The 68,390-nt window shown below is 44.0% G+C and overlaps 2 protein-coding genes and 1 long non-coding RNA gene across 8 annotated transcripts; 1 reads left to right on the forward strand and 2 right to left on the reverse strand.

Annotated features, from left to right (window-relative positions):
• Positions 1–1,329: 1,329 nt before the first annotated feature.
• Positions 1,330–15,155, reverse strand: ACP6 (acid phosphatase 6, lysophosphatidic). The gene is made up of 10 exons (XM_081001537.1): positions 14,723–15,155; positions 10,485–10,613; positions 10,273–10,403; positions 9,880–9,959; positions 7,174–7,261; positions 5,337–5,472; positions 2,886–2,986; positions 2,527–2,622; positions 1,916–2,075; positions 1,330–1,495 (listed from the first exon to the last, which is right to left on the reverse strand). Exons 1-10 carry the CDS (start codon positions 14,921–14,923, stop codon positions 1,382–1,384), a joined length of 1,236 nt encoding a protein of 411 aa, XP_080857663.1. The 5' UTR covers positions 14,924–15,155; the 3' UTR covers positions 1,330–1,381.
• A 10,438-nt stretch (positions 15,156–25,593) lies between these two features.
• GJA5 (gap junction protein alpha 5) lies at positions 25,594–46,239 on the reverse strand. 4 transcript variants are annotated; one of them, XM_081001550.1, is made up of 2 exons: positions 45,805–46,239; positions 25,594–29,932 (listed from the first exon to the last, which is right to left on the reverse strand). In XM_081001550.1, the coding sequence occupies exon 2, from the start codon at positions 29,905–29,907 to the stop codon at positions 28,798–28,800; it is 1,110 nt and encodes a 369-aa protein (XP_080857676.1). In that variant the 5' UTR covers positions 29,908–29,932; positions 45,805–46,239; the 3' UTR covers positions 25,594–28,797. The 4 variants fall into 4 exon arrangements, with proteins under 4 accessions (XP_080857676.1, XP_080857677.1, XP_080857675.1 ...); XM_081001551.1 differs by lacking the exon at positions 45,805–46,239 and adding an exon at positions 42,073–42,225; XM_081001549.1 differs by lacking the exon at positions 45,805–46,239 and adding an exon at positions 37,754–38,247.
• Positions 43,919–52,805, forward strand: LOC308474956. Of its 3 annotated transcripts, XR_013985048.1 has the most exons (5): positions 43,919–44,325; positions 45,195–45,275; positions 46,328–46,377; positions 49,065–50,147; positions 52,196–52,805. It is a non-coding gene; the product is annotated as an uncharacterized lncRNA (long non-coding RNA). The 3 variants fall into 3 exon arrangements; XR_013985049.1 differs by lacking the exon at positions 46,328–46,377 and having other exon boundaries at positions 43,924–44,325; positions 50,026–50,147; XR_013985050.1 differs by lacking the exons at positions 49,065–50,147; positions 52,196–52,805 and adding an exon at positions 48,333–49,053 and having other exon boundaries at positions 43,926–44,325.
• The last annotated feature ends 15,585 nt before the right edge of the window (positions 52,806–68,390 follow it).

Here is a 68,390-nt window from a genome sequence, read left to right on the forward strand (position 1 = left end):
AGTTGTAATACAATCATAGTATCAACTGAATATTTGAACAGCCGTGAGTTTGGTATCTGTTTACATTCATTAGGAAAGGGCCAGTGAGCTAGCACCTTTGTATATAAAAACCTTGAGACTTCTTACCTCTTTATTTTCAAGTCTGTTTCAACAACTAACCTCACCTACCCCAGTATTCCTTTGGAAGATCCATATTTGTGATGTGTCAAGTTTTCTCCAGCTACACAAAACAGGTTCTTCCAGGTTGCATTTCCCTTTTACTACAGGGAGCAAACTATTACCAACCCTATGTTTCAGGTACAGAGGTTGCTGTAGCATTCGCACTGATTCGGGTCGTCAATTTGTATTCCCTATAACCCACAGGGCACAACACCAATCTGATTCAACATGCTTCTGTTACAACAAGTAACAGCCATTTTGAATACCCAGGGACTATCCACCTGTCTTGTCTTTGGGTTGGTTATATTAACATTGCTGCCTGCTTTTAGCATTCAGTCTGACAAAGTGCTTGTATCCAATTACATCTTTCCAGGCTTCTATCGGCCCGCTTCCATGTTTTTGCATTTTAGCTAACTGTAGCATTTCCACAACAGTTCACCTCTGGCCTACCTAGCTGTATCAAGCAACACTACGGTTATAAAGTGAATATAGAAATAATTATAATAAAGCAGCTGGTTGAAGGTTCCAAGGAAAGAGACTTTGCCCTGCTAATGGCTGTAGCTTCTGACAGCAGCAAGGCTATATATAGGTGTACTGGAATGAAAGTTAAGCTCCAGTAAAACACTTTAATTGAGAATTTTGAAAGACTAGTTTAGTGGTTCAGTTTAGCTGCTAAAGGACCACAGGGAACTTAAAACAAAGAGTAGCACTAGCTTCAGAACACTGAATGTCTTAGTGGAGCTCAAAAGCAAATGTAGCAGTAGGTACAGAGTGCTTGGTGTCCAATTAATGTTCTCTTACTGACAGAGGCAATTTTCAGGAACCCCCTCTGTTTCCAGGTTGGGATCTTTTGGAGCAGCTTTGCCTAGGGGCAGGGATTATTTAAAATTGCCTTGCCTCCCCTTTTCACTGGTGTATGCCATCTGTCAGCAGAGGGCCATCACTTGACTGCCATCTGCAAGATTCCATTAATTTGAAAAACTGGGTTACAGTAACAACTTATTGGATATTAAGCCACCACCAACTCTTACCGCAGCCAGGGACCCAATTTCCAAAATGTAGCAGCAGCATTCATCCCTGTTATACTTTACATTACTTGAACTGTCCTGTTAGCAAAGTTAAACCACAAGTGAATGACACTTTTCTTTATGGCGTTTGAAAAGACAAATGTTGTGAATAATGTTTTAGTATTACTAATCATTTATCTGTTCTACATCTCTTATCACTGAGAGCAAAGCATTTTATATTCCTCTGGATTAGCACTGTAAGTTGAAAGGGCATTTAGAAAATCCTCCAGCGGACAGAGACCAGCTCTGCATCCTCTTGGAACCAGCTCCTGCGGAAAGACAAGACAAATCAACATTTACGTCACCAAAATACTGCCATTACAAGAGGCCCTTGGGCAAAAAAAAAATATCTCGTACACTTTGTGGTCCTCCAGATTCTATTAGACTCCTAATAGTATCAGTTAGTGGTCAGAGATGATGGAATTTGTAGTCTAGTAACAACTAGAGGACCAGAGTCCTGATATACAGCATCACTACTGCCTTGCAAAGAGAAGAGAGTTGCTTTAAATGTTACCAAAAGGTAGCTTGAAACAGGTATGAGATCCCTGCATTCCAGATTCAGTGATTTATCTGTTAACAGCCTTTGTATTTAGATGTTGTGCAAGCTAGAGTATGGAATTTGCCTCCTGCCCAAATCTCACTTGAGGTCCCATTTATATGTGTAACATCATCACCATGGAGCCTCCTACCTCTCCATTGTAGAGCAGCCGTATAAACCAGTCCTTGGAACGCTGGTAGAGTTCTATTGTCATGTCTGCTGCGTATGGAGGCCACTTGGAATCAAAGACCCCCAGAGCCAATAGCAGTGGGAAGAGGGTAACATCGTGAATAGCATACAGAGCAAGCTTTCTAAAATAAAAGAAGAAGTGACCAATAATTCAGTCTTACTGATGACATACATTGTGTATAGCAGCCATTGCAGCTGCATTTTCCATTTACACTGAATCTCAAGTCAGTTGGTAGATGTAATAAGCTAAATTAAGAATTATCAGGGTAATAGCATTCCTTCCTCTCCTTTTGGTTCTGTCTTCCACATGCGAGCACCTAGTTTGTATTTGTTCATATGAAACTGCTTTTGTGAGCCAAGTGCTACATAACTCCCGTTTAAAGTTAGGATATTTACAAGTCACCTTTACCCAGTTAAAAATATATACACAAATCTTAAATGGTGCAATTGTCACTGTTCCATCAACTCCTGCTCCCCTTGATTTGTCCCATTTCCCCTTTCAATGTTTTTAGCTTGTAGATGCTGCTCAATGGGATGTTCTGCCAAAACCGTAAATACTAATAATCTACATACCTGGCCTTGATTTCAGGAGAGGAAGGGTTCATTGCCGCCTTAATGTTCTTCTCTATTATATTGAGTAGAGGACCAACTGACATCTTGAGAGTCTCTCTAGTCAGAAATATAACAAAACAGAGATCCATTAAAAAAAAAATGTTTCTAACAAGAGTTGCAACATCTTTTAACAGTTCTAGATAACTGGCAGAACTTAATCGGAACAGGAGCTGGTTTAAAAGTAAAGGTTCCTGGCTAGCAGGGACACACATGACTAGTCTGTACAAGAAGTCCATGTTTTAAAACAGAAGAGTGATTCTGTGTTTTGTCTTGCAGATATCCCCAGGCTTACCACCCATACCATCCCTGGGACTGCTCACCTTAAATTCGATTTTGTGACATAAAGGAGTGAGTCTATAGCCCTCTGCTCGATCAGTTCCATGAAACTCTTCAGAATAGGGCAGCTAGGCAGATTGTGTGCCTAAAAGACAGCATAGTGTGAATTTAAAGAACAACTCTAAGGCTGCAGTGACAAATGGCACCACTACTTTAGAGCAGGCATGGACACACATGTGCTTATCGTTAGATATCTTAACATGGACATGCACTTGAACAAGTTGTGTTAGACAAGGAACTAGGCCATTCCTCTAAGTCTAAAGACGAAGAACAATGTTACAATAAGCAAGTGAGTGATTCCCTTTAAAAACAACAACAAGCCTTTAGTTTTAACTTGAACAACCTGAAAACATCTTCATGTAGTGGACAGATTTCAGTTCAAGACATATGAATGGTCCCATTCATATGTCTTGATTACCATTTCCTCCCATGTCTTATGTTACCTACTACAATGCTGGCTGCCACAGTCAGGCAACGTAATTACCTGAAATGGCACAATATTCATTTTGTTTGTTTATTTAACAAATTTATATACTGCTTAGTTCAAAAAGAAAGACCCAAGCAGTTTACAAAAGCAATATAAAAACCAAACAGCAAGTTACCGTATATACTCGTGTATAAGCCGACCTTTTCAGCACATTTTTTATGCTGAAAAAGCTCTCCTCGGCTTATACTCGAGTGAGGGTCCCCTTTGCCACTGTCGGAGGCGGCGGAGGAACAAGCAGCCCGAAAGCAGCCCTTTCTGGCTGCTCCTTCCTCCTCCGCCTTTGCCACTGTCAGTTTTCTGCTTGTTTGCCTGTTAGTCGCCATCTACACGCGCACACACTCCGGCCCATCAGGAGGTTCGTGGTGTGGTGAACTGGCTTATACTCGAGCCAATAAATTTTCCCAGTTTTTTTGTGGTAAAATTAGGTGCCTCGGCTTATATTCGGGTCGGCTTATACTCAAGTATATACGGTACATTAAAAAATTAAAATATAAAACCAGTAATTTTAAAACAGTTGCATAATGGGTCAGTGCATCTGGCTGTTAACCAGAAGGTTGGTGGTTCGAGCCCACCCTGGGACAGCGGTGGGCAGGTTTCCTGCATTGCAGGGGTTGGACTTGATGAATCCCAGGACCCCTTTCCAACCATACAATTCTATGAGACAGGATCAGAAGGACAACAGCAGGATAGGGGAAAGTTTACAGTGAGGAACCTGGGTTTCATTACATTTCATTTCCTACAAGTTTTAAGTATTCAGTTCAGTGAGTTCAGTTCAGTTCAGTTGTACAAAAATGGCTTTCAAACTCGGCTGCAGGAAACCCTGGGGTGGTTAGAAGCATCTCTGAGAAAGAAGCTCCATAATGACAGTGCACAGATTTTTCAGACAAATCCATAAAGAAAGGAAGCCCTGAATGTTGAAAGCACACATTTTTATTGCTGTTAAATGCTTTGCTTTTACTGATTGATAATTATACTGGTTTACCCAGCTAGAGCATTATTTTTCCTATTACAACATTTCTAGCCTACTGTATATCTATTGATCTCAGGATAAGATATAACAACAAAACAATCCTTGGCCACTTAAAAGCCTAAGCATCTGTAATAGTCATGTTCAGCATACAGTATTCCCTCTGCTGTAACTGATGTAACCCCTTAAAATGTCTTTGCATGCAAGCTTTTCCCACATCCAGTTTAATCTTTAGTGCCAAACCTGAGATAAAGTGGAGTAGCAGGCCTTTGCCAATATCCCACCTTGGACCACTTAGTCTGGCTAGGTCTAACTCGGTATGTGTTATCTGTTCATATGATGCAGTGGGGATCAATCTAATATTGGGAGCACAGATACACCCCAAGGAGGGAATTACAGAATTGGGCCCAACCCCTGATATGCTAACTGCTTCATGTAACCTACTTCTGTGTCATCATGTCCTAGGTAAAATCTATTAAGAGAAATTCAGTCAATTAAATAATTATACAAGCTACTTTGGAGATTTCCATAAGCAACAACAGCAAGAAAGAGCTTATCTATTTTGCCAGTGTAATAGGCAACAATTTTTTTTTGGATGAAGAGAAAGATAAAAAGGAAATGTTAAACAATTAAGCCAAAAGACAAAAAATGTGACATTTGAGGAGGGAGTTGAAGGAAGACACATAGTTTCCTCTCTTGCCAGAGCTGTCTTGGCCATTTTCCGATTTGCAACAAGAGCTACTCTGCTGAATAGTTGCTAGCACAGAAATGGTGAACACGTGGCCTTCCATACATTGCTTGACTACAACTCCCATCATCCCTGGGCATGGGGTATTCTGGCTTGGGCTAATGGGAGCTGGAGCCCATCAGCACCTGGGCTGCCACACTGCTCTACTTCAGCACAGCTTCTCTCACAGACCTGCATGAATCAACTTGGATGGCTAAAGAAAACAGGCTTGTTCCTACAAAGGCACAGCGTACCTGTTCTGCAAAAATGTTGTCAAAAAGGAGAAAGAAGTCCGCCCCGTTCTTGCTGTCAAGGCCCATCTTCTCTTTAATGGTCTTCAGATCCTCCGCAATTCCTGGCTGCAGAAGAAGCACATTGGCCAGCCTCTCTCTGTCGAGGAAAAACGAAAGCTTCAGAATAATGCATAAATGGTAATCTGCACAAGCTACTGTGCTTGGATCCCCCTGCTTGTTAGAAGGGGAAAAGGAGTGCAGGGCTGTTTGGCTTGAAATGATTGCTTGAGCAATAGACAACTAAATGCATCAGAATTAGTTACAAAAAAGCAAAAGGTCTTAAGCACGTGAAAATAATTTTTCCTTAGTTGACTCGGATCTTTTTCAGGGCAAATAACTAAATAGCTCTTGCCTCACTAGGGAAGATGTTAATGACCAATGGCGCCCCAGATGTTGCTGGATCCCACCTCCCATCAGCCAGCATGGCCAGGAGTGATGGAATTTGAGAGCCCAGCAATATCTGGAAGGGACCACAGGTTAGCTGCACCATTGTACAAGAGTAGCCTATGGACAGGGGCACCAAGGTGTGTGTGGGGGGGTGCCGGCCATGGGCCAGGGCCATGGGGCATGCTTGCATCATGTGTGCATGCCACACTGATGTTGCACGGTCCCAGGCCCCTTGAATTGCAGGGACAAGGTGGCATGCTTGCCTACAGCCACCTTTGAAAATTCCTAATTTTGCCACAGCTTCCCTGAAAAGGAAACGGTTACCGATGCAGTTCTTAAAAAAGAAGCAGAATTGCATATGGGGTTGTTTTAGAATATAGTGATTATAATAGTATCATATTGGCTCTGCCAGGAGTTAGGGAATTGGCGTTCACTCTCTGTCCCACGAGCTTTTGACACAAGCATGATCATACTTGCTTTTATTTGAGCTGACTGGGCACCAGTTACGCAGTTCACCGAATCACTAGAATTGTCAAGCAGCATATTAGAGAGCCCTTTCCCATCATAATCCCAGAGGAGCCTACAGCAAGCACATTAGCCGTTCCACAAAATGCAACCGGTCGCTACAGTATAAGTTTGGGGAAACAAATGCTATCATCTGAGCCGTTTAAACAGTCAAGCTGTGAGACACAGAAGTATGGTAGGCTACTTCATAAGTTTTCATTCCAACTGCTTGCTTTTTTTTAATTGTTTGAAAATAGTTTATTCACAACATAGTTGGACAACTGCTCTAACATACAATAAGAGCATGATTTGCTTTGGCTATTTTGTTCTCGTCTCGCAGTCTTGCACGTCAGCAGCTTTTAGGCTATGGCTAGATCTCACACAGTCATTCCCTAAGGAGACTTTTGCAATGGCATAAAAGGTGCAGGGAAAGAGGCAAGGTAAGAATGGCAAGCCTGGGCTTGCTTCACAGAGGAACACTGGAACTGTTCTGTGAGGGATGCAACAAGCCAACCGCCCCCAGGAAGTCAGAAGGTGTCTTTCAGGTTCAAGCGTGTATGAAGGCTCAAACTGAAGCATGTGAAAATGTGCAGCTCCCCAGCCCAGCAAACCTTTGCATGTTGACTGCACAAGTTCCTGATAAAGATGATTCTGAATGCAGCTCAATCCTTCTTGCAAAAGGAGGAGCAGGGGTGGCTAAGCTATGCTCCTCGCCCAGTTTGAACACTTCTCACATGTTCTTTTAAATGCTTGAACAGGTCCAGAACCGTTCACAGGGTTTAGGGGAGCACATTGCTTTTGGCAATCAACTGATGTCATGCATATAATTTAGGTCAAGGTCTTCTGAAAGGCTACTGCAGCTTCTGTCTGCACAGTGGCACCAGACAGAATGTTTGTGGCAAGATACCTGTTCATGACTTTCAGTCCACGGCAGTTCACTGGGTTGGGATAAAGGATTTCAGAGTCTGCTTCATCTGTAACTATGGTAATGGGTCCTGTACAAGACAAAAAAACATTGAATGCACTTGCAATTCATGGTTTAAAGTTTCGGGCTGTTAAGAATTAATTCAAACACATCTTGTAATGATTTAAAATAGTTTATAATCCTAGGACAATCTCTTACCCATCTCGACCCTCATTTGTGCAAAGCTCATTAGGGAACTTCCCCTGCACTTGGGAGCATACAAGTCTATGCTCCCAATTACATTTGTGCTTCAAGCAAACATTAAATCATGCCTGCAAACTAATAAGGCAAGAGCCCACTGTGCTAAATGCTCAGCAAAGCACACTTATTAACACATGCCTTCAGATACTTGTTGGTGATATATTCTGCTCTTACACAGAACGACTTACACCACATGATTCTCTTACTTGTAAATTAATTTACACCACAGCATGCCATTATCTTAATCAAAGCAGTTTGTAACAGCCACCGTTGTAAACATTGGGGTTTACAAAACCAGAAGTAAGCGCAGTGCTCTTCCCTTCCTAATCATTTCCCAATAATCAGGTTTAACACAATAAGAGTTTCTGCAAGAAATAGTGGTTTATGCACAAATGTTTTGGTAGCAGAACTTTGCAATTTACTTAATCCTAGTATCAAAACTTTTGAGATTTAACTTGTTTGTTCCATTCTTCTTCCTGGTCTCTGTGCAGCTCCACATATAAGTTTGGTGCCTGCTCAGAGCAGCGTTTGAGAGCCGGGTCGGTTATCTGTGGCTCTCTGGATGTGGTTGGGAACTCTAGCTCCCATCCGCTCCAGCCAGCATGGGCAATGGCCAGGGATGGTGGGAGTTTTAGTCCAGCAACATCAAGAGGACCCAAGTTGCCCATCTTTCTCTAAAGCTGGGCAACTAAAGGTTTTGAATAGAGGCTCATTCCCAACCCTCAAGGTGCATGGCACAAGCAGTATGGCCATTGCCTTCCCATTTAAGTTTGTTCTGGCTGCCAGTTTGTAGTATCATTTCGAACCTTCTCCTTAGGAACATAAGAAGAGCCTGCTGGATTAGCTAAGGGCCCACCTAGTCCACAGTGGCTGACCAGTTGCCTATGGGAAACCCTCAGGCAGGACCTGAGTGCAACAGTGCTCTGACCACCTGCGATTCCAAGCAAATGGGACTAATAGCTGGGTCAGCCTTCCCCAATGTGCCCCCCCCCCCATGTTTTGAACCACAACTCTGATCATGGGAGTTGGGAGGAAGATGGAACTAGCCAATTTCCTTTTCTGCCCCCCTTTTCCTTCTCATTTTTTCTCCCTGCTTTGTCTCTTTTTTGTTCTGTAAATTTTGCATTTATTTATTTCAATAATATTAATAATATACCACCCCATGCCCAGAGGTCTCAGGGTGGTTTACAGAATAAAGTCAAAATATAAAGCCACAAAATACATAATCAAAATAAAGAGCAACCCAATACCCCCCCCCCCAAAAAAGAACACATTTTAAAAGGGCATAGAATGCCAATCAAAGGCCTGGTTAAAAAGGAACGTTTTTGCCTGGTGTATAATGAAGGCGCCAGATGAACTTCCCTGGGGAGAGCATTCCACAGACAGGGAGCCACTGCAGAGAAGGCCCATTCTCGTGTTGCCACCCTTCGGACCTCTCGAGGAGGCACATGAAGGAGAGTCTCAGAAGATGATCTGAGAGACTAGGTAGGTTCATATGGAAAGAGGCGGTCCTCGAGGTATTGTGGTCCTGAACTGTTGTAAGGCTTTATAGGTCAAAACCAGGACTTTGTATTGGGGCCAGAAACTAATTGGTAGGCCAGTGCAGTCAGACTAGGATCGGTGTAATATGCTCAGACCGTCTTGCTCCAGTGATCAACCTGGCTGCTGAATTTTCCATCTCCTTCAGTTTTCAAGGGTAGTAGGGTGCAATGGGCAATGGGCATGATGCAAGTTGTGCTGACTATGGGGGTCAAGCTCTCTGCTGTATCAGAAACTTATGATTGATGTTTGCCCTGCCTGGGTAAAGGGAGGCATGTAGAGAATACCTGCATGCATTAACAAAGGTCTGTGAAGCAGGCATGCAGCAAGAGGTATACTTGTGGGAGCAGCAGGGGTATGGGCCCTTCTGAGGCCAGCTCTGCAACATGCTACTAGCTCCTGGGCCAGATGCAGTTGCCACGGTGAGCTCACCTACTGAAAACGTTCCCAAAATGATGCAGTGCATGAGCTGCACCCAATTGCATGACTGTATAAATAAAAGCCCACCAACACCACAAACCTTGCAAACTACGTCCTCTACCCTAGGAGTTGCAGCAAGGGAGCCAACATAGCACTCCTTTTCTGAGTGGTCACCAGTTCCTTCTAAACGTGAAATTCCTCATTTAGAGTGCAAGTGTAGCCTATCAGAATCCACTAGGGCAGTGTTTCTCAGGCTCAGGTCCCCAGCTGCTGTTAGACTACAACTCCCATCATTCCTGGCCATTGGTCCTGCTAGATAGGGATGATGGGAGTTGTAGTCCAACAACAGCTGTGGACCCATAATAGACAGTGATAAACAGAAGAGCCAGAAAGAGAACAGTGGTGTAAAGGGCAATGATCTCTGTTAGGAGAGAGACTCCAAGGCAGGACTGCGAACAGAGGAGCAAGGAGCTCCCTTTCATTGCTGACCTTCTTTCTGCTGTTGGAACAGCCCAGCTAGCAAACACCGCGTGGACTCCAGATTCCGAACAATGTTAGTGGAACGGACACTGAAAGACAGAAGGCAGCCAATGAAATGGGAGCACAGTGGGCTGCTCCCTGTACAAACTGACACGGGGTGGGACTTGAGGGGTTTCAGCACTCTGAGCCACCAATATGGCAGTACCAAGCACTGCTATCTGTTCTAGCTGGAGATTCTTAACATCAAACTGAACACAGTGGTGTGAGGGAGAAAGCAAGCGAGGACTTTGGATGAAACTTTGCTAAGGCTTATGATGCCGTGTGGGCTGGGAGGGAGCGGAACAGTCAGCAGGAAGAGCAAGAAAGCTGTTAGGAAGGAAACTGGAGTGTTCAGAGACTCACAAGACCTCAGAAGGTTTGAATGCTGGCGAGAGGAAATGGGTCTCCTCAATGTAACGTCTCCTTAGCCGTTTCCCCAGTGCAAACGTCTGCTGCATTCCTACTTTGGTCAGCTGGCCTGCATTCACTCCGCCCTGGGAAGAGAAAAGCTCTGTTGAATGGCTGAAAAAATAAACGGAGATGCAACATTTCCAAAGGAATACATGTTGGGTCACCTTCAGCACTGTTTTTTTGTAGCTTTCTTCGAAAGGAGAATAAGGTCTTGGCCCACCAGCCAGGTTCGTTACTGTGTAGTCAAACTTTGTTTCGGCAGGCGTCTCCAAAAGAGCAGGGTCCCATGCCACCTGTTCCAAAAACAAGGATGAAGGAAAAGAAAAAGCATTTGAGTAGGCAACTGGGACCTCCAAGTAGCTAGAAGAGGTTGACAACCCACTACTGTGGAAAATCAAATTTATTTCAGTGGGCTTAGAGGCATGGCAAACTCTGCAAGCTTGGTGCTAAAACATCTCATTCAACGCTCAGGGTGTGCTGCTGCAAGAGGAGCGGGCAGTGACACATTTCACAATCTTCTTACTCCAGGATTTTGAAATATACAAAAACATCAATGTGGGCATACTTTCTGGGTGTGCCCATGAATGCTCTAATGTCTTGAAAAAGAAAAAGTGGCTGCAGCCTCAGCAATGTTTTTACAATGGCAGTAGGGAGCGCTCCTACTCCTGTGTTTGGAGAAGCAGTCAGAGCGTGGCAAGGCCTTCTTGGCTGACTCTGTTTTGTGTGTGTAATAAGAGGAGGAGGAGCAGCAGTAGCAGCAGCAAATAGCTTGTTCCTGTGTGTCATTCTTGGACTTAGACTTTGTGGAGGAGCAGGAGTGGGGTCAGCCTGTGCGGAGTTTTGGGGATGACTCAGAAGCCATAATGCAAAGTATGGTATTGGGGGTGGGGGCGCAGATGGGCTTGTGGACTGGAGTCTCCGTGTCCTCACCTGTGTCTCCATCCCTTCTTTTTACCCCCTCCCACTTTGTGTGTCTTTGTCTGTTGTTCTCCTGCCTTGTGCTCGCTCTCCCTTTGTTCGGCTTCATAAGAACTGTGTTTCAATTTAATTTACTGGGTAAGCACACCCCTAATGAAATGTACTGCACATGCCTTATGGACACCAACATCAGGAAGTCTTGCGAAAATGGATCTCTGCAGAACAGTCAGGGCTAAAATACTATATTCAACTCTTTTGCTGGTTAAAAAGTCAACAGAGGATTGCTTGCAATTCTTTTAGTCAGGGTTACAGATACAGAGAACCAAATCATGGTCCTTGCTCAGTGCCTCAATTATAGCATCACCTACGGCAGGTGTTCCCACCCTGCTCAGCTGATTTGTGGAGGACAAGGCTATCAATGGCCACCAGCTATGGAGGCTATGTTCTACCTCCACTGTCCAAAACAAAATACCTCTGAAGACCAGTTATGTGTGGTGAGAGCACTGTTGCACTCAGGTTCTGCTTATGGTACTCCCATGGGCATCTGATAGCCACTGTGAGAACAGAGTGCTAGACTAGATGGGCTTCATCCAGCAGGGCTCTTAAGTTATTAAACAGCTGGTCCTTAGAGGAAAAGCTGGTAAGCTGGGTGGGGGGCTCCCAATCCTTGCCCTATTCCAAGCACTTGCCTTTGGAAACACTGCAACACAGAAAATACAAATGAGGCTTGCACATATCTGGAATGTTTAAAATATCAGGGTTTCTCTGTATTCATCCTAAGAGGCATATCTGCCATCAATAGTTCTTGGCCATTTCCCCAGAAATTCCACTTTAAAGTGTATGAGTTTAAAACTTTAAAAAGAGCAATCTCAATTTCTTCACAACTGCACTTCCTACTGATCTAGGTGGTAAATCTGCCAAATCTGTTCATCACCAGAAGTTATCACAAGTTGCTAGGTAGAGCCAAGAGAGGAACATGGTGCATAAGGAAAAATAAACACAACCATTAATTCTATTCCAGCTACAAAATCAAGAGGAAATGCAGGTGTTGGGTAATTAGTTCATAAACTGGGTAAGTAGAAGTTGCAATGCCTTCTCTCATCACCTGTTTATGAAAGACAGTGACACAAACTTTGATCTGGTTGAAGCAGAGTGAAAAATTTCCAAATCTGACTATACAGCCTCTCTGAGCCCAGCTTTGGCTGGGGAGGGCGGGCGGGATATAAATAATAATAATAATAATAATAATAATAATAATTATTATTATTATTATTATTACAGGCTGGTTGATGTTCACTGCTATCCTGCACTAATGCAAATGCATGTTTATGTATGTATCTCCTGAAGTTAAAAGGGCAAGAGGCAAGCACCACAATCAAATTATTTATAGTACTTAGTTAGTTAGCCTATGGGTTGGTAACATTCAAGATAGGAGGAGATGCACAAAACAAGGCTATAGAGAATTAGCACTATAAATGAGTCGCTATTCTCACTCATCAATAGGCACATAACATACAATTGTGAATATCGCAGGGGTTGTATTCCAACTTCCTTCACATGACCAGTGGTCAGGGATGATGATGGGAATCGTCCAGTAATGTCTGCAGGACTGCACACTCCCCATCTCTGACATACAGTTGCATTTACACCTTCCAGCGCTCACAATTTGGGGCTGTAGCACCCAGCTGGTAATGAAGGAAGCGTCTCATTGACGACAGGCAGCAGAGCAGCCCAAGCTAGCACACCCCACCAGTATGAATGGCAGGCATTAAGCAAGTGACCACAATAGAGTTGACCTCACATGGAGCTCACTCCCTTAGTTCTGCAGCAGCCCACATTTTAACATAATTCCCACGTTTGTTTCCATGTTCTCTAAATTTTATAGAATGCCAAGGCATTCTGGGGCAAATATCCACTTTATCAGATTGTGGGTTGGCGGTATGAAGGTGTATTATTGCTGTACCTTCTGTACTTTGGCCTGCGTTCCGCTTGGTGGCTACTGGCACTGAGCAAAGCCAAATTTTCCACCTATGCTTCCTTCACCTGCTGCCTCGTGAAAATGCCCACACTGATAGCCCTGAGCTAGTAAGCTCAGCAACCTCTGCTGCTCCTCGGACCACTTCTGCTTCCTCCAACCTGCTCCTGGTGTGCCAAATGGCTTTTTAGCTCAGCTGGAAAAAAAAGTACAGCGCCTTCTTTAGGAATTGATTGCTGTTAGCACCAGGAATTTCCAAGCCCAGGGCATCATCGGCCCCACTAGTATTTCTGCATGAACATGCCTGATAATTATTTGGCAAGCTGCTGCTTTTCATGCCAATTTACAGCACTGGGTTATAAATGCATTTTTTAAAATCACAGGGGCATAATACCTGGTTGGGTTGTTACAAAGATTAGTGAAACAATGTAGCAGAGATGCTTTTAACACTTAAGGACAGAATATTAACATGTTCTTTTAACTCCCCCCCCCCCCTTTTACCACTATCACAACCAGGCACACCCAACTAGCTGCCCCCCCCCCCCGTGTGATCTTGGCTGAGGCTTGCCTGTGTTGCCCAGATCCAGGGGCAGCATCAGAGGGGGAGGTACCAGGGGGCTACACTCAAAGCCCCCACTTGCAGAGCCTCCTGGCCCTGCTGGGCCTCCTTTTGTCATTGCCCACCTGCCCTCTTAGGAACAGGAAAGTTTCAAAGCATCAGTTGTGCATGGAGGAAGTCCGAAGTTCAACCCTGGGCATTTCCTGGTAGGACTGGGGAAAGCTGCCTGAAGCATAGCCAGTGTGGACAATGCATCAGTGGTCTGACTCTGTAGATCTTCCTAGCCATCAAACAGAGGAGAGCAAAAGGGATCCCCACCTTGTGCTTCCCACTTGGGTGGTTGTGTGGATGTGTGTGTGTGTGTGTGTGTGCACGCATGCATGCAAGTAAATAGACAGCGGGTGTGTGTGCGCTGGGGTGCTGACTTGAATAAAATACGGGGGGGCAGGTGAGCCCCATGCCCATATAACTGATCACAAGGCACGGCAGACACATATACTATTTGAATCACAATGCCCATCAACTTGGGGGGGCAGGCACCTCAAATACTTAAATAATATTTTATTGGGGGGGACCTAGGAGTTGGCACCTATGGCAGGGGCAAGAAGCCAAGAGGGGTCGAGCCAACCCAGGGAGGGGGTATATTGCTGAATGTCGTCCCCCCCACCCAAAGCTGATGCTTCCCCCATGGCCCTTGTTATTGGGAAGGGCCAGAGGGAAAGGGAAGAGGCATGTATGCATTGACTGCATTATTTCTGCCTGGGGTTCAAGGCGGCATAGATGGTTTCCCCTCTCCCCATTCCATCCCGACGACGACCCTGGGAGGCAGGTTTGGTGAGGGCAGGCACTGCCTGGCCCAAGGTGACCCGCTGGGGGCCGAGTGGGACGGCCAGCCCTGCTCTGCCAGCTGCGTCCCTCTCCTTCCAACCCCGGGCGGGAGGCCCCCTCACCTGCTCCACATCGGGGATGGGTCTCAGCGGAGTGCGGGCGCCGTGCCGGAAAAGAACCTGCACCAGCTTCAGCTCCAGCGGGTCGTCGTCGTCGCTTCCGCGCGGCGCTTTGCTCCTCCTGGGCTCGGCCAGGGCTCTCCTCTTGCTCGCTACGCAGTACGCCAGGGTGCCCAAGATGCCCACGCGAGCCCACAAACTCATGCTGACGGGGCGAGGCAGGTGGCGCGGGACCCTCGTAGCGAGTCCGAGAGCGGGGCAGCTCGCCGCTTGCGCAGCTGCCGGCAGAGTTGCGAAAGCAAAAGTAGTTGTTGCTGCTGCTGCTGCCTCACGGGAAGCCCGCCTTCCTCTTCCACCGCTGGCGCGAAGAAACGCCGAGGCTCGCGGAACAGAAACCTCCTGCCTCCTCCCCCTTTTCAGCAACGCCGCCCGGGCGCAGCTGCTCGCCGGCAGGAGACTCGGCGCCACCCCCAGGAGGACCCTGGGAAATGCGTTTCTTCAGCAGGGCGCCTGCCCCGGCCAGGAGCCACCAGAAGACTACATCTCCCAGCGGGCGTCGGGGCGCTCTTTCCCAGCCGGTCACGTGTATGGCGTGGGAGTTCCCACGGCCGAGCTTGTGAGCGTGTTGCTGCCGGCGAAGTGGGAGGACAGCTTTGCTTTCGGGCTTAATCCGCCCTCTGGTTGGTCTCTGCAGCAAACAGGCGAGGCAGTGGGATCTGAGCGATGTCTCGCGTCTCTCCCCAGGGCCATTCACTGAACCCATATGGGCGATCTTGTTGTATTCGTCTTATTTATGCTCTCCCATCTTGCTGGGTTTTGTAGTGTGTCCAGTTTTCAAATTATTAGTGAATGCGTAGGGCACTTTATTCTGCTTTGTACAGTTAGCTGCCATTCCTTGCCTCTGGGAAGTTCTGAACACTTTCAGCCGAATCCCATGTATGTAAGTCCAAATTTGTTCAGTGGAATTTACTTGCATAAACCTTTTCCCCATGATGGGGAGGAAATGCATACTGGATTCGCAAAACATTTGTACGTGCTTTTTATAAATGTAGATTTAGAAAGGATTTCTTTAAATAGGAAGACAGGCCATTTCACCGCAGTGTGGAAGACTATGATCAACCAGCTGTGCAGGTGCTAACTGTTGATGAGCAACTTCCAAAGTCCCTGCTTTCCATTCTTAAGGTTATCGAAACTGACTTGTTCTCAGTGGCTCCAAGTGAGATGTATGGGTCAACCTGTATGGGATGCCACTGAGAGGGTGGTGAGTCATAGGACCTATTCCAGATGCTGGGCTCACCAGAGGCAAGAGTTTCTGCAGTATACATGCTTGCCTATCATAATATGAGCATTTCACCCAGAAAGGAATAATGCTGGCTTCTCATTTGATTATACTGGCATAGGCACACACACCTGGCAGATACAGTATACTTCTGAATACCAGTTGCTGGAAACCACAGGAGGTAAGAGTGCTGCTGTGCTCAATCCTTCTTGTGGGCTTCCCATAGGCATCTGGTTGGCCTGATCCAGAAGGCCTCTTCTTCTGTTCTTCTGCATGCATTCAGCATGATCTAAGCTCTTGTCAAGTCAGAGGAATGTGTCGGTACAACCATTCATGCGCACACACCATATATATTGCTCCATGACACTCTGACTTGCCAAGGGCTTTTCACGAATCACTGGGTGAGTGGCATGGCATGGGTGTGGGCAGGATGGCCCAAGGCATTTGCCACCTGGGGCAAAAATGCTCCACTCCCCTGCGATGGAGTCAGCAAACTCAGTAAGGATTGTCAAGAAGAAAGTAATCTTAGCAGGAGCGGAAGTGCTCCACAGAGCTTCGTTGCTGGTCCCTCCCTCTCTGTTCTTAGAGGCCAGGGAGACCAGTGGTAAATCTGTGTCGCGGAACTGGGGTGCCACGCTTTGAGGGATGCCTCATGGGTGGGCAAGGCTCTGAGTGGGGACTTACCAAACCAGACTACTGCTCTCCTCTCAGCCCTTCTTGGAAGGGACGGAGGATAGGAACTAACTGTGATGGCCTGGGACTCGGGCTCGGACTTGGAACCAGAGGAGTCTCAGTCCGCACCAGATCCTTTGCCTCAGGTGGCATCTGAACCAAGTCTGGGGCCTGATTCTGAAGAGCCCCTGTCTGCACAGGTTTCCCCGCAACAAGCATCAGCTGGGCCGAGCCTGCCCTGGCTCCAGATGCGGGGATTACCTCGTTGCCTTCAGCTGGGCCATCACTTACAGCTGCTCCACTACCAGTTGGGTCAGGAGAGGCTGAGGCGGCCTCTGGGTCTAGCAACCCACCGACACCTCCCAAGCTGCAGAGACTAAGGTCTGAGTGAAGGAGAGACCTGAGTACTTGCAGGAGGAGTGCTTGCCTTCGGGCGAGACAGGGAGGTGAGTCACTGGGGGATCAGGACCAGCCGTTACCCCGACAAAGATAAAAGGCTGTTGGATCCCGCCCCAGGTTGCTGAAGCAACATAGCTGTTTGCCAGAACCTGCCTGAGACCTGTGCCTGACCTTGCCTGGTTTCCTGCCTTGTGTCCTGCCTTGGCCCTGTCGGACTGACTCCTCACAGAACCCTTGGATACGGGACCAGACCTAGACCACGTTGCTCGGGTTACCCCCGGGCCCAGCACACTAACCCAAGTTGAAAGCTGCTGCCTGGCTTTATTTATTTATCGCATTTATATATCTCAGTTTTCCTCCAAGGAGCTCAAGGTCGTGTTCATAGTTCTCTTCCCCGTTTTACCCTCACAAAATTCCGGTTCAGTAGGTTTGGTTGAGAGTGAGTGGTTGGCCCAAGGCCACCCAATAAGCTTCATGGCCAAGTGGGGATTTGAACTCCGATATCCCAGATCCCAATCCAACACTCTAACCACTAAACCACACTGCAGAAAGCTTTTAACTTAGCTGGTCCTGTCACTGTGCAGAGGACATTCCCCACAAACCAGAGGCTTCTGGGATGTATTTTCACTTTATGCTTTTTGTGCCTTTATCCATTCTCTCGCCTTCCCCCCAAATCCCTGCTGCTGGTGTCAAGGAAAGGAGGAGGTAAGAGAAGTAGTAGTATCTAACAGGAAATTATAATGTGGGTTTGCATAAAGTGTTCAAAATCTTTTTGTCCACTAGAGAGCAATAGTGGGATTTGGAAATGGACTGTACTGCTCAGTAAAAACTCTTCTGTTGGGTAGAAACCAAGAGTGGAAAACAGTTCCTTCTCCTTTTAAGTGGTAGAAAACAAAGCAAGATTTCCCATCCAGCCAAGCTGGCTATTTCATGATCTATGCATTTAAGCAGTAGGCAAACTCTGCGGTGTAACAAAATGTTCCTGGGTTTAAACCGAATGTCCCAGAGACAGGGGTAGGGGAAGAGGGTGTCATGGGGAAAGAAGTAGATAAGGAAAGTAATCTTCCTTCTTGTCAACAAGCAATCATAAAAAATATTTAGCAGCTGACAGTTCCTTATAAATAATATTTTATCAATGCAAAGCAGTTCCACTCCCGGGTTCCCTTCAAAACCTGTACATGAGAATGAGGGAAAATGAGTGATGGTAGATAGCTACCAGGCAGTGGGAGGGTGCTAATAATTTGACACATTGTAGTGGCAATAGACCTATAAGCAGTCAGAGGTGCATATGGGGACCAAGTATGAAAAGTATGTGTGTGTAGTGTGTGTGTGTGTGTGTGTGTGTGAGAGAGAGAGAGAGAGAGAGAGAAATTGATCTTGTTGATGATGGGAAAGCAGTGCAGAGAGTGTGTGCACACATTCTGAACTAGGCAAGTTTCTCAGATAATGTGTGTATGTGGAGAAGATCCAGCATTTAATAGGAAGAGGTGCACAGTTTCACAAATATTGCCTTGAATGGGTCAGTATAATTGATAAAAAACATTTATAAGCCCTATGGCACTTTAATTGTGAACTGTTTTATTGTGACTTCAGTAAAGGCTGAGCATTTCCACCTGCTCAGCTCCATTAAGAAGCTGTTCTATAGGCAGTTGCCTTCAGGCGGCTGCCGAAGGTATTATGCCAAAGGGAAAGTAACTGGGGAGCCCTCCAGACCGGTCTTTTATCGCGGATGTTTCTGCAACATGTTCTTGACACAATAATACCGTATTAGTGGTGGATTTATTCTGCTTTAGGTTGTTCTGCAATGCTTCCCCAATGCTGCCACATTATTTCTACCTGGAGGGGATAAAGTGCAACAAAAGTGAGACAAAAATGAAATGGGGTAGTTGTGATATAAAGAAGAAGAAGAAGAAGAGTTTGGATTTGATATCCCGCCTTTCACTCCCCTTCAGGAGTCTCAAAGCGGCTAACATTCTCCTTTCCCTTCCTCCCCCACAACAAACACTCTGTGAGGTGAGTGGGGCTGAGAGACTTCAAAGAAGTGTGACTGGCCCGAGGTCGCCCAGCAGCTGCATGTGGAAGAGCGGAGACGCGAACCCGGTTTCCCAGATTACGAGACTACTGCTCTTAACCACTACACCACACTGGCTCTCTATGCTGCCACATTATTTCTACCTGGAGGGGATAAAGTGCAACAAAAGTGAGACAAAAATGAAATGGGGTAGTTGTGATATAAAAACTTATGGGATTTCATCAGGAAGTTAATGAATACGGACTGATCAGAAACGTAGCAGTGTGACCACCTTAAAACTTTGGCAGATTCAGACAGTATTGAAAGTGGGACCACAAATAATCATGAATGCGCAATAAAAAGGGTGCCCAGAAGGGGCCCTTGGTAGTTCTTCAATGTTCACCCATCCAGGCACTGACCAGAGCCAGGCCTGTTTAGCTTCAACAAGAGCATTGGCCTTATGTACCTTCAGACCTGGGAAATTTGTAAGTGAAGGAACTATTACAAAGACACCTCAAAATTCCATTGTTTCTCACCCATTTCTCAGGTAGCTGGGGAAGATTATGTAACAATATAGGCATCTCCCCACTTACATTCATGTGACTTGCACATGACACCGTATACATGTGGCACTGGGAAATAATTAAATAAATCAATTTAAACTGCAAAAAGGTGAGGACTGTGGGGAAATGGCTTGAAAAGAGTGAGAAAACTGAAAAAATGGCCCGAAAAGAGCGGAAAAAAATCTAGTAATCCAAAACACTTGGGGGTACCAGTCTACTTGTCTACTTCTAAATCACAGCCAGGCACTTTGAGGTACCGATCTACCCCATTTGTTGTTGTTTACACATTGTCCTTCAGTGACGAGGAAGACTGAGAGCCACCATTCTTGATAGTCTGGTGAATGCTGCTGGTTTTTTAAAAGGGGGTTTCAAGGTTTTACAGGGTTTTTCTGTGGTGTTCCCCACTATATGCGATTTCACATATATGCCCGGTACCCAAGAACATAACCCCCATGCCTGTATGTTCAATCTTAAGCACTTATTTGCTGTCATAAGTTTGTTCTAATGTGTAATGGTGTTGAAAAGCCTTCAGTCATTTTAAAGGTTTGAAAGGTAGTAGATGCCCACTGCTGCTACACCCAACAAGCAATTGATGTAAATAAAGTTTGGTACTCCTTTGTGGACCATGTTTCTCATCCCCTTCTGCACTGCTTTCTGTTTCCATTGCCATCCCACTACTGGACATGAGTGGGGATCCAGCAATGGATAGAGAGGGCTTTAGCCTTGTCTTAGGGATCATGGTATGCACATTCAAGACATTGCTGGTCTTCCCAGCTGTTGCATGTGTGTTATTTTCAGAAGCTCAGTAATCCCTGGGGGGGGGGGGGGTCATGGGTGGAATTGTGTGAATATGCCGGGTAGCTGAGGTGCAGAGGCTCTGGGAGTCCCTAAGGCAAGAGCATTTCAAAGAGATGATATCAATTTTCAGCCTAGCAGAATCTTGAAGAAAAGAGCAAAAGATTGGGTAAGAGTAGGCATGGCTTTTTGAAGGCAAGATGCTGAAGAAGAAAAAAGAGGTTGCAATCCTATAATACTTTCCTGGGAGAATGTCCCATTCAACTCAGTGAGACTTCTGAATATAGACAGTGCAAATCACCACTGGAATGCATAGGTTCCTTCCAAAGGGCTGTAGGAATACACTGAATTTATGAATGGCCATGGGAATGCCTTAAATTAAACCAACGGTGTGACCCATTTCGAGTTTTGTTTCCCAACGGCACCTGTCTCTCTCTTAACAATATCTATTTCCCTACTTCTGAACATATTTTTAGCAGATATGGCTCCAACTGATTTGAAAGATGCTGCAGATTACAACGGTGCCTGGCCAAGACAGCCAGAATAGTTATGTTTGTCAAAGTTTCCATTATAAATCTCCTTTTTTTGAAAGGTTTATAACTTCTCGTTCTATTTGTAGCTCACAAATACCCTCTTAACTTCTTTCCCTCTCTCTGTCTCTCTTTCTCTTGCTGCGTTCCTGCCCACTGATGGTTATCAGTTAGGCTTGAAATGGGGTTTTCTGAAGTTATCAGGAATTGTTGAATGTTTGGATGTCATCACCTTTACAATACCTGATCATCAGACAATGTCAGCTGTGTTTTCCTGCCAAGCAGACTGCGATTGGCAGCAGGTTGGTCTCCCTCCTGACAATGTTCTTGGGCAGGGCCGACCCAGCCATTAGGTGAGGTGAAGCCCATGCCTCAGGCGGCAGAAGTCCCAAGGCACTCCTGCCCTCCATGGGGTGGAGAAGTGGAACTAACATTGGTGAGATCTTGCAAGATTTTACTGGAAATCAGTGATGCAGGCAGTGGCAGCAGCAGGGCAAGGTGGCACTACCCATTTTGCCTCAAATGGTGAAATGAAATGCGCTGAAATGACCCTGTTCTTAGGTAACCCTTGAAGCACCCTGGTCAGAAGGGAGGTAAAGTCTTGGTTAGGCTAGTAGTAGAAGGTATTATGAGCTTCATTTTCCTGAATGTGTCTCTGCCTCAGAGAGACAGATGTCTTCCTTTTTAAGGAGGAAGTGGCACAAGGAAGAAGGTGCCCCCAATCCCCCCCACAGGAAGGAGACCTTTAAATATCTAGCTCCTGAGTTCCAGAAAGCCCCTTTCCCTCCTTTCTCTCCCTAGTCCAACCCTTCAGTTCTAATCAATTTATTTAGTACTTTCCAGGTACCTATACAAATTTGAACTAAATCACACAGTTGAACCATGGAGTTCATTTCCACAAGAGGCAGTGATAACCACCAGATACGATGGCTTTAGAAGAGGATTGGACAAATTCATAAGACTATCCACAGCTACTAGCCACGACTGCTTATGTCTTGCTGTCACAGGCAGTGCACTTCTAAATACCACTTGCTGAGAATTGGTGGTGTGGAAAGTGTTGTGGTGCTCAGGTTCTGATGACAGGTGTCCCATGGGCATCTCATTGACCACTGTGAGAACAGGATGCTGGTGTAATGGCCTGGGACTCAGGCTCGGACTCGGAACCAGAGGAGTCTCAGTCCACACTGGATCCTTTGCCTCAGGCGGTATCTGGACCAAGTCTGGGGCCTGATTCGGAAGAGCCCCAGTCTGCACAGGTTCCCCTGCAACAAGCACCAGCTGGGCTGAATCAGGGGCCTGAGCCTGCCCTGGCTCCAGATGCGGGGATTACCTCGTTGCCTTCAGCTGGGCAATCACTTACAGCTGTTCCACTACCAACTGGGTCAGGAGAGGCTGAGGCGGCCTCTGGGTCTAGTAACCCACCGACATCTCGTGAGCTGCAGAGACTAAGGTCTGGGTGAAGGGCAGACCTGAGTACTCGCAGGAGGAGTGCTCGCCTTTAGGCGAGACAGGGAGGTGAGTCACCGGGGGATCAGGACTGCCGTTACCCCGACAAAGATAAAAGGCTGTTGGACCCCGCCCCAGGTTGCGGGAGCAACATTGCTGTTTGCTAGAACCTGCCTGAGACCCTGCGCCTGTGTAGTTACCATTGATTTAATGGGTTTATGATGAGTGTGCATCCCCCTCCTCTCTCTTGAATCATTTCTGTTTCTCTTTGAAGTTCTTGGCTTAATTCTGAATTCCGTACTTGCGTAGCTGAGGCTCAGCAATGGCATTTGGGTCTCAACAGCTGATCAGACAGCTTTAGAATCAGTGCTACAAAATAGTTCAGAGTGGGGTGGCGTTCCACATTAGAAGGAGCATAGGAAAATCCATGCCAAAGTAGGTCCACACATGGGCAGGATCCCCAGTTCAGCCCACAAACCAAACAGCCAACTCCAAGTTGCTACTAATAAAAAATTTAAGGAGGTTTAAGGTGGCCCCACAATCAAATCTTCATTCTTCATAAAAAACAAAGCCATGCTATGCTCTCTCCCCAGTAATATTACTATGTGGGTTCCTTATCCAGTCTTCAGTAAGTGGCTGGAAGCAGGGAAGCAGAAAGAAGGTCCAGCTCTTTCTTTCGCTCCGTGAGAGTGAACATAAACCCTGGATTCCCCCCTTCCCTCCGATCTCATAGATTTCTCTGCTGCCACCTTAAATGAAGAGAATGCAGCTCGGTAGCAATGGATTGGGTTTGAATTTTGCTTTGCTTTTTGAAATAATATGAGAACTGAAACAGAGCCATTCTTCAAAAATTCAAACTTATCTGAATTTTGCAATGCAGTTCTCCAGCCAACTAATGTTTTAAAATATGCCTTTTATTGGGTGAAATTGTGCCTAAAATGAAAATCTTTGTAAAAATAACATACAAAAATGCATTGCATCATGAGAAAAGGCTTGCAAAAAGGTTGCACCAGTCAAAATTGCATACAGAAATGTGTTTATTAGAAAAAAAATATGTGCACTAAGGATTTGAAGAGGATTTTCAAGAGGATTTAAAAAAAAAGAAAATCCACAAACTGGTCAGAAATAATGGGGGAAATGAGAAACCGGGAGAACCAACATTTACAGAGCCTTCCATCCCTAGCCAACCGTCTGGAATAATCCAGAGTTGGACTGGACGCTGGGGCTTGATTGAGGCAGAGCCTCTCTGGAAGGAGTTACAGTGCTGGGAGTACCAGCTCCCAAATGTCTGTGTCTGTCCTTGAATTCTTCATGTGAAGCAAAATGGTCAGCACAGCTGTTGAGGTGTCAGGGCTCACTTTGCTTCCCAGTATTGTGCATCACTGCTGGTTAATGAGTGGAGGGAAAGGCAGTGGGGAGTTCAGAGTGGTGTGGTTTCCCTATTGGGTGTACTGGATTGGCTCCAGCTCTGTGTACCAGGTCCTCTCCAAGTCACATCCCAGAGTGGAGATATGTATATCCTCTGCATCATTTTCATTTTTGAAAAGGAGTAGCTGTACAAGTCTCATAAAGGCCTAGGGTACTGCAATCAATTCTAGGCCAAAGGTGAGGTACCGGTGGCCCACAAGTTGTTGCTGGACTGCAATTCCTATCAACAACAGTAAGTGTGACCAATGGTCAGGGATGATGGGAGCAGATACCTAGAGGACCACAGATTCCCCATTAGGAGTGCCACATCTGGATTTTTAGGCACTGGGTTTATAGGCACTTTGTTGGTGAGCTGAAAACAGAGTCCCCAGATTGTCTCAGTTTATAGTGCAATTCTATAAATCTCCCTGTGCTCAACAGAGCTTCCTCCCTATGTTAGCATTGCACTCCTGGAGACATTTTGGACATATGTAGGATACACAGTACTTAGCTTGGGAAAGGGAGAAAGGGAACAGCACTAACAAAAGTGCAGAGTGGAGAATGAGAAAGGGAAGAATCAGACTGCAGTCTGATTCTTGAAAGAAACATTGTGCTTTTTTTAAAAAAAACCCAGTGATGTTGCTTGCGGGCAAAGGGTTTTACTATGTTGCGTTCAGTGGTGTCTTGAACTAAGACAACTGAAGATCCTTTGTCCCTTGTGAAGACAGGCCACTGATCAAAGCAACAGGGTGTAAACTTTACAGAACTAGCATATTGTAAGCATCAGGATGAGGTCTGGCTCTGCCTATACCTTTTTTAAATTGTTGCTGATATAAGATGTGTTTGTGCAGCACACCTGATCTTCACAAAATCCCCGTGCACAGGGGCTGCAGTCAAAGATGCTGTAGGACTAGCATGGGCTGCACATTTGCACCACAACTTTCTGATGTGCATGCTAGGGTGTTCCAGTGGGGAAGGCACACATGTTTTGGGGAGTGTCTGCCTGAGTGTTACAAACAGGAGTGCGACTCACGCAGGAACACAAACACTTCCAGTGCGGAATCAGCATATCTTTCAATATCTTGCATTGAATCCAAAGTTGGATGAGCAGACCACTCAAGCAATGGCTCTTTCCTGTCACTTCCTCAACCTTTCACCTTGCAAGAAGCCTCATTGGACAAGTGGGGGACCTTCCTGATAGGACTTCAGTGAGAGGAGAGGAGAGAATGGTTAAAAGTCTCACATGAGTGGAAAAAGTCACCCTTCCATAGCAGTCACTTCCACCACAGCCCATGCTATTCAGGATGGTCCCCCAACCCTTTGGTGAGACTTTTGGGTGGATATAATAAAGGACAGGAAAGACTCATATTTGTCTTCTGCTCTCTGTCTTTGGGTCTACCCTGAATATAATGATATGTCAACGAGCCTGTGCTTGGGATATACCTTATTTATATACTGATATGTTTTCCAATTCATTTCTGCTTGTATGCTATGAAATGCTAGAGCTGTTTAGCAAAATGGAAGAAAGGTTTGACGACATGGTCTCTGGACATAGGGATTTTTACTATAATACACTCCTGTGTTAATGCAGAAAACTAACCAGGCTAACTTGCTGGAATTTCCTCCTACCAGATACAAAGCCTTTCTAGTAGTTTCAATTTTTGAAGGTCAGAATATGGGGCCACAATTCATCCACTGTGTGAAGCTTTATTATGTTGCATTTTAAATTTCCCCATACTGGCTTTGTTGAGAGCAGACACAAATCAGAGAAGTTGTAGTCCAAACTTTATTAGGACAAAACAAAGCATAGTTTTGAAACTTCTTTAAAAGAGAACATGCATCTTCCCACCCTCCTTCTTGAAATATGGAGAAATCAGGGGCTATAAAGGAAGCAAATGTTAATTAAGCACAGGATTTTGTTTTTCATCCACCCTTCTATCACAAATACATCATTGTACTTGTTCTCTCTGCTCAATGTAAGGTGGTGGGATGCAACATTAATTCGGTAAACATATGTTTTTGAAAGGGCAGCAGAACACATTACTATTTAGAAACCAGATCCTCCTGAAAGAGGATGACAAAAATTCCCTTATCTGAGTTTTGCGATAAACAAACTGATCCCCCTATTCCTGGGTGTCATCTGTGCAGTCTACAAGGTTAGTGGTGTTTGCTATCTTGAACATCTAGTCTAAACTGTAGCGTGGTGGTGTGGGATGGAACTGAGTATTTTTCTAGTTTCTTTAAGAATAAGTGTCAGCCATGCTTGACACTCCGTCAGTATATAATATTCCCACTCTTAAGAGGTCACGTGAGGGAAAAATTGAAGTGAACTTGCAAGACAGTGAAGGCTTTGCACGAGTGAATCATGTTTATAGGTCTTGTGAGGCTCCTCAGGGGCTTTTGGCGTCCCAAGTGTATGAAACTGGTCCTGGTCACTCATAGAGCATGAAGACCAGACACAACTACTCCAGGAAACCTAGGAGAAGCTATAAGGAAACATATCATTCTAATTAACTCATGAGAAGTTAATTTCCTGTAGCTCTGATTAGACTTTCAACAGTGCTAGAGGCTCCAGAAATTGCTTGGGCCTGATTCCTGACCGCTGCACCTGTAAGGTGGGTGCCTCATGATTCCCTTGCCCTCCTCCTCCAGCTGCCAAAACTATGTGGCTTTTCTAGTTCTCATCTGCTTCTGCCAGTGCTTCCTGCTCAGCTAATTGAGTACAGAAATGGTTTAGAGCTCTCTAGAAATAATGTTGAAATTCTGGTGGCCATGTATCCTACTTCACTGAGAATAGTCGTCTGTATGAAGGTCTGCCAGAGGACAACCTTCTGTTTGAAGGCCTGTCTGGTCCAAGCAGTAGAGGTTGGCTCATTAGGGTAAATGGGGCTAGCCTTCTTACTTATATCCAGTCCAGGGGGTGACCATTCCTGTCAGCTTCGTTCGTCTTAGGCTCAGTGTTGCCCTTGTAGAACTCAGCAGGGAGGAGCATGGGGACAAGACTAGAATTAGTTGACTCTGCCTGTCATTGGCTGTGGCTCCTCCTACTGAGGGGCTCCCTGCCTTTACCCTACCATTTTCAGTGTTGACCCACCACCACCACCACTGGATCCAAGTCCAGTTTAAAGCTAAAAAACCAAAAGAAGGGAGAGCAGATGCCTTGAAGGTGGCTGTGATAGTTAACATTTGAACAGAAAACCGAGCAGGCACACAGACTTCCCCACTAAGGTGAGATGTAGCTCTGGTCCACACTTCTGTTTGTGCTGCTCTTTACTGTCTAGAGAGCATGAGAAAACCTCTTGGACCTGTGCTTCCTAGGCATGGGACAAGCAGAAGTGTGGATGAACCCAAAGTGTACTACCACCAATTAAAGGAATCAGTTCTAAATTTGCATCTCTCTATAAATTAACATACACAAATTTTATGCCAATTCACGTCCTCTTGGCTCCTGTTTCTTGGTGAAACATTTCCTCTCCTTTGTGCATACAAGAGGCCATTCTAGTTGAAATGGTCCTCTTAGCCTTGCATTCTCTACTTTTGATCCTGAGTGTATTCTTGCCTGATCATTTTTTAAAAAAAACAAACAAACACACACATCACCGCTAAATTTAAATGTAAGAATGGATTAAGAAGAGTACAAAATTTTAAAAAACTACAAAATATGAATGTGCTTCCCCACACTGGGTTGCTTCTCATTAAAGTATTATTTCTCATTATTAGAAATAAAGCATTATTTCTTCACGTTTCTCATTGAAGTATTATTTTCCATGGGAAATATTGTTTCCGTTGAGTAAATATTTCTGTTGAAACAACTCTAATAAGTCTATTCAGTTACTGTCATACAGAGCTAGTCTTTATCTAGGAGGCTATTCAAATTCTAAAGTAGTTATATACAGACATATCAAAAATTCAAGTAGAATTCATTGCACATTTACTTGGCATAAGTAGGGCAAGCTGGAATAGTATGCGGGGTCCAGTGGAAAGATGAGAAGGAAAGATCACTTTATTTTTCACTTTTCCAGGAAAAGGGAAGCTGCCCCATGGTGTGCTTGCAAAATGTCTGAAAATGATGCTAGAAGGGAAGTGGAGAAGTGGAAGAGCAGAGGCTCATAGTCATTAGGTCAGTGCTGCATATAAGAAACCAGCCTCATCTGGGAAGTAAATGTTTAGCTCAGCAAGTCAGTGTCTCTGCTTTATTTGAGAGGAGAGAAATAGTGGATGTCACAATCAATGACACCTCCCTATTAAATAGCAGAGTGTTAGGGTCTGCTAGTTTAAGGATTTGTCCAAAATAGCAACCAAAGCCACTGCAAATTGAAACTATCATAAATCCAATCAAGAAATCCAGGGATTTATAGTGATATAGGGATTTATGAAAGGGCTTGGGATTTCCACTAAAGATGTCACCTTCTTGGTAGTGGCACCCGCCCTGTGGAACGCCCTCACATCAGATGTCAAGGAAATAAACAACTATCTCACTTTTAGAAGACATCTGAAGGCAGCCCTTTTTAGGGAAGTTGTTAATGTTTGAAGTTTTATTCCATTTTTAGTGTTCTGTTGGGAGCCGCCCAGAGTGGCTGGGGAAACCCAGCCAGATGGGCAGGGTATAAAGAATAAAATTATTATTTTTATTATTATCACTCCAGTATTCTTTGGAAAAATCAGAATGATTATACTGGTTTAAGTGTAGAGTGATATCTACTCAAAGTATTCATCAGCTTCAGTCCTTTCTCTAGTAACCAAAGCTTATTTTAGTATTTGTTTTGAAATAGATCACTCCCCTTTCTGACTGTATGTTAACAAACTCAAATAATGAAATAAGCTTTGACATAAACTTTTTGCAATATGCCAGGCCATTCACTTAATGAGTTGAACTGGCTGATTGGACCCCAGACTGCCAGGGTTTCAAAATCTACACTGCAAGTTTTTGTCACATCAGAGAGTCTTCCCTTCCTGTTGCCCCCACAGAACACAATTCACACGGACAGGTCATCAGAGCGAGCTTTACTGCTGGCGTGGCTGGTTTTGCTGAGCCTACGTTTGTCGTGGAAGTAGCCATTGGGAACCAGGGTGGGTGTGGAGCTATTGGCGGCCTCCGAAGCCTGAGAATAGTTAACTTGGATAAATGGAGCTTCCCTGTCTACGTTGTCTTGGTTGTGAACCCTCTCCGTTGCAAAATTGGCAGTGTTCTGCTGAGAGGCCATTTTGTTGCTGAAGGGACTGATAAATTTTCCACCAGGGTTGGCCAAACACTGATTAAAATCTGGAGGAGGGGTACAGCTTTGGGTCATCTTTGCTTGGGGGTCTGTTTCCAGTTTGCTGGCGACTGGGCTGGGGCTGCGTTTGTAAGGATGGGAAAACTTCTGCTTGGCTTTCTTCCATCCCAAGTGATATAGTTCAGCCAGGCTTAAGAAAAGGGAGAGTGCTGCTACGGCCAGCATGAAAATGATAAAGATGTTCTTCTCAGTTGGCCGAGAGACGTAGCAGTTGACTGGATGGGGGCAAGGCTTCCGTTGACAGATATAGAGCGTCTCAAGGAAGATTCCATACAGCATGTACTGCCCAATGATGAATGCTACCTCCATGGTGGTACGGATTAAAATGCTGCAGACGTAGGTGTTCAACAAAGTGCCTTGAAGAATGATCCTCCCACTTGGCTCATCCCAGCAGGACAGTTCTGCCTTCTCGGGTGCTTGGTACTCCTGCTGGTGGAAAGAATCTCCCTTGCTCTGAATTGCTGCCGACGCTTCTTTGGCCTCCTTTAGCTTCCTCTTCTCCTCCATGCGCACTGTGTGCATTGCATGTCCCATGTACAGCAGGGAAGGGGTGGAGACAAAGATGATCTGGAGGACCCAGTACCTGATGTGGGAGATGGGGAAAGCTTTGTCGTAGCAGACGTTCTCGCAACCCGGCTGCCGGGTGTCACACATGAAGTCGGACTGTTCATCTCCCCACGAAGACTCTGCGGCTGTGCCCAGGACAAGCATCCGGAAGATAAAGAGCACGGTCAGCCAGACTTTCCCCACCACTGTGGAATGCTTGTGGACTTCCTCCAGAAATTCTCCTAGGAAGCTCCAGTCACCCATTTTGGCTCAGCAGAGAGACTGGTCTCTGAGGGAGAGAGAGAGAGGAGAGAGAGAGTTTGTGTGTCTTGCTGAAATAATCTTATTTATGCATAAAAGTACTTCCATATCATCTCATATCCAGGGCAGTGTACAATGTTATAACATATAAGACCATTTTTAAAAATGCAAATGCAAATGCAATGGAAGAGAAATAATTGCCAATAAATAGTACTTCCTTTGTAGATAGAGTGGCATTTGAAAGACTCCAAAACTGCCACAAAAGCAACTGTGGAAGCAGATAAAGGCAACTTTTTTTTTTGTAGATAAAGCATTATACCACTTCATTATAGTACAGTGGTACCTCGGGTTACATACGCTTCAGGTTATGGACTCCGCTAACACAGAAATAGTACCTCAGGTTAAGAACTTCACTTCAGGATGAGAACAGAAATCGTGCTCTGGCGGTGCGGCAGCAGCAGGAGGCCCCATTAGCTAAAGTGGTGCTTCAGGTTAAGAACAGTTTCAGGTTAAGAACGGACTTCCGGAACGAATTAAGTACTTAACCCAAGGTACCACTGTACTATACTGAAGTAGGATTACTAAGTCAAAGTACTTCAGGAAAGTTGAAAAATGTGTCACTTGGTCTCAGCATCACCAATTCATATTTTGCCCCACTGTGTTGTTTTAGTTGTTTAATCTAGCAAAGAAATTGATTAGCAATATCATAATCCTAAACACGTCTACTTAGAAACAAGTCACATTGAATCCAGGAGGGAGTACTCCCCAAAAAAGTAGGCAGTGGATTGCAGCCTAAAGCTTGCAGTTCTGCTTCTTTTATACATCAAAGCACCTCTGTAAGCATATCACAAGTACTCTCAGCCACCTTGCATGGGACCACTCGTGCCTAAGTCTTTGGTCATACACCCATGCCTGTCTACCATGAACTCACTGTGTGATGACCTCATTTAACCTAGTAGCCAAACTCTCCAGTGTTTCCATTCACCACGCCTCTACTTACGTATCTATTTCCCTTCCTCAAAACAGTCCCATTGCAAGTTGGGCAGCAGAACACAACTTTGAGTGAGCGAATGCTGTTCATTTGAGAGCGGGCGTCTACACATCTGGATGTTGTGGTCGACATCCCTATGGCACTGTTTCTTTGAGATCACCCAGCTATAAAAACCTTTTGTTACTTTCTTTCAGAGGAGGGAAGTTTTCCCTTCCTTGTTCTCATGGCCATAACTTCCTTTTGCTTGTGGTATCACATGCACTGAATGAGAGGGAAGACAGAGACACCGTACTCCATTACTCTTTGCTCCAGACAAAGCAGCGTCCTTGACAAGCAAAGAATAGCGAAGCGGTTTAAAGAACTCCCTGTTACGAGGTGGGCAGACCATTCCACCCATGTAAGCTTCTGCTTCAGAGAACTCTCTTTGTATGAACTTCTGTTATTTGCTGCGGGGAGGCCAAGAATCCTTCACTTAACACACAGAAAGCCTGGAGGCCTAGCTAAAATGGGATCTGCAGGGATATAAATAGCAGACCTCAACAGCTAGCACTATGTTTTCCCACAAGAAAGGTGACCAAAGACTGTTAGCCCTGCAGAAGAGGGTTAGTGATTAAATGTATTTTTTTAAATGCATGGCCGTTTCCCTACCATATGATACATGGAAGTCTGTTGGCTGGTGCAAATTTGAATGAAAATCTGTATGGCCAATATAAGTTTGGGAAACTTGACTTTTGGACCCTTTCCACATAGACCCTTTCCACATAGATCTCTGTTAGGAAATGAAATCCCCTTGCAATGGGGAAAAGGTCCTATATGAGTCTGCCTTCAGGGCCTTCTCTGTAAAATGCTTCTTGTGATGGGTGCTGAACCTGTGATGGGTGAAATTAAGATATTGTAATATTCACTGCACAAAAGGAATGCTCGAAGCTAAGCCCATCTAGTATGGATATTCTTTAACAAGGATGTCTGTTCAAAAGGAAAACATTGATGCCGTTTGCTTTTGGTGCCTTTTAGATGTTATAGCAGTGGCTTTGGAATAGTTTTTCCGTAGCTTCATCCCATGGTGTGGTTGTAACATTTAAAGGTATGGCACAGTGCAATCGGGGCCAATTGTGTTGGTTCCTGATTCTGGTTCAGCTACGATCATATATGAAGGACTTGCACAAATGGCCCCACCTATGCAGTTCTGAGCTTTTAAACATTATGACAACCATTCTCATCCTTTGGTCCACATATGTTGTTGGACTACAACTCCCATCATCCCTAGCTAGCAGGACCAGCGGGCAGGGATGATGGGACTTGTAGTCCAATAACATATGGGGACCCAAGGCTGAAAAAGGCTGCATTATGGCCACACTGTGGGATGAACCTCATGGAAGAATAATTTCATATTTGAAGTTGACCACTGAAAGGGCTTTTACTGTGTTGGCACCCATGCTAGAAATTTATCCCAAGGCAACTTTGCCTAGTGCCTTTAAACTTTGAAGTATCAAGAAAAGGTTTCTCCAGTGTGAAATTGTTTTTGTAAGTGCCTTGAGAGCTTCTGCCCCAAAGTGGGACATAAATCTCTCAAATAGACACATACATTTTAATTAAAATAAAAAGTGAATCTCAGGGATGACTTACAGCAGGGCAATCTAAAATCAATGCAGCATTCAACATTATGTTGCTGCTTTTTAAAACTGTACCAAATAAACGAGATACTTAACAATAATCAATCTAGAACTCACACTACAAAGGGAGAGGGGAAAAAGAGGCTAGTTGTCTCTGAGATGCTCTGAAATTTCAGAGAGTCTTCTGACTCATCATTAAAGTGCTGTAAGAGTCTCTGTTGTTTTGCTACACATTGCTCTCTGAAACCACAGAGATTATTGTAAAACAATTGAATTGGAAAGTACGGTATACTCCAAAAGCTTCCCTCCATGTTTAGGAATGCTGTGAATATACTGAGTTGAAGGACTGCAAGCAAAGGATAATGCTAAGTGGCATTATCATACCTTGGGTGTGAGTGTGCTGAATGCTGCTGCACAGATGGGTGTTTTACTTCGTATCTTTATCAGCGAGTTCAAAGCTGATTGAACTGGCATGTAACAAAGCATGTAAATCTTATGTCTGGTACTAAATTGGGAGGTGTTGGATACGCCAGCGAGGACAGCCAAATAATACGGATGAACCCAGGAAGATTAAGAAATACTGTATTGACATAGTCTGAGTGCGGTGGAAAGAGAAGACTACAGCTTCATTTTTTAGGCTGTATTGTGGTGCAGTCAGTAAAAGGGAGATTGATTTTATTTGTTTATTTAAGGAGACGCAGGGAACAACATGGATAAATGCCTCGTAGCAAAAACTTAGCATGATACTGGTCTAAAGAAGGACATCATACAGCTTTCTCAGCATTATATGGAACATCTGAATTTTGCACAGATGCATCACAAGCTGTATTTCTTGAATTCCATGGTGCTTGGCTCCACTGTTTACTCTACCCCCTTCCAGTCTCTTTTCATGTACGTGTGTGTATGTGTGTGTGTGTGTGTGTGTGTGTGTATGTGTGTGTGTGTGTGTGTGTGAGAGAGAGAGAGAGAGAGAGAGAGAGAGAGAATATCAAACTACGGGCAACACTCCATGCATCACTGTGGGCTTTAGCTCACAAAAGCTTCTGCCATAACTTCTGTGTGAGTTTTTAAGGCACCATGTCTTTGCTGGTTTGTTGAATCAATGGTGTTTAGTTTATCTTTTTTACTAGAACCTCAAGATTCATCAATTGGAGCTCGTGGTTTGGGTATAAAACAGTGGCTCAAGAGGTCAGGTAAATTACCTATGAGTGTAATGGCCTGTATATACGTAAGTACAAATCTAGTTCACTACAGATCAGGGATTCTAACTACCTAATTTAGGGTGGGGTAGGTAAGGTATTGTAACTTGTGACTGGGAGACAGGAAATCCTTACATTGCAAATTATCCAACAATCTACCAATAGATCCTGACCTTCCTTTCTCCCACACCTGTTCTAGTAGACAAATGGACAGATGTTTCTTACTGACGTGACAATATGTCCACATTCTAACCTACATACAAATTAGCTAGAAAGGGGAAACATAGCATAATCCAGAGGGGGCTGGGTTTTTAATTTTTATGGGAGCAAATTAATCAAACACATTTTTGAACAGTGTTGTTTTTTCAGTAGATATTCACCCAATATTTAAATATCGGGGCTTTTTATTTTTTAAAGTCTCCTTTGAAAAGGAGGGGAAATCAATTTGGTTCTCTGATGAGATCTTTTGGTCTGTTCTTGATCCCCACTGCTCATGTAACTGCTCATCTGTTCTATTTCTTTCAAGTGCTGTGATGACACAAAGGAGACAAGGACAGTGGAGGAGGGTATGTGAAATCAGCCTACAGGCCAAAGAGAAAGGAGCTGGAAGAGGAATGATTGCCTATGCTGGTATGCTTCAGATTCCTTCCAACCGAGTACTGACATTCCCAAGGGCAAAGTAAAGGGATAAAATAAAATGTATGTGATAAAAATAATGCATAACTTGCTTGCAACAGTGAGAATACTTTGCATAGTTCCCAAGAGACTGTGGATTCAGAATCTCACCATTCTGAACTCTGAACCCTTAGGAATTGTCTCACCATAGGAAAATCCAGAGAGAAGACACTGGGGCAGCTGAGACTGTTCAGTTTGGTGTCTGATTGGTTTTATATATAGTGCATCACCCAGAATTTGCTAATATAGGGACTGCTACAAAGAGGAGCCATGTAATATTATTTGTGCTAGATCCATAACCAAGGAAATAAACAACTATCTGATTTTTCAAAGACATCTGAAAGCAGCCCTCTATAGGGAATTTTAAAACGTTTGGTGTCTTACTGTGTTTTAATTTGTTGGAAGCTACCTCGAGTGACTGGGGCAACCCTGCCAGATGGGCTGCATCACCACCACCACCACCATCATATCTGGACAGGCAAACATACTCCTCTGCTGCTGCAGCCTCTGGTGCAATGTAAAATGTTGAGTACTAGGGATGAAATAGCCTGATCAAGCATGTGCAGTTGAGAGCCAGTGTGGCGTAGTGTTTAGAGTGGTGGACTAGGACCTGGGAGACCAGGGTTCGAATCCCCACTCAGCCATGAAACTCACTGGGTGACCTTGGGCCAGCCGCTCAATCTCAGCCTAACCTACCTCACAGGGTTGTTGTGAGGAGAAAATGAGGAGGAGAAGTATGCTGGCCACCTTGAGCTCCATGGAGTTCCCTCCATGGAGTATAAATGTAATAGTAAACAAACATGCAAACAAACACCTCCCATGTGCTGGTTAGGGTTTTGTACAAAGGCTGAGGGGAAAGAGTTCAAATATGCAATGCCATACAGCACTCGTGAGCCTACCACTAACTATACCTAATGTACCTCACAGAACAAGTCTAGTACTTGTGGTCTGTTAACTGGAATGAAATCGGACACATTCCAAGTGAAAGCACAAGTTCATGATGATAGTATTTGGGGATCAATCCTGATGGAATGGTACTTTTTATTTTCCCTGACTGAACGGCTGAGGGTAAAGAGGGCCTCGATTTTTCCAGAGACCTAACATACATGGACTGACATGCAAATATCTACACATAGATACATTAAATAGGAGTGGGATAATACATCACACACACACTCACAAACCAGATATCTAGTTTCACATGGGACATGCGCTACATAATCATCATATGGGAATTTATTGGCAGAGATATTGAGGAATTCCAAACAAAAAAGAAATTAAAAAGTGGGAAATCAAAAGAGCTGTTTCAGCTGAATTCAGATCATGGGCAAGTTGGCTGGTTTTGCACAGCTTGCCTCTAGTAATAACCACTTCAAAAGAATAACAATGCAATTGTACTTAGTGGTCTAACAATGCCCCCCCATCAGCTTGGTCCAAGAGCATTTGGTTTCTCTGGTCTATTCATCTTCCCATAACACCCTGACTATGATGAGGCCAGCTCCAGCATTCTTATAACTTAAATAAAGAAGAAATTTCTGTTAGCAAGACCACTCATCTGTCTCTAACCATAGGTAGCCCTTGATCTCTAATTCTATGCACATGTTCTTCTAAGTCCCATTAAATAAAGTAGGACATAGTCTCAAGTCAAAATGCCTCAGAACAGTCTGTTGGTTTCTAGAGGTTAAGGCAATTAGAAGAAAGCTCTTGTCCTGTCTTCTACTTCCAAATCATGTGACTTCCCCCCCTCCCTAAAATTAGTGTATGTGCAGACTTCATCACCACCACTAAAATATTCTTTTTATGTAATGTTTTTTATTAGTTTTCAATTACAGTCCAATAATAGCCTCATTATTTAAAAAAACCCAATTTATAATGCAGTTGTTAATACCAATCGTTCAAATACCGAATTATATAATTTAGCCAAAGAGCCCCCCCCCGCAAGCTAGATTTGATGGTTTGATGATTTTCTTTATTTCTGTGTTCCAAAATCTTATTAATTTCAATCACATTTGTAATCATTTTATTGACTTCATAAATGATAAAGGATGGGGACGAGTCAGCTCTAAGTCTCCATCATAAATCTTTTGCAAAATAGAGCTTCCCTTCCTTTTTCCTTTTTCAACACACACAATTCCGTTTGATGCTATAATCCATATTTATAATCCAATTTATTCCATACTTGCTTGTATAAATATAATTTAAATTAACATTCAGAGGATGGTTGCCGAATCATAAATTTAGAGAAGAAAACTTTAAATAAAGAAACCGTAGGCTCCCCTCCCGCTGTCTTTTGCACCAAAAGAAGTCTTATCTCAAGTTCACACCTTAAAGTCCTTGCAGTTGGTTTGTTCCACAGTTTGTGATCTCATCTCTTCTAGCATGTGCCTGTACTTTAGTCCAATTAAGCTCTAATTAACAGGATAACCTCTGCTTCTTAATGGTGGTGTTGGAGGGTTTTTGCCAGGCAAAGGGCTTTTACACTCTGTGCCTCCCACATTCCATGCCGGAGCGAGAGCCAGGTACCAAGACGAACTGCGAGTGAAGCCCATTCCCCACTTTCCTTGGGGGGAATTTGCAAGGATAATTACCCTCAATCATCCTCGTTTTTCCTTCGCCAACAATCTCCCGCTGTCTTGGAGGCTGCCTCCATTAAGTCAGAACAGACCTGGAAGCCACCCCTAAAATATTCTTATTTAGATCAGGCAGTTTAGCAGCACACTTACCTGGGAGTAAGCTCCAAGGAATGCAATGGAACTGCTTCTGAGTAGAGTATGTATAAGATAGTGCTGTCAATTTTACTATGCATGTAATGAAGAGCAAATATTCTACAAAATGTGCACATACAAAAAAGAAACAATGTAAAGCTTCCAACTAAATCTAGCAAGAAGAATCCAGCCATATGACAGCAAAGTTCATCTCTAGTGGTTATAGGTTTCTGCAGTTATCAGATAGCCTTCTCAGCAACAAGAATCTGTTTAAATTAAAGAATGTCAAACTCTCTCTAGGCATTAAAGCTTTCTTTGGTTATCAGATATCAGTGTTATATGAAAAAGCTGAACTAACAGGAAAGCATAAACAGCTTACTGTTTAGGAGGTAATAAAAACTAACAAGGACAACATTCATAAGGACGTGAACTTTCTCACATTAGATGGACACTATTAAACAAGGAAAAATACTCCAAAAGTATATAAATAACCCAGCACATGTCGTCCTTTTTCTGTAAACAGAGAGAAGGCGGCTGCCTCACTTCATTATGCTTCCAGATTTCTGATGGTTCTTACTATTGCTTGTTTTAAATTTAAAGAAAGCCAGTTCCAAATTCTTACTCCCTGAGCTTCCTGCAGTTTGTCACATTGACCATTTTACTTACCTGAATGGCCTCTTGTCTTTAAACGACTCGTTGTTCTGTTACTTCGTGTAGGGTCTTACCATGGAGACTTTGGACTTTTTAACCATCTTCCCACTGCTTTCTCTTTCCTCCTTTCCTTCACCTGTGGTTTCTCACACCCCCTTTGTATCTCCTTCCTCTATGTATACCCGCTTCCCTCCTCACCTTTTGTCTTTCTCACCCCTCCCCTAGTCACTGTTCTAGAAAAAGGAGGCATTTTATAGGTTTCCTCCACCCCTTGTCCGCTTTCCTCCGAGGTCTTCCCCTTGTCTCTACAGGCCTGCGATGCTGACGGTTGCTCTTCTCACTTGTCAGGAGAGACAAGCGCCGCACACCAAGCGCTCTTCAAATAGCAGGTCACTATCAAGCTTTCCTTGAAAGTCAGGAACAGTGATGCCCCTTCTGCAACCAGAGCTCTCTGAAGGCAGTTTTACCCGCTCAAGAAGGGAAAGGGTTAGGGTTGAGGGGCGGAGGCAAGCTGTCCCTTGTTGATTCTGGAAAGCGCAACCAATCAAAGCATAATTCCTAATGTTCTGAGATTCCCTTATTCTGACAAGAATACTTTCCAGCAAGCCTGGTTGGCGGGGGGGGGGGAGGGGGAGCAGAGGAAATACGCATGTACGTAAATCAACATTTGTGCATGGGTCAAAAGTTAAAAATAGAAGGAGCGGGTTCTGGACCGTGTTTGCAACACGAACAGCCTATTGAGAAGAACGTAGAGAGTGACCCAGCATCAATATCAAAGCTTCAGAGGAGAGCAAGAGCTTTGCTACAGATGATAGTGCCAACTGAGGGATGTTACCTGTAGTAAACAGGTTTTACTTAGGCTTGGTGTGTGCTAGGAAGAGTGAACCACACTTTATAGGTCTCCCCTCAGTGTGTGGCATGCCCTCCATTTTGGATGAAATATTGTCCTTTGTTGACTTTGAGACTCCCACCCTGTCCTCTTTTTCAGTTCTGTCTGTCAAATTTTCAAATGGTGAGATATTCCCCACAGGGTGGCAAATGTGAGGGGTATGTCTGAAGTTATTCTCATATGTGTGGCTTCTAATAAAACGTACATTGTTCTGCTATTATGAGTGTTATGTTCTCTGCCTAAAATGAGAAGGCAGCCAGAGGAGATTGTCACAGCAGCCATGAAGTCCTGAGCCACCGCAGAGTCAGTCGCCTCAGTGTGGATGTTGATGTCCCCTAGAACCAGCAGTCTGGGAGTCCTCAACACTGCCTCTGAGACTGCAGCGAAGTGGACAGTAAACCAGCAGAATCCCTAATCTGTCCCGATTGCACAACACCAGAAACACACACTCTAGATCCCTCCCCCACCTGATTGGATAGAGAGCCTGGAGAGACAGACAGAATTTCTATAGACCACAGCAACTTCCCCTCTCTGACCCTCAAGTCTGGCCTGATGCTGTACCATGTATATAGGTGGGCACAGCTGGATGAGACCAACTCCACCCTCTTCAAGCCAGATTGGCCTCCTCATCCACAATCATGGATAAAGGAGGTATTTATATGCAGCTTCCAACAGTGAGATATGCATAAAGAGGCTCACAACATAATAAATTGGTGTATTATTTAATGCAAAACACTGAAAGGGGGAGGTTGGGGGAAGAAAGCAATATTGTTGCTGTGTGAGTTGTAGCTACAGTAACCATGCATCTCAACTGGCACTCCTCAACTGCGAACCTGCACGCCGCCTTCTCTTGGAATTGCAACACTGAATTTTTTTAATGATCTTCACTTCAGCTATGTCTGACACTATGAAATTGCACCCAGGTTCCTACACACGTCTACACAAATCAATTAATGTGATGCTATGTGCTTAAAAGGTGTGTGTGTGTGTGTGTGTGTATGTGTGTAAAAGGTGTCTGTGTCATAGAATGGTGAAAAAGTATCTTTAGCCAATATGCAGAAAAAGACTGGAATACCTTTTTCTTGCTGTGGTTTGTTTGTGTGATTTGGAATGGGGAATATGGGGCGGTACTTTACCCTTTCCCTACCTGCCAGTTTCCTGCTCCAAATCTCTCCCCAAGTATCTTTTACTCCCAAAACACCAAGTCTGTGTTTATGCTTGGAGACCCCATTGCAGAGGCTAATGGGGAAAAGTTTGGAATGGGGAAAACAGTGGGTGATAAAAGAGTTAAGCAGCTTCTCCACTTTTTGATCAGCTTCAATTTGGCCGGAGACAGCTAACTTTCTTGTGAAGCTCTCCCTACTCCATATCTATTGTTAGCAATGTGCAGTTTGTCCCTTTGCGGCAAGGAAATAAATGCATTGTCTCAAGGAGGATGTCTTTTACAAATGCAAATAATACTTAAATATGCATTTGGATTTTGGGCTCAGAGAAGAACCTGTGGAGTCATGACACATGCTTATTCAAAAGCCCATGTATAATGCAAGAGTATGAGCTCTTTTTGACTTGCAGATAAAAGACAGAGCAGCAAAGCAAAGCATGAACATCCATTGCATTATTCTACACATTTAGTTTGATAGACTGGCCCAGACCATTCAGTCATTGCTAGAGGGAGAGAGAAAGCCCCAAACTGTAATGGGTTTTATGATGATGTGATGACAGCAAGGAAGAGACACATTAGGTGCAGATTGCCTAAACCGTGGTGATGTCATGTAATATGTACAAACATTCTAACTGTCTTGGGGAAAGTTTACAGTAATAGCTTGCAGCTTCAGTTTGGCTGGAGAAAGCTCTCGTCCATCCTAGGGCTGGACAGGAGGGCCTAGGCGGGGAGATTGCAGTCTGGAAAGCTGAATGTGGAGCGTTTTCAGGAGGCAGATGGGCTAAGGAGTAGATGGTAAGCCTAGGGTCCAGATGGGGCTGAGCTGAAGAAGGGAAGGAACTGAACTGAAAAAACAAGAACCTCAGAAGAGAGTAGGTGGGAGACGATGAAGCCTGCAAAAAAGTCGGGGAACTGGGGAAGCAACTGTAGAAAAACATTCCAAGGCCTAAATATAGAAAGAGCTATGGGGAGGGCAGGGGGAGATGGAGGGAAGGGAGAGGTGAATCTGCTGGCCAGGCTCTATAATGTAAAGAACATATACAGTGGTACCTTGGGTTACATACACTTCAGGTTACATACGCTTCAGGTTACAGACTCTGCTAACCGAGAAATAGTGCTTCAGGTTAAGAACTTTGCTTCAGGATGAGAACAGAAATCGTGCTCCGGTGGTAGCGGGAGGCCCCATTAGCTAATGTGGTGCTTCAGGTTAAGAACAGTTTCAGGTTAAGTACGGACCTCCGGAACGAATTAAGTACTTAACCTGAGGTACCACTGTATATATCTTGGAGAATGGCAGTGGTAGAGCATCTTACATGCAGAAAGCGTCAGGTTCAATCCCTGGCAATTCCAGGGAAGACTGAGAGAGTTCTGTACTTGAAACCCAATTAGTGTATTTTTATATATTTCATTAAAAAATTATACACTGCTTGATTGTAAAAACAACAACAACCTCAAAGCGGTTTAGCGTAGATTGACCAAGAAACTTTATACTGTTTCTTACTTTTTGTTCAAAAGGGAGGTCTCTGGAACCTCTGAAAACAGGATTGTTATACAAAGAGAGCTGTCAAGATTGTTGCAAAGACAAAATAGGAACTTCCCTTACATGCTGCCCTGAGCAGATTGCAGGAATAGTAGCAGACATTTGTGACAGACTGATAATACCATACAACAATAAATGCATTGCACATTCCATTAGTGCTCAAAACGCTTCCTTCTATATGTTAGTTTAGCATTTCCTACAACAGCTCTGTAAGGCAGGCAAGTATTATTATGCCCACATTAGACATGGAAAGATAAGGAGAATGAGGACCGAACTACAGGTGTGTCAGTGTTGCTATTCATGCCGTTGCCCCATTCACAAATAAAACAAAGGTCGGCGGTTCGAATTTGTGTGACGGGGTGAGCACCTGTTGCTCTGTCCCAGCTTCTGCCAACCTAGCAGTTCGAAAGCATGCCAGTGCAAGTAGATCAGGGGTCGGCAAACTTTTTCAGCAGGGGGCCGGTCCACTGTCCCTCAGACCTTGTGGGGGGCCGGAATATATACATATATATATATATATATATATATATATATATATATATATATATTATAATATATATATATATATATATATATATATATATATATATATATATACATGGGGGGGAATGAACAAATTCCCACAAATAACCCAGAGATGCATTTAAAATAAAAGGATACATTCTACTCAGGTAAGCCATCCCCCCCCCACGACTCTCCCCTCCCTTCTCCACAGCACTGGATGAGCCCCGGTGGCTGCTTACCTGTGTCTTGTGAGCGGCAGGGGCTGGCGGCAGGGGGACGATGAGCAGCACGCGAAAGGGCTCCGGAGAGGGGCTGGCAGCAACAAAGCCCAAACTGAGCCTGCTTACAATGGCGGCCGCTTGAGTGCTAACGCTGCTGCTGCTGCTGCTGGCACCAGCAAAGCCCAGTCCCTTTCCCCTTGGCTCTAGGTAGGGCAGGGAGAAGCCAAGATGAGGGAGGAAGGAGGCGCTGCTGAACGCGCATGCTGGCACAGCCTGAACAATCAGCTCCACACCGATCCACACGGTGATTCCTGGACCATCCACGGGCCGGATCCAGAAGGCAACTGGGCCGGATCCAGCCCCCGGGCCTTAGTTTGCCTACCCATGGAGTAGATAAATAGGTACTGCTGCAGCGGGAAGGTAAACGGCGTTTCCGTGCACTCTGGATTCTGTTAGAGTGTTCCCTTGGTGCAGAAGCGGTTTAGTCATTCTGGCCACATGACCCAGAAAGCTGTCTGTGGACAAATGCTGGCTCCCTCGTCCTGAAAGTGAGATAAGCGCCACAACCCCATGGTCGCCTTTGACTGGACTTAACCATCCAGGGGGTCCTTTCCCTTTCCCTTTTACCTAACTGAGCTAGATGGGCCAAATGATCAGTCTTAGTGTAAGGCAACTTCTTATATTCTACTGTTAAAGGAAGACCTCCCCTGGCCCTCTTCATGCTATTTGTGTGAACATTGCAGACACATAGAAATAAAGCTGTGTCTGCCAGATTGGCCTATCTAGCTTGCTTCAGAGTTGGCAGCTTAAGCTGCCTTTGTCTCATCCAAGTTGGTGGCCATCACTGCCTCCTTATGGCAGTGAGTTCCACAGTTAACTATGCACTGTGTGAAGAAGTACTTGATTATATTTGTCTGGATCTTCTAACATTCAGCTTCATTGGATAATGATGAGCTCTAGCCTTGAGATGGAGGGAAAAAATTCTCTATCCGCTTTCTCCAAGCTGAGCTTTTTCCATGTCGTCTTTTATTTGCCTTGTCTCTAAGCTAAAAAGCCCCCAATGCCATAGCCTTTCCCCATAGGAGAGTTACTTCATTCCCTTGACCATTCAGGTTTCCATTTTCTGCTCATTTTCCCACTCTACAATATCTGTTTTCCAATATATGGAATTTGCCTTTTTCACAGTTTGTGCACACGGAGTCAAGATTGCCATTGAGCTTTCCTCTATGACTTCAATGTCTCGTTCCTAGTCAGTCACCGCCAGTTCAGAACCCATGAGCACCTACCTAAAATTAAGATTTATTTCTAGCTAGTATTCCTTATGAATAGAAATGGAAAGATGAAGAAGTTCTCACCACAGAAGAATGGAATAAGCAAAGTGATGGGCTATGCTGAATCGGAAAAGTTAACAGCTAAAATAAGAGAACTGCTTTATGGAAGAATGGAAACCTTTTCCAGACTATTTAAAGAAATATTAAAATAGGGTGAATTTGTGAGCAGGATTTGAACTGTGAGCAACAGAAAGAACGAGAGATTATTGTATGATGGTTATGATATAAAAGAGGGAAGATAAGGTGCAGCAAAAGGGTAGAAGTTAAAAAAAATGGGATGGGAAGTTGATAATACAAAAGAAAAAAATATTACCGTATTGGCCTGAATATAAGCTGCACCTGCAAATAAGCTGCACCTTGGGGGAGGCTTGGGAGCAGTGGGCGGGCATCACACCGTTGCCCCGTGCTCCTGGGTTGCTCTCAGGGCGGGGGGTGGGTGGGGAGCCACGCCGCTTTGCCGGTGAAATAAGGTCACAAATATAAGCCACACTTAAACTTTTCATGATTGGAATTTGGGGGAAAGGTGTGGCTTATATATGGCCCATTACGGTATGTGATGGAATTTTATGTGAAAATTGTGTAAATCAGAGAAAAGAGAGAGAGAGAAAGATTTATATTTTTTTTGCCCCAACATGCATCACTTTGTGATCATTTTACTACTCATTCACTCAGTTTGGAGAGGCCCGTTAACATGCTGGGTAGAAGACAGCTGTTTGTCTCTACTGAAAATGAACTTTATTCATTGCTGAGGACTGCAGTAGCTATGAGGCTATCCACATTTGGAAAAAACAAACGATCTCTGGCCTTCTATACCCCTCAGACTGGGTAGTTCAGGATCAGCCGGAACTTCTTCAAGGGATTTCCTACTGGACAGCTCAGCTGACCTGAACAGCTGAGAGAACTGAGAAGTGGGGAGTCTTGCTAAAATGAACAAATTAAGGTGAGAATATTGTGCACGAAGGGCTTGCCCTTCCATGTGCTTGCATGCATAATTCTTTCTTGTTTCTTCACCCATTCAGCTGAGGTTAGAAGCCAGGAAGAAATACAGGTTTTTATTTTTTTCAAAGAAAACAAACCCACTCGAAAATGTATTTTAGCACGAAATGATTAGTTTAAGTATAAGCTCTGTAAGACAGATGTAAACACAAAGACTATGAGGCTGAAAGCATTAAAATTAAATTATTCAACTGTACAGAGATTTTTCTTTTTGAAAATGTGAATTTTGATTGTCTTTCCTTCATAGCTCTCTGCTCTGACTTTAAAAATGTCAAAATCTGGGAAATACTCAAAATTTAAATTTGACCTCAAATGGTGACATCTGAAATTCAGAAATGAAATCTGAGATCATCATTCAATTTTCAGGAGTATGGTCGATTTCATTAACGAATATGATGAAAATAAAGTTTCTATATTCTGTTCCATGTGACCTATGCTATCAACCATTGATTGCTACAGCCTGTGCAGTGTCATATTTAACACTGATTTCATGTCGGCTGCTGCATTTCAGATGCTGTCAAGTGATGACAGCTTCTGTACATCAGCCATCAAAACTTGAAAAAATGCTAACTACTACTGCATGTCAATTGTCACAGATTGTCCACGTATGTGCATTGAACCTTATTCAGCATTTTAATTTAATTTTATGCTTATACTCCAGTAACTGTTTGAGGCATTTGATTCTAAATAGGGATAATAGACGCATTCCTTTGCATGGATCACTTCTGGAGATTAAATCCTGTAACTTTAGATTCGTCGTCATTATCTTCATATTCTCCACTTATATAAGTTAACAGCCTTCCTCTCTCACAGCCACAAGAAATCAAGGCAATCAGTCCACTCAGAGGTACAACTGGTAAAAGGGGAAATAAGACCATCCTATTTGCATAATGGGTAAGAAACAAAAATTCTAGTTTGCAAAGTGGCAAACCAAAGGAAATTATCTTTCCTAAAGTAAGGACTTCCACGATGTGAACTTTGTATTAGCTACTGCAAAAAAATTAAGTACTTGTAGCTATTTTGCACATTCTTTATGCTTTTTTTCCTTGTTATCTGCCAACATTCATTCAGTTAAAGCTGCAATTCTGTGCACAGTTGAATGTAAACTTCACTAAATGCATTGTGACTTACTACCAAGTCAGAGAGGAATTCTTTTCTCCCCACCATCCCAGAGCAGAAAGTGTGATTTGGGATGATGTGTGATTTGCACAGCACATCATCTTGAATCAATAAAATCTGCTCAAACCTCGTTAAACAAAAGAATTTCAGTGTAAGACCCCAAAAAGAACCTACAAAACATACTCCCCCCCTCATTTTATCAGATTTTCGATAGACAGAGGTAGGGGCACAAAAATAGACGGATGAAGAGGTTTCTACTAATAATTTAGCTTTGGGGTTGATCTTTGGACTTGCAGGAACATACCTTCTCTGCTTGTATATCCAGGAGGGATCCTTGTCTGATGGAGGACTCTTCAGATTGGATAAACAAATCTCAGAAGAGTGTCAGAGCAGCACGTCTTCTTATCAGGCAGCTGCCAGGAGGTTCCCAAAAAACCTGAAGGAAGCAGGCTGTAGGGTCTCCTAGCTTCTGAGTGCCGTGTGACATGCCCCAGCAGCTGTCGGGCTCCTATAGAGTCATCGTGGTGGATTGGGTTATAAATGTGGTCCCAAGAAGGCTTTATTGTAAGCAGTGACTTGGCTCTAGCCGAGCACTTCCTCTGCCTCCCAGCCTCTCTATTTTTAATGAAGGAATCTGGGGCTATCGCAAAGGAAGTCAAATTGTTTTAGGAAAACAATAGCAAAGTAACTAAACGTTTATTGGTTTCCTCCCTTGGGGTCTGTGATGGAGTTGTCAATTGGACTGAAAAGATGGACGTACTGTTTGTTTAAAAGACTTAATTCACTGGACTAAATCAATCTAGTTTATGTCATTTTTTTTTTTAAAGAGCGAGATCGTAGACTGATATGGAAGTGAAGCAGCAGCTTAAAAGTGCAAGTAAGATTTGATCGTTAAGCTATGCTTTTTAGAGTTTATGGTTATGAAAGGATTGGCTTGTATCCAACAAAGTTGTTCCATTAGCACAAGGACTTCTGCCTGTGGAACTGGACTTCTTCTCCCTCTCCTGCTCCAGGGGGTTGGGGGAACCACCCCCAAAAAGGCTGGGGGTATGTTGGAGAGCAAAGGGAGAGGAGAAGAAGACAAGAAAGAGTCCTGTTGTGCAGGCAGAAGTCCTTGTGCCAATGGGATGACTTAATTGGAGCCAACCTGTTGCCTCTAGACCTAAGTGCCCAACTCTCCCTAATACTTACTGTCCCTGCAATGTTTCCCCACTTGAGTCATTCCATGTTAAGTCTAGGCTTGGAACCCAAATACCTGATGCCACCAGCTTTGCCAGCCTTCCCACATCTTAAGACAAACTTGGACAACCTGATGACCTCCAGATGTTTTGGACTATGATTCTTATCACCCCCAGCTAGTCCAACTGTGCTGGCTAGCTGGGTCTGGCAGGAGTTGTAGTCAAGAACATCTGGAGGGCACCAGTTTGGCCAAGGCCATTTTAAGATCTTTAGAAGAGGCTCTAAGGGGTACCTTCAGAGCAAGGGTGGGCAAACTTTAGGCATCTTGGATTTAGGGTGATTTTTACTCAAACCTCAAGATGTACCAACCATAGCCAGATACACTTTCCTAGAATTAAGGAACAGGATGTGTTGAGAATGTGCTCAGCCCAGGAATTTGTTTTCTCTATCAGAAGGGAGCCCACAGTCCTGCCACCTTTTGCTAAACAATTGGGAGTCGGAATGCTTGCTGATCTACTGCACATCACTTGGAGATCTACTGGTTGATCCCAATCTACCTTCTGCCCATCCATTTGTTTGCTATATGATTGGTCTGGGATACCCTAGACAAGAGCAGATTTTATTGCTAGATATGTCTTGCACAACTTGCAATGGTGTGTTGCATAAAGGTACCCAGAGAAAATATTAACGGGTTTAGATGTGGAACACATAAATAAGATGTATATGTTTTTATTGTGCCTAAACCCTATTTATGGAAATGCCTCATTTGTAGATGATCCCCCATTACATTTTTTTAAATAAAAAAATTACTGAACAAAAACTTCCACAAGTGAACTTCTGAAACGTCCATTTGTGATTGGGAATAGTTTTGCATTGGCAAATCGACAGATTTGTGTAAAAGGGAACCTCCTGTTTGTAAACAAGTGTTCTGCTATTGTGACAGTGAGTAGACTGCGCCAAAGTGCTGTGCCCTCAAGAAATTGTTACCAGTCATAGTGTATCACGGGAGTCTTGGAAATGGCTGTTTCCACAAAGCTGCCAGCTGAGAGGCCATTGGCACTTTGGAATGCTAAACCTTACAGGGCTCGCTTCTGGAACATCTGGTGCAGGAGTCTTTTTCGAGACTACCTGCCAGCCTGCCCATTTGCTACATAAATGAACATCGCCTCCAGAGCCAGGAGTGCCAGGAGCAACAAGAGCTTCCACTAGATTAATATTATTCAGTTTAGATGATGAGGGACAATTGGAAGTGAAAGGAATTGTCTGTACGCATAAGAAAAATACAGGCCTTTGCTGCCATAAAGCAGTTCCTGGCATCATTGGCATTCACTTAAGAAGATTCATGAAGGTGTGTGCCCCCCATCCCTTTCAGCTTTGCATCTCTGTCATCATCATCAGCAAACTCTCTTAATTTTGGGCCCACTAGATGTCCCTAAGTGTCATAGTGACTAGAATGGAGGCAACAGCCCCTTCCCATCCATGTGATCTGCTATCTGGGGAAACCCAGCCAGATGGGCGGGGTATAAATAATAATAATAATAATAATAATAATAATAATTATAATTCTGCCCACTCCTTGCAGTGAATGGATTTTGGAAATGTTAGTTTTACATTCTTGATGTCTCTGTCTTTTTTTGTGTTGCTCACGCATAGGGCATTCAACTTGCCCTTGACACCACATTGTCCAGCTAGCTTTGCCATCCAATGACTGCAGGTTGAGCATGGTTGTCAGCAAGGATTCCCTTCACATGCACATGCTTTGACCCTGCCAGTCCCAATGGCACAAGCCCCACTACTGATGAGAAAGATCGCCACACTCCAAGTGCCCTCAAATGAGTAATGTGTCCCTGGGGCTTCAAGACAGACATGGAGTGCCTATATTTTAACACCATCCAATCAAGCGCAGCAAAGATACAAAGTTGTGATACGAAAGTTCACAAAGAAGAAGAAGATGAAGAAGATGATGATGATGATGATGAAGAAGAAGAAGAAGAAGAAGAGTTTGGATTTGATAGCCTGCTTTATCACTACCCGAAGGAGTCTCAAAGCGGCTAACATTCTCCTTTCCCTTCCTCCCCCACAACAAACACTCTGTGAGGTGAGTGGGGCTGAGAGACTTCAGAGAAGTGTGACTGGCCCAAGGTCACCCAGCAGCTGCATGTGGAGGAGCGGAGACGCAAACCCGGTTCACCAGATTACGAGTCCACCGGTCTTAACCACTACACCACACTGGCTGCTATGCAAACTCACACTTTCCCTCAGGATGGGATGGGCGCTTTGTTTCAGTGTTCTTGAATGGTTTGGTTGGTTGACCTGCTTGCTTTGCTAGCCATCCTTGAAGCCCCAGGTGACTCGACGGCTCCATTTCTCACTTCTTGCCATCAGACCCTTCTTTGTGCCTTTGACTGAACGTTGGAACGCTGAATATTGGAAGATTCAGGACTTCTTCATGCAACACATAATTAAAACTCTGGAGTTCGCTCCCAAAGGAAGCAGTGATGGCCACCAACTTGGAAGGCTTTAGAAGAAGATGGTGGCTGTGCCCTGCCTCCACAGTTGGTGGCAATAATGCTTCTGAGTATCAGTTGCTGGAAACCCCAGGAGGAGAGAGTACTTTTGTGCTGTGCTCTTGCTTGCTGGTCTCCTGCAGGAGCCTGGCTGGGCACTGAGAGAACAGAATGCTGGGCTCGATGGGCTACTGGCCTGATCCAGCTTGCTCCGGGCTCAGTCTGCATGTTTGAAACTATCTTACTGTATTTTGTACTCAAGAGTATTGTAGCTGTGTTCTCTTTGCTGCTGCAAGGAATAAGGCATGAATCAGACCTTTGGATTGAGTAAGTAAAGCTTTTAAACTTACTTAACAGTGTGTGGTCTGTTCATTGCCAGAGGGTTAGAGAGGGGGGCAAGTGCTGCAAGCACACTAAATGGGATATGAAAAGGGGTCTAACAATCTATATTCCCACATTACGCTACTGCTTAACTCTGTGACCATTTAAAACTTTGCTGGGGACTCTCTGCCTCTGGAGAGTGTGTTAAGCCCTGTGTTTTGAATCCAGGCATCCTGCCAATTTTTTCTTTGGTTAATTACTCACATGTGGGTCACAGATCCTATTTTCCTCCCACACAAAAGGTGCAGAGGAAAGTGAACCGAGTGAAAACCAAATGTCATGTAACAGCTGATTGGGTAATGTGCAGAATTAGATATGATATATGTAATTGACACATCAGAATCCTGCCATTCCTTCTCACCTCCTTCAGCCCTTTAAACTCAGCTCCTTGGAGCTTGCATCATGTTAATACTTTACCTCATGTGATGAAAAGTATCTCTATTTACTTTTCACCACAGGCCTTGACATGTCCTGAAGAGGTTTCAGCAGAGCCAGGACAAAAATATTTCTGGGGGGAAAATGGGACCAATGAGCTTGCCATGTACACCTGCTGTAACTGGATCGGTGTTCCAGGGAAAGTGTAGGTAATTTCCTACTTGGGACATAAATATATATATTTAATGGTTCTCATAAATGTGCTCATGTAAAATGGGTGGTTTGTGTATGTGTGTGTGCCCTTATCACACAATACTTAAGGGAGGCTGTTAGCAATCCAGTTCCTCTCTGGGTTACAACTTAGAGGAGGATTTCTTTATATTTATTATTTATATTTATAAAATTTTAAATATATTTACAGAAATATACAAATATTTACAATTATTTTGTGATGTCTACCTGTACATCTATCTGTATTGATATAATAATGTAGTAATTATCCATCTATATTCTTTTATTTGTTATTAGAATTTGAATGCCACATTTCAGTGTTCAAATGTTCCCAAACCACTCACATCAAAAGCACAGAACAACACAACACAATCCATTCATTCATTCTGGCCTTAATCCAAGCGAGAGTTAGGCGTTCTTAAAGTCCATGCAACTTAGGTTGCCTTCAGTCAACCTACTTATGGTGCACTCATCCTGATTTGTTTGCACAAAGTTTGCAGGAGGTTCAACAATGTTGGCTTTTTGTAATTGAGCATTTGTTCTGAAGTGTCCGCAGATAGAGTAAATGACATTTTGTCAAGCAAATGGTACCCATACCGTCCAGTGAATTTTCCTGTCACTTACCTTATTGTAAAACAACCGGATTGTGGGAAGTGTGTTTATTGTTCCAAATCAGCTTTAATTGTACAATTTGAATTTGCTAGGGATGACTGAATCATACCTGAAAATGGCCTGGAAGCATCCTTAATGTGCTTAGGCAAGTGCATAACTTGGTGTTGGATTTGTGCCACTATCTGAGCCCACCCACCCCCAATCCAACTCCTGTGTACAGTATCGGTATCAACAGTATCAATCAGTATCACAATCTCCCCAGTATCAACAACAGGGGAGATTGTGGGAAACGTGGGATTTGCCTGTTAGAAACTATTAAACAAAAAGAAGTGTTAACAGAATGGGTAGGGTGGATAAAATTGTGACTTTCACAGATTAGGAGGGTGAGGAAAAGCCCAGAGCCTGCCTTGAGGCATGATTTGGGGTATCTGCCTATTTGAGAGTGATGCATCAGTCCTGCATGTGATCCTCATATGGGCTAAGCAAAGCTTTTCGGAAAATTATTTTGTAAAGCAAAATAATTGTAAAGCAAAAAGAAATTAAACGGTTTTTCCAAAATCAAAGGGAACCAAAGACTGGTTAGCACAATGCACCCAGTATTTGCAAGCTTTTTTATAATGCCAAGTATACCACGGGATTTTACAACAGAAATGGCAGTTAACATAAATTAGACATGGTTTAAGAGGCAGGCGGAAGATTTTTCAGAGGAGCTTGAAAAGTGATGCCTCAAACTGTTTTCAAAGGCCTGTATTAGTTTTCTCCCTACATCCAAAAAGAAAAGAGGGCAGACATGGAGGAAAATTGATTCTAAAATGTGGGTTGTTGTTTTTAAAATAAAAATAAAAATGATGAATTCTCATTTGACTAGCATTTGGCAATTGTTCCTTGAGCTTTCAGATGAAGGACCTAGGAGTATATTGATATATGATGGCCATGAGCAATTTTAAATCCGACTAATTTCCATGATTTTGAATTATGGTGCTGGAGGAGACTCTTGAGAGTCCCATGGACTGCAAGAAGATCAAACGTATCCATTCTGAAGGAAATCAGCCCTGAGTGCTCACTGGAAGGACAGATCGTGAAGCTGAGGCGCCAATACTTTGGCCACCTCATGAGAAGAGAAGACTCCCTGGAAAAGACCCTGATGTTGGGAAAGATGGAGGGCACAAGGAGAAGGGGACGACAGAGGACGAGATGGTTGGATAGTGTTCTCGAAGCTACCAGCATGAGTTTGACCAATCTGCGGGAGGCAGTGGAAGACAGAAGTGCCTGGCGTGCTCTGGTCCATGGGGTTACGAAGAGTCGGACACGACTAAACGACTAAACAACAACAACAATTTCTATGAGAGCATATACTTACACCCAATGGTCAATGGGTTGGGGTTTGCTGACCTCTTACTATTTCTGCAGCCTCTTCCAGATCCATCCAATCAGCATGAAATGTAGACTTTTCAGCAACTGAGAAGGAAGCCCTCTCACCCCTTGTGCTGACTGGAGCCAATCAGAGCGGAAGCAGATGAGTCAGCCACGGAGTATTGGCTCCTAGGTTCACTCTGCAAAAGGTGTGTGGGAAGAACACCAAGAAGTAGTTGTCCTGTAAGGATCCTAAGCTAAGCATTTAGGAACACTGGAAACACGGGGTGTTTCAGGAGTAGGGTGCGCAAGGTCCGTTATATGCCATGGAGCTTTGAGGGGAAACACAGCTTAAGTCACTCCAAAATAAAATATTGTGGCACTCCGATTAATTGGCCTGTTTATGTGCACAGGAAATAGTAGATCTAGCTGAAAAGCCACTCATGGAGAACTGCTTTGATGGCTGCAATGCATCCCTAGTTATTATTATTGTATAATTACAGGATTATTGTGTAATCTTAGAAGGAGACAAGGCAGGAAGGGTGTGTGGCTGTGATGGGGCATGGCAATGGTTAATGTGAAGGGCCCCTGCACATCTGATTTTGCCACTACGCTACCACTTATACCTCTGATTTAAATAAATAGGAATAAAAAGTTGTTAAGTCAACCATACTGTGTGTGTGTGTGTGTGTGTGTGTGTGCGTGTGTGTGTGTGTGTGTGCATGCGTGCACATCTTGGAAATGGTTCCATTCTTTGGCACTAATGAACATCTCATGCATATTTCTTGATTATTTTATTGGGCCTATCAGCTGGGGGAGGGCTCTCAATGTGCCCTGTTGACTTGTCCCCAAATTGGTAAAACTGCTGAGCACTTTCATAGTAAGCAGTGCTGTGTGTCTTGTGTGTGGTTGTGGGTATGTCTTGGAATAGCATGCTGATCTTGAAGTTGTTTGCTAAATGTTGGCTCTTCATTAACTGTATAACTTGCAAAACTTTTTAGCATGTCTCTTCTTCCATTAAAAACTCATGAATGCTACTTTGCGCTTGAGGAATGGAGCTGGAATTCAAATTCATTCAGAAGTTCACAAGCGAGAATTCTGTATGTCTTCTTGAAAGTCATCATACCTTGGCTAAAAAAAAAAAAGTAGAAATAAATAGAAAAGAGAAATGAACCTTGCCTGTTTTTGCTGCTTTCAGAAAAGGAAATTCATTAGTCATGTGTTCTAGACATATTCTGGGAGTGATATCAAACACGCATTCTTACCAATGTTATTTTCTGCTGGTTTGAAAAGAAGCAAAGCACAGTGGTGACTTCAAACTTTACATTTAACATAATTATTTTATTATTTTATTTTCTAAAAAGACAATCAATGATGCAGGCAAATAATTAAATTCTAAACCATATTTCAGCTGAGATATTGGGCTTGCAAAATGGGCTGGGGGTCAGTTAGTGCATATATTGACCTTCAAGCCATCTCAGAAAAGGGCACCTTCAAGGGCATCTCAGAAAAGTTCTCTTCTGTAAGCTCTGCATATCTTCGGTTCCCATATGGAAGACGGACATGTTATGCTTGCATTGTTGACAGCATAATGTATAACAAGTTGCAGGGTTCCCACGGCAGGAGGTGGTGATTGCTGAACAATAGGCGTGCAATAAAGAATGGTCCTTCTAATCAATATCCTGCCCAGACACTGAGTCAAGTGGCAGTCCTGGCTTATCTAAAACATCTATAGTCTTTGTTAGTTTTTCATTTGTTTAGTGATAACGTTCATTTTCCCGAGGCAATAAAACTCAGGGACTATCACCTCTGCGTGTTTTTTTTCTCTCTACAGCTTGTTTCAGCTGATTCTGTCCCAGCTTCTACTGAGAGATCACAGTAGTTTGCTCTCCGACATTTTGAGCTGAATGTGATGTGATTTACAATATTGGCTATCTTCAGACATTTACCAAAGCGGGTCAGGTGAAGTGGTAGAGAGGAATGTACTAGCCCTCCCACCCAGTAGCTGATGGTGTGGTGGCATGCTGTCACTCACCTGACCTCCAGCTGGCTGGCTTCATCACTGTCCTTATGGGGAGGCAGAGGGGAAGTAGTGAGGTTGGCCTGGTGCAAACATGGCCTGGTGCTCCTGCGGCCTCGGACCCTCGTACCTATGGGACCTCCTCTCCTGGTATGCCCCACAGAGGACCTTAAGGTCCACAAATAACAACACTTTGGAGGTCCCAAGCCGTAAGGTGGTTAGACTGGTCTCAACTAGGGCCAGGGCCTTTTCAGTACTGGCCCCGACTTGGTGGAACGCTCTGTCACAAGACACTAGGGCCCTGCTGGACTTGACATCTTTCCGCAGGGCCTGCAAGACAGAACTGTTCTGCCTGGCCTTTGGTTTGGACTCAGTCTGACCTTTATGTTTCCTTCCCCTTATGGTTTTGATTTATGGGCTACCATTAAAATGAGGCTGCATTTTAAATTGTGTTTTAACCTGTATTTCAATAAACTGGTTTTTGTTTTGTTTTGTCCCCCCCCCCCCAATTATGTTTTATTGTAATTTTATTGGTGTTAGCTGTCCTGAGCCCGGCTCTGGCCAGGGTGGGTGGGATATAAATAAATTATTATTATTATTATTATTATTATTATTATTATTATTATTATTATCTGTTTGTGCTGGGTCAATATTCCCACTGTCTCACTTGTCTACCTCCTAGTAAGCAGCAGCAATGCGACGGACCGAATATCAAGCGAGGAATGCCGCTCCACTCTGCCATCCCCTACTGCCTGCTTCATCATCACTCCCACTGCTCTCAATTCCTGGAGGAAAAGCAAGGAGCCTTGTGTGTTCATTCATGCATGCATTTGGATTTCTGGGAAACCAGGGTTCTAAAACATGCAAGGAAGTTCTATGAGCAAAAAAGGTCCCCCACTTTGCATAGTTGCCCTCCACAAGCTGAGGGTGATGGGAATGACAATGAGGTGGGCAATAGCTTTGTCACCCCCACTGCCCCATCCCCAAGTGTTTTCATAACTTCTAGTAGTAACATCTGACTTGGAATTTGGTTACACAATTAGAACCGGTCTGAGTAAGATTGCCCCGAAGTACCTATCTATCACCATGATTATCTGAGCCTGCTGAACTTTAAAATTATTATTAATAATAATATAAAAAGTTATAACCCACTTTTCACCATCTGGCTCCCAAAGCAGCTTACAATAGTTGTGCTTCTCAGTTATGTGAAGATGGCTTCTGGCTGCACCAATTTTGAGATCAACCGCAGCTTGATGGTGCAAGTGAAATTCTGCCTAGGCTAGCTATTGGTGTAAACATTCCTTTTTAGTTTGTGATTATATGTCAAATCTTGAGCCAGGCTTAATCCTAGGTGGGACTGTGGTCTTCCTTCCACTACCCCACTCACTCTGAGCTGATGCACTTTGATAGCATCATGCACTGTCTGAGAAATGTGGATTTCAAGGGCTGTGGGGGTCATGAGAACAGGCCCCTGCTCTCCTCGCCCTGCAAAGGTTGTTGTTCGAGCCCTACAGGCCACTGCTTTGATGCATGCCACTGCCACGCTGAAATTATCTGCTGCTAAAAAAGGCAAGAATGCAGACATGAAAAATCTAATGAATTTTATCCTGAGCAAAATGTTTCCATGAGACTGCAGAAGCCCGTTACAGAGGGCATTGCGAACTACTTGGTTAGAAAGCTAAGAAAAACAACATTCATTTAAATGACTTGGCAAAATGCTGCTTTTCTGTTTGGTCAGATCCTGCTCTCATCACCCTGCCTGAAGGATTGAGGACAAAAATGACCATATGTCATTTTTGATGGGGGTGGGAGGGAGCAGCTGTGCCAAGTGGTTTTTGGCAACTCGGTCTAGACCAGCTTCTTTTCAAGCTGCAGGAAATCTGCACAAATTAGGCAGCTTGTGCAAAGCACTTTTTGTCTGTAGTATTGTTTCATGCTCAATGGATTGTAACATTGGCACGGTGATCTTCTGCTCTCATTGATCTATAACCCAAAGCTGCAGCATGTCAATCACTTCCAAATACACACTAAAAGGATGCCCCACAGAATTAAGATGTCAGCGGTTGAATCATGGAAAATGCACCAGTTTTTGTAAGTTTGACTTCCTGTTACATCCAGACCTTGATGTTTCTTTCTGCTTTCCTTCTTGAGGAGACAGCAAGGCGAGTTGAGCTTTTATTCATCCCACCAAACATCCTGAGTTATCCTTGCCCTTGTGTCAATGTATGTGTTGAGGGGCAGCTGTCTCCAGGTTGAGAAGGAAGGTCTGAAGGGTGCTTGAAAGTGTGGTTGGTTGGAGGAATTTAAGAGTCCTCCTCACAGTCAGGAATCCTGATTGTGCAAGGTCTTTGACCACAGGGAGGATTGAAACAGCTTAAAACACTTAACCATCGCAGGGGGCCTGTGCCAACTCAAGCAGGTAGAGCAGAAGGCAGGGAGACCAGCGGTAGGTGGAGCCACAGCCAGTGACTGGCTGAGCCAAGTAATTCTAGCATTGTCCCCATCCTTCCTGTTGAAGAAGGAGGGCAACACAGAGGAGCACGGTGACAGGCACTGCCACCCTTAGTCTAGATGCAAGCAAGAAGGCAAGTGGGGGGTGGCTGGCTAAGGGCAAACCAAGGTTGGGGAGATTGTGATCCATTCACCTTAAAGGAACAGCCTCCACTGCTTGCAATCCTGCGCAAGTCCTTCCCGCTCAGTGCAGAAAGGTCAGTCTGTTGCCTCTCCATGGATACAATTTAAGAATAGTTGAATACGAATGCTTGAATGGAACAGGTGTGGGAAAACTCTGGCCCTGCAGATGCTGCTGAACTGTAACGCCCACCAGCCCCAACAAGCATGGCCAATGGCCAGGGATGACGAGAATTAAAGCTCAGCAATATCTGGTGGGCCAAAGGTTCCCCCACAGCTGCTCTAAACAGCTCCATTCTGAAGAGGGTAGTCTTCTGCTTCCAGTATTCAGCTTCCTAGTCAACCATTGCTTCCTAGCATGGATCTTCCTATGAGTGCCATCGCAAGTGCCCCAGACTCTGAACTTTCATTAAAAACAAATCAACTCTACGTCTCTTGCCGTCCTAGAAGGAAAGTTTTGGCGCAAAATGTGCAAGTGGCTCAAAAGAGATTTCTGTGAGTCTCCTCGTATCTGTGGGAAGGCCTGACGGGGCTTCTCGCATGTGGAAACTGTTACATAGAAACTGAAAAAGTAGATTTTCTTGGGCTGGAGCTGGATAAAAACAAACAAACATGTCCCTAACTAGTGCCAAGGATTGACTGTGGAATCTTCTGCATGCACGACATGTGTCCACTACAGTGGTACCTCGGGTTAAGAACTTAATTCGTTCTGGAGGTCCATTCTTAACCTGAAACTGTTCTTAACCTGAAGCACCACTTTAGATAATGGGGCCTCCCGCTGCCGCTGCACGATTTCTGTTCTCATCCTGAAGCAAAGTTCTTAACCCGAGGTACTATTTCTGGGTTGGCGGAGTCTGTAACCTGAAGCGTCTGTAACCTGAAGCGTCTGTAACCTGAGGTACCTCTGTACTACCAAAGAGCTATGTTCTCCCCACCAGGGCAGGAAGCTTCTGCAGAGAAATCCTCAAAACATCCTGTTTGCTTGACTTCTAGAAAACAACTACCATGAAATCTTCATCCTGCCATCATCTCTCCTACGATAATAATGGGACTGAGACCATTGAAAGGAGAGGTTGGAACTGCTCCCTGGAGAAGTCCCTGGCAAAATACAGTGGTACCTTGGGTTAAGAACTTAATTCGTTCTGGAGGTCCATTCTTAACCTGAAACTGTTCTTAACCTGAAGCACCACTTTAGATAATGGGGCCTCCCGCTGCCGCTGCACGATTTCTGTTCTCATCTTAAAGCAAAGTTCTTAACCCGAGGTACTATTTCTGGGTTGGCGGAGTCTGTAACCTGAAGCGTCTGTAACTCGAGGTACCACTGTATCACTGAGCTGCAGAATATCCCCAGCTGGCAGGGAGCATGTGCCCAGCTTAGTCCTCATCAACAACACCTCCTCGTTGACTTTTAACACTTCCTTATCGCTTGCTGGTTCACCTCCCAGAGGTTCTGATAAAATGCCATCCCCAGTGGAATCTCCTGACCCAGTCTCTTGAGAATGCAACAGCTTTAGAGGTGGAACTGAAGCTTCCAAGCCTGGAAAGGGAATGATCCGTGTGGGTGGTTGGGAGCAATCTGATCCATCTTCCTGTACCACAGGGTACTTAAAGTATCATTGTCTTTATATCCACTTTTTAACTTCCAGTGATGGACACAGACAACTTCCCTAGGCATTTTGTTTCATCGTACAGCTATATTTCTTGTCTCCCACTAACTGTATTCACATCAACCGGGAGGGTTTGGCTTTGTTACTTTCACATCCTCCTATTTCACCCTTCATGCTCTACTATTGCAAATCTCTTCGTACTCTTAGGTATAAAATAATCGCCCTCTCATAGAATCATAGACTTGTAGAGCTAGAAGGGACCCTGAGGGTCATCTAGTCTAACCCCCTGCAAGGCAGGTATCTCAACTAAAGCACCCATGACAGATGGCCATCCAACCTCTGCTTAAAACCTCCCAAGGAAGGAGAGTCCACAACCTCCCAAGGGAGACTGTTCCACTGTCAAACAGCTCTTCCTGTCAGGAAGTTCTTTCTGATGTTTCATTGGAAACTCCTTTCTTGTAACTTGAATCTATTGGTTTGGTTCCTACCCTCCAGAGCAAGAGAAAATAAGCTTGCTTCATCTTCCGTGTGACAGCCCTTGAGATATTTGAAGATGGCTATCATATCTCCTCTCAGTCTTCTCTTTCCCAGACTAAACATACCCAGTTCCCTCAACTGTTCCTCATAATGCACTTAAACTGCAATGCTTTACACACTTTTCTGGGAGCAAGCCCCATTGAATATTTGCTCTGTGGGCAATGGCCTTCTGTTTTTCCCAAACCAAGTTTTTTCTCTCTAAAAAAAATCAAAATACAACTTTTATGGTTCCAATGCCATTAAAACCCAGGGGCAAACTCTTATTAAACATACACAAATCCTATTGCAAATATCACCTCTTAAATCATATCAAATTTGCAACACAGCCAGTAGTCTAAATCTTGGAAGAATGGGCTTGCAGGGGAAAAAAGTCCTAACAGTACAATCCTGTGCTCTTACATAAGGCCTACTCTGAAGTAAATTCACTGGAACTTACTTTCAGGTAGTTGTGTATAGGATTGCAGCCAAAGTTAATTTAGGCTAGACATGTAGATCTAAATACATGGCTGGATTTATGTAAGGGAGCACATGGATTCCAATGAACATTCAGTAAACTGATCAAAGGACTTTGTAAGGCTTTGTACATTGCCTGTCATTCCAAAAATGTACGAGGGCTGTAAAAAGGGATGGCTCCCAATATGCTTAGTTATTAATCATCCTCCCAGATATAGGTGGCATATCAGGTTGCATTGACCCAGTAGAATATATGATAGCACATTTGCTGGAACTATGAAGGCAAAGCTGATTTTAAGATATTTGTAAAAGGAGAACAGAACACTGTGTGTGTGTGTGTGTGTGTGTGTGTGTGAGAGAGAGAGAGAGAGAGAGAGAGAGAGAGAGAGAGAGAATTCCTGGTCTCTTCAGCTGCTTGGCCTGAAAATGGAAAGCCCAAAGCATTTCAAATTCCTGGAGTCTTTTGTCGCTAATGCTTTGCAGGAGGCTTTACTGAGCAGCAAGCATCTGGGAGAAATTACAGGAATGTTCTCTTGTCTGCATAGATTTAGGGGAATGGTGCCACTGGGTGGAAGGGTCAAGAAGAAGATGGAAATGGACAAGAGAATGAAGGAAGCAGGAAGGAGAGAGACAACTGTCAGCAGAACGAAGAAATAAAGGAAGCAAAAGTAATACAAATCACAGCAAACATAAGACAGATGTAAAAAGGGCTTTTTCAGGGGGAACTCACAGGAACTTGGTTCCAGCATCTCTCAGGTGAGTTCTGGAGCCTCTCAGGTGGGAGCTACTGCCATTCTAAGAGAACAAGGTGGTGTTCATGGTGAGTTCTGGAACCTCCTTTTCTAAAAAAATAGCAATGGATGTAAGAGTGGTAATTGCAGCTTTTGTGCCAGGAATGATAAGCCCCTCAGGGTTACCAGAGAAGAAAGGGTTTTCCTTTGTCCTTTGCCATCAAGAACCAGGAAGCCGGAGTATGAACAACTGAGATCTGTAAGGACCTGCTGAATCCCGGGTGGCCAAACTGTGTGAACACAGCAGGCCTGGCCGTGTGCTGGCTCGTAGTGATAACATTGTGTGCTGAAATTGGCACGAAGTCTTTGGGAACCGTTTCGCAGAGACCTGCTGCTTACAAGCCACTGCTCTGGTTCTCTATCAGCCAAAGGACTCAAGTGCCCTGTGTCCCTGACAATTTTGCGCCACACCCAAAGTGTTTATTGGATCATTGTGTTTTGCTTCCCCCACCCCCATCCTGCTCCAAGGCAGGCCACCCTTAATAAATAATAATAATTTTTAAAAAATTATTTTTTTTTGCAAACAAACTTGTATCTAAGATCCTGGGGCAAGACCCTTTTGCTGAGCCTGAGGGCTCATCCACACTTAACTTTCCCTCATATTTTGATTGTATTGTTTACTATTTAATTCCCCCGGGGGTCCAAGAACTTTTCTTGTTGCTCTGCAACTGTGCCTTGTGAAAATCCAATCTTACCCACTGAATTGATTGGTTAAGCAAAGCATCCGATAAGATCCAATTCTGTGAGTAAGGTCAAAATTTAACAAGGCACAGCTACAGAACAACAAGAAAAGCTCTTGGAGCCAGGGCCATTAATAGGTACACAGTACAATCAAAGCTGGTCAAGCGAAAGTGTGGATGAACCCTAATCCACTTCACAAGATTGTTGTGATGATAGAACTCCTTGCTGGGATATCATCAAAAATTAAACATCATGGAGAATCAAATCCGCACTCTCCACCAAAGAAATGTTTATCACTCCACTAAAGTCTTCTTGAATACAAATGTATGGTTATACATAGTGCTTTTTTCTTTTAAAATGTTTAGGGGTACTCTCATTTTGACTCAAGAAAATCACTATTTTATAGTTCAAATTGGGAAAAATAAATACAGTAAATGGACAAAAGTACAAAGATTCACAAAATGTTTAGGGGTATGCGTACCCCTACGTCCCCCCAGAAAAAAGCACTGTTTATGCAGGAACTTATATATTTACCTCCTTCTTAGAATCTCATCAGACAGTTAGCAATGGGAGTAAACAACAGATGTTCATCTGATTGCTGGGAATCTCTCTCCAGCCTTGAGTTTGGAGGAGAGGACATCCCCCAGCTAGTGGAAGGTGGCACAGAAACAGTTAAGACACCTGTTTGTAGATTGAACTTAGGGAAAAACAGATACAGAAATGCAGATAATGTATAGAACTGTCACTGGGCTAAAGATGAAACATATTGGGTGCTCTTTGGACTCTGATACAAGATTAGCAAATTTGCAGTCTGCTGTTGGAGTGCTGATTTGTTTCCACCATGTTCTGCTTGTATGCTAGTAAATTAATACTGTATTAGAAAAACACCACCAGTGCTTTTTCAACAAAGGAAGCAAAACCTGTAGAACTACCATGAAAACTTCTCATCGCTGAGAGAAGTGGGGAACATGGAACAATACTTAGATATTTTAGGTGAATTCAAATATGATCTGCTTTTTCTCTTAAATTGCTTTGAATTTCGGAAGCACGCCAGGCATGATTCTTTTTAATTACCGGTAATCTGTAAAATTAGGCTTATATTAAAATTCATCTTTTTGACTCTTGGTTCCTGATTTGTTTCTGATTTGCCCTTATCTTTTCTTGCCTCTTGACTGCTTTTTATCACTAGAATCTGAAACTGAGTGCCCATCTCCCACTCTTTGAATGCCTATGCTGTTTTCATGATCTTGGGAGACGCAGTCAGATGGGCGGGGTATAAATAATAAATTATTATTATTATTGGTCACATTGGTTCAGTTAGTCATTTAGTTGCTTGTATCTGTTCAGGTGGCATTCTCAGCCCATTGGCCTCAAGAGTCTTAAAGAGAAATTTGCCCTTTTCCTGAGATTTCCCTTACCTATTTATGGTTTTATTCCTGTGATTCAGTTTCTTAAAATTTATTTATTATAAGCTGCCCAAAAACCTTTATGTTATGAGGTGGCATATGAAGGACACAAATTAATAAATAAGCAATACAGCATTTTAAATACTGTTTGTTTTAAAGTTTGCCCTTCTTTTTCTGTTTTGCTGGTCTATTATGTTAAAGACCCACTGCCTCCTTGAGCTTGGGCCCTGATACAGATCAGGTGTTTCACCCTGACATAGTAACAAAGGAAGCTGAGTTAAACCATTGGCCCATCTAGCTTGGTATTGCCTACACTGGCAGGCAGCAGCTCTCTGGGATTTCAAGCAGGGAATCATTCCCATCCCTCCCTGGAGGATGGCTTTCTGCATCCAAGCAGAGAATCGATCAGTGAGCTACAGCCCTTCCCCAATTTGCACCAGCAGTAGTAGGTTTTTTAAAAACCACCAAGAGCACAGCTATAGAGCTAATACACCTTCTAGTTCAGCCCTTTCTTTTTGATAAGAGGTAGGTAGGAGTTACTTATAGCGTGTTCATCTCCTCTTTAGTCCACCACCTTTGAGAACTGGAATGTAGATTTTTCTTTCTAAAAAAGAAATGATAACAACTGAACTGCAAGGTGTTAATCTTTGGGGATTAGTTGCTGATGGAGACTTTCTACATAAGGACCCAAGTGCTGTCACGCTTCTGTCTATATCCTGAGGGCATGGACAAAGTATTCAGCACCCTTCTGAGGATGTGAAGACAAGCATTATCCAGGATTTGATACCAATGCAAGAGAAAGGCATGCAAAAATGGCACCAAAGGTTTTTTGTATCACACCAACACCTCCAGAGTCCACCTAGCCTTCCTTTTTAAAAATAGCACAGAGATGCTATGTTGTGTCATCTTGTCGGTTAAGTATCCGGTACCAATGAAGTCTTTTCTGAGCATCCCTGGTGTTACTAGTTTTCAGCACAGAAGTGACCCTCATACAGCACAATGATAAAGAGACTCTGAGTGCCTCCAGATGACTTATTTTATTGAACATTCATCCTGGGACTCAGCTGTTGTTGTTGTTGTTTAGTTGTTTAGTCATGTCCGACTCTTCATGACCCCATGGACCAGAGCATGTCAGGCACTTCTGTCTTCCACTGCCTCCCGCAGTTTAGTCAAACTCATGCTGGTAGCTTCGAGAACACTATCCAACCATCTCGTCCTCTGTCGTCCCCTTCTCCTTGTGCCCTCCATCTTTCCCAATATCAGGGTCTTTTCCAGGGAGTCTTCTCTTCTCATGAGGTGGCCAAAGTATTGGAGCCTCAGCTTCAGGATCTGTCCTTCCAGTGAGCACTCAGGGCTGTTTTCCTTCAGAATGGATAGGCTGGATCTTCTTTCAGTCCATAGGACTCTCAAGAGTTTCCTCCAGCACCATAATTCAAAAGCATCAATTCTTCGGCTATCAGCCTTCTTTATGGTCCAGCTCTCACTTCCATACATCACTACTGGGAAAACCATAGCTTTAACTATACGGACCTTTGTTGGTGATGTCTCTGCTTTTTAAGATGCTGTCTAGGTTTGTCATTGCAGCTCAGCTATACAGCTGCAACTAAAACGTTTTAAATGTATTACAAAGTGCAATATGCAAATGTGACACTAGATGGCGACAGTGAGCTATGCAAAATTCAATGTATTTTTCAAAACTTTTTTTTTAAAAAAAGCATTTTCACAGCATTTTTAAAATATGTGTGTAGATTCCACCCTGATTTGCTTGTACAAAGCTTATAGGGAGGTTAGATTATATCCGGTCTTTATTGCACATTCATTCTGATCTCTTGGCAGGGAGGTTATACAACAATCAACATGACTCCTGATTTGCTTGTGGGGTTTTCTGTTAATTCCATTGATCATTTGTTCATTCCGTACTTTTCAGTGCATCACCTAGTCCCTTTGCTGCTTATTTTTTTTCAGTTAGTACATCTGCTTTAGTGTGATGGCCTGGGAATCCGATTCAGAGGCTGAACCGGAGGAATCCCAGCCTGCACAGGAGTCCCCGCCTCCAGGGCCGGCTGAACTGGGGCAGGGCCTTGATTCTGAAGCACCTGCACCTGTGCCGGATCCTCAGGAGCAGGCACCAGGTGAATCCACTCTGGCTCCGGAGGTGGTTGAGGACACAGTGCCCACAGGTACGCCTCTCCCAGCCCTGTCAGGGGAAGGTGAGTCTTCCCCTGGGTCCAGTAACCCTCCAGCCTCTCCTGAGCTGCAGAGGCTCAGGGCAGAGAGGCGGAGGGAACTGGTTTCTCCCAGGAGGAGTGCTCGCCTTAAGGCCAGGAGAGGCGGGTCTCCTGGGGGCCAGGACCGCCCCTGGCCTCAGAGAAGATAAAGGCCAGTTAGGCCGGTCCCAGGTTGTGGGAGCAACGTCATTGAAGAGATGTTTCGGCCAGCACCCAGTCCTGTTCCTCCAGAGTTCCTGTCCTTGCCCGGCTCCTCGCTCTGGACCCCGCTTTGCCCGTGGAGGACTGTCTGCCGACCCTCGACTCAGGTCCTGGACCTCGCCCCACGGTAACCTCCCCCCGGGACCAGCACATTTAGCAGAGATGTATCTTGCAAACATCCAAGTCTTGTTGGATTCCAACTCCCATCAGCCACAGCCAACCTGGTCCAATGATGGGAGTTGTAGTATGAATTTGTCAGAGTTGAAGACATGGGAGCTGAGTCACGAAATGCAATTGTGAAATCCAATATGTTAGATTCCTTTACTTTTCCAGTTAATGGGGTTGCAGTCATTGTAGCCTGCATCTCCAAGTATGGGCAACACAAGATTACCACTGTAGCAGTAAAGGGCTGTGCTGCTCGCACCTTTTTGACCCACCACACAGCCAGCAACATTCCCATGGAAAGGCCTCCTTCCATGATTCAGAGAATGTCTGGCCAGTTGTTCTGGGAAATTAATTGCTTGCAAATGGCCTGGATCCCATGTTAGGAAAACAGAACTTACAGGCTCAACTGCTTCCAAGCCCGACAACCTTTTATTCTTATTTTTTTAAATAAATTGCTTGAGCATGAGAGGCTTCCGTTCTTTGCTGGCATATTTTGCACCGTGCCCAGAGAAACAATCATATCAGGCTCAGGAAGGCTAGTGCCTGGAAGGGCAGGGAAACAGGAACTGCCCCCACGGATGTCCTCCCTGGAGGGAGTCAGCCACTTTTCTGGGAACAAAACATCGTGGTGGAAAAAAAGTGGACGCCAGTTTCAGCTCAAGGTTCACAGCAAGGTACCTACTTCATTCTGTCAGGACCAGGAAAACGGAGAAAACTCCAAAGCTTTCTCTTGGGAGCCAAGCTAGGAACTCACATGTGGAGTCCTGGCTGTGGCAGGGAGTTCAGGCAACTGTCATAAGGCTATATTGCAAACCCCAGAATCTGAGGAAGAAGAAGACTGAAGTGTACATCCCATAAATTTAAAGCAAATTGTTTTCTTCAAAGAATCCTCAGAACTGTAGCCCTCACACAGCTAGTTCTCAGCATCTTCACAAACTACAGTGTCTAGGATTCTTAGGGGCAAGTCATGGGTGTTAAATGTGCTTTAAATGCATATCACCTTTGACTAGGTGGAAACAATATGGGTTTAGCTCACAACTGCTAGCCAAGTGGGCCTTCTTTGGCTTCTTTCATTCCAATGCTATCTGGGTGAATTGAAGGGTGTAATGCTAATGGAGGTGGCAGAAACAAATGCGAACTCAGTCAAAATGCTATCTTCAAAAATGTATCCAGAATATTTGCCCGGCTTTGCACTATGGAAGAAAAAGCATGGATCTTGGGCACTATAGCATTGCTGTTGTTGTTGTTGGGACATAGCCTTTCCTATGCTGCAGGCCATTTGGTTCACTTGGGATCTACCACTGGAAGAGCACTTTACATTTTTAATGCTATAATTTAAATTCCTGATCAATTCATTCATTCTGTTTTCAAACCACCCGTCGTGAGTGAAGATCCCAGGGTGCACTTGAAGCAAACCACAAATGGACGTCATCAAAACTCTAAACAGTCATTCAAACCAGCAATATTCTTATCATCCAATCATTACATCCTTACAGCAGCAGGCATAATGAGAAGACATGACCTGGAATACATCAATATTACTTGGGTGGAAAGTTGCATCTTGAGTTGATGCTTGGAAGCTCAGCAACAGGGGTGGCAACCACATCTCTAGGGCTACAGCTGGGAATTGCAGAAAGCGACAATCTCATGTCCCTGCAAAATGGGCTCCATCCAGTGGAGGAACCACAAGAAGGGTCTGTCTGTTACCAGCTCAGACCATTGGTCCATCCAGACCTTTTGCAGTGACAGCCACATCCTTCTGCAGAGTTATGCCCTAATTCCCCAGATGAGCTTCTTTATTAAACGCTGAGGATACCAGTAAAAAACAAAAATAAAGCATTCATTAAAATCTACTGAGTAGAAAGTTTACGGTCAGTTTAACTGTTAATTTACTGTGTCCAATTTATTTCATTAAGTATTTTTTGCATTGCTCTAAGGTGGCATATACGGTTCTCCCTCTCCTCATTTTATCCTCACTACAACCCTGTGAGGGACATTAGGCTGAGTAACAGTGACTGGCCCAAGGTCACACTGTAAGCACTTGAACCCTGGTTTCCCAGGTCTTAGTCCTGCCCTCTAACCACTACATCACACTGTTCTGTGTTCACAAGAATGTACTTGTGAGATCACAGCTCTAGAGGAGAGAGATCATAAAACAGTGCATTGCAATGCATGTAAGTGTTTATGTTTGCTTTGTAACCGGGGGGGGGGGGGGACCGCTCAAGAAAGTTCGTCATTCAGCTCACTAAAAAGCTACTATCACACAACGGAATTCAGTCCACAGTAAATGGTGGGGGAAAGCACCAATAATACTGTGTATGTGGGGATTATTGCTTGTTATTATGGTATGCATTTTGTGCTTTTATATTGTAAACCACCCTGTAATCTTGGATGAAGGGCAGTATAGAAATCTAAATCTTCACCACCACCACTGCATGAGTCCTTAGGATACTCCTCATAGGAAAGAAGAAGGTAGTTTAATAACCACCTAAACTAGGAAATAGCACAAGGATGGAAGAACGAGGAAATCCCAATGAAAGAACAGTGGCAAGAAAAATTGATGAGCTATGCAGAACTGGCTAAATTGACATATAAATTGTGGGACAAGGACAACTGTGACTTTAAGGAAGAATGGGAGCTTTTTACAAATTATCTAAAAAGACAACAAAATGAACAGGACTTCTTGGCAGGTTTTGAGTAAACATACACAAATTTATTAGTCGATAACAGGGTAGATAGATAATGTAAGGAAATGTATAATTTCATAACATGCAGAGAACAGTATGTGCTGAGAAATCAGAGAGAGGAGCTGAGGTAAGTCTCTGGGGAGAGGAGAGAGAGTTTGAAGGGGGGATGAGAAAAAGGGGGAAAAATAATGAATATGATATGTTTTGATCGTTTGTATGTTGAAATTGTTAATAAAAATATTTTAAAAAAATAACCACCTAAACTAGGACTAAGGGAATAGGCTCAGGTTACATCCTAAAGTTACTATGGTATATCAATCCTAAATAAGCCATATTCATGTGAGAATACAGCACCCCCTTGTGGGATTAACCAAAGGCCTGCAGTCAAACAGCTAGCGACTTCAAAGCACTATGCAGTCCGTTATCTCTACTTTCTCTTCCTAAGGTTCCTTTTCATGGTCAAACTCATCCCTTTAGTGTTCTTCTCTCCTCCTCATTTTGGCGGACAATGCTCAAGTGCCAACCCTCCTTTCCTAAGTGTCCCTGGTTGCTCCCCCTGGACAGCAGCCCTTTCAGACCCATTCCCCTTTCTTCCTATCCCAAACGCCTTCCCTAGGCCTTCTGATATGGCCTGCCCTAATCCTAGACTGCATACACACCATACATTTAAAACAAATGTTCACCCACCCTCTTGGCAAATCCTGAGAATTATAGTTTACCTCTCACATTCCCAGCACCCTTAAAAACCTTCAGTTCCCAGGATTCTTGGGCATGTGTATGTGCCTAAAATGTATGGGGCTGACATTAACTCACTGTTACTCATGGTATACCCATTGAAATTAATG

The sequence above is a fragment of the Podarcis pityusensis genome (assembly GCF_964106645.2).
Source record: "Podarcis pityusensis genome assembly, chromosome: 4".
Lineage (NCBI taxonomy): Eukaryota > Metazoa > Chordata > Lepidosauria > Squamata > Lacertidae > Podarcis > Podarcis pityusensis.

Excerpts from the sequence above, each read along its gene's own strand:
- GJA5 (XM_081001550.1), bottom strand. The coding sequence starts at position 29,907 with ATGGGTGACTGGAGCTTCCTAGGAGAATTTCTGGAGGAAGTCCACAAG.
- ACP6 (XM_081001537.1), bottom strand. The coding sequence starts at position 14,923 with ATGAGTTTGTGGGCTCGCGTGGGCATCTTGGGCACCCTGGCGTACTGC. Across the intron at positions 5,473-7,173 it reads GGACTGAAAGTCATGAACAG|AGAGAGGCTGGCCAATGTGC; the intron begins GTATCTTGCCAC and ends TTTCCTCGACAG. Across the intron at positions 2,076-2,526 it reads TCTCCTGAAATCAAGGCCAG|AAAGCTTGCTCTGTATGCTA; the intron begins GTATGTAGATTA and ends CTTTTATTTTAG.